General features: G+C 40.4%; 3 protein-coding genes and 2 pseudogenes across 3 annotated transcripts; 3 read left to right on the forward strand and 2 right to left on the reverse strand.

Moving 5' to 3' along the window:
* The first annotated feature begins 7,194 nt into the window (after positions 1-7,194).
* LOC119728050 (latrophilin Cirl-like) lies at positions 7,195-19,029 on the forward strand. Its single transcript, XM_038200128.1, has 18 exons — positions 7,195-7,419; positions 8,109-8,162; positions 8,910-9,018; positions 9,115-9,267; positions 9,628-9,700; positions 10,765-10,876; positions 11,395-11,483; positions 11,975-12,077; positions 12,160-12,266; positions 12,559-12,664; positions 12,858-13,087; positions 13,237-13,346; positions 13,759-13,982; positions 14,225-14,299; positions 15,280-15,418; positions 17,212-17,279; positions 18,108-18,185; positions 18,608-19,029. The coding sequence occupies exons 2-18, from the start codon at positions 8,154-8,156 to the stop codon at positions 18,719-18,721; spliced, it is 1,899 nt and encodes a 632-aa protein (XP_038056056.1). The 5' UTR covers positions 7,195-7,419; positions 8,109-8,153; the 3' UTR covers positions 18,722-19,029.
* A 5,781-nt stretch (positions 19,030-24,810) lies between these two features.
* LOC119727214 (G-protein coupled receptor 6-like) lies at positions 24,811-33,608 on the reverse strand. The gene is made up of 3 exons (XM_038199077.1): positions 33,538-33,608; positions 27,586-27,670; positions 24,811-25,851 (listed from the first exon to the last, which is right to left on the reverse strand). The coding sequence occupies exon 3, from the start codon at positions 25,819-25,821 to the stop codon at positions 24,886-24,888; it is 936 nt and encodes a 311-aa protein (XP_038055005.1). The 5' UTR covers positions 25,822-25,851; positions 27,586-27,670; positions 33,538-33,608; the 3' UTR covers positions 24,811-24,885.
* Positions 33,609-40,006: 6,398 nt separating this feature from the next.
* On the forward strand, positions 40,007-46,973 carry LOC119728051 (annotated as a pseudogene).
* A 2,757-nt stretch (positions 46,974-49,730) lies between these two features.
* LOC119727250 lies at positions 49,731-51,145 on the reverse strand. The gene has a single exon (XM_038199111.1). The coding sequence runs from the start codon at positions 51,036-51,038 to the stop codon at positions 50,199-50,201; it is 840 nt and encodes a 279-aa protein (XP_038055039.1). The 5' UTR covers positions 51,039-51,145; the 3' UTR covers positions 49,731-50,198.
* A 6,035-nt stretch (positions 51,146-57,180) lies between these two features.
* Positions 57,181-70,838, forward strand: LOC119728052 (annotated as a pseudogene).
* Positions 70,839-72,089: the final 1,251 nt, after the last annotated feature.

A 72,089-nucleotide genomic window follows, 5' to 3' on the forward strand; every position in this document is an offset into this window, starting at 1 on the left:
CGAAGCCAATACGCCCAAAACCGAAACGCACGATCAGCAAATGAGCGTTTCATTTTGCTTTACGCAAACAGCCCAACGTGTGCGCGTCCCTCCGTTGCAGATGCTTTTCGCCGTGACGTTTTTTGAACCGTCATGACGTACTTGTTTGCGCATCTTCTACTTGCGCGATGCATTTAGAGTACACTTTTAAAATTCAATCCATCTATTTAGATTGTGTTCTACAGACACGCACATAAATTCAAATTGTCTGCGCCCAGAGCGGCTTCAAAGCGTCTCCGCGCGCAAGAATGAAGAGTTAGCGCTCAAGCTCTATGGTTCAAACATTTCGTGAAGGGATAGTTTGGAAGAGACAAATACATTTTTTCACCAATTTTGTATTGAAATTGAAGTTTATTACAACTGTGTTCAGATTTAAATAATTCAGAATATTAAAACCAAGCAGAATCTGTGGGTGAAGTGTTATAAAACAAATATTGAATGCTTTGTCTCGTGGTGAAGTAAAACTAGCCTCCCTCGGTGATCCATGGAGCATCGGTGATCCATGGAGCTATAACAATATTGCACTCGTCTTCGACTGGTGCAATATTGTTATAGCTCGTGCAATATATTCTTGTATCTCCTCAAAGCCATCAAATAGTATATAATTATTATACAGCTCTAGGGTTGCAAGCAAGAAATACCGTGCGTATTATGTTGTATGCGTTCATCCGTTTCAATCGCTCCCTAGACTTGGCCAAGTCTGGGTTGCGCTCGGTCTATATCTAACTATAAATGTGCGCATAGCGCTAACGGACTGTACTCGCCGTAACGCGCCCTCATGCCTCCACTTCAGACCAACATGTTAAAAACGTACATGTACATGTTATTTTTATGTGATGCAGCAACCCATGGAATTGCTAACTTTTGCACCACATGTATTCACACGCTATGTACATGCGCAGTGCGCACTGTGCTTAACGCATAACGTAGGCCGAAAATCCATGTGTCGGGCGTCATGATCATGCGTTGAGCGTAGTGCGCACTGCATGATGCGTGAAAATCAGTTGTTCGAAAAGCAACGTGCACACTCCGTGTTGCGTGTTGCGTTCTCCGTATTGCTCCAGTGAGTTGATTGAAACAGATGACGCATCCAATACACATGAGATTTGCTGCCAATAATTTCAAGGAAATGGTGAAATTCAGGGGTAGAAAGATAAATAATAATAGTTTGGCCTAAAAAGGAAGCAGTTTGTATGTGAATCTTATTGAAAATGACTAGGACCTGCCTTGATTTTAGTTTGTAAATTTCCCGTTAATAAGAAACATTGAACATTCATACCATGTGTACTTTATTGAGAATTTAAATCTTGCAAATGTTCATTTCGCAAAAATATGGTGTTTTTTTTACAAAGCTAATGCAAATTTGATTGAGACTTAATTCTTCTACTCGTCAAACTGCTACATGCTCTTTAAATGAGCTTGTGTTTTCGTTAAGTGTGGAGCCTATGTACACATTTTTTTATTTTTTATTTTATTTTATTTCTTTCTGGTAATGAAACCAAGGATCCCTCAAAAGTGCCCTAGGCACTGTAACCCAAAAGCCTGAAGAAACCCGTAGAGAGAAGACAATGAGAAGAAATTACAGTTTTAGAGGTAGGAGGAAAAGCCCAGAGGAATTTCTGAGGAAAACCCACAGAATCAGGTAGGAACTGAAAACCCAATCCACATATTGGCCCGGGCGGGATTCGAACTCGGGTCACAGCGATGGAAGCCGAGGAAAGTACCGCTACGCCAACCTGACTCCCCTTATGATGCTCCCCAATACCTATGTTCCCAATACTGATGTTCCCCGAAATCCTTAGGATTAGGGTTAGGGTTAGGGTTATAGGGTAAGGATTTCGGGGAACATCGGTATTGGGGAACAATAGGTATGCACCCGATGAAATGTTTATCCCGAAAAAAATTCGTCAAATCTTGACGTGCACAAGCGCAGTTGGAATACCGAAATGGCTTTTTGAAAGGGAAAAATGAATCACCATGTCTCTAATACGGCTCCGTAATATTGCAACACGGTGACGGTGCGTTTCTTATTCAGTTGACAGCAAATTTTGAGACAGCACGGTCAGCAAGCAATATTCTTGCAGAAGTCGTATCTTCACAGGTCATTGCTTTCTAACCTCGATCTTTTGTTGATAATATCGATTTTCACAGTTTCCTAATAATTGTTCACACTAAATATAAACTTAACCTTTGCTTCTATACCCAACTTCAATATTGGGTTTTGCAATTCACCGACATAATTTTATGAACACTGTTCTGTCAGTGTTGTTTGCAAACAAACGCGTGGTGGCGCTGCACAGTTTTAACAACACGCTTCCTAGACTGGTCCCCGTCCCCATAGGACCGGTAGCTAGTCCACATTTAAGGCCATTGATTGGATCACCTCTACGCGTGCGCAGTATGATTACTTATTTTTGAAAATGATGATTGCAGATTTGCGCATGGATGACAGTTGACAACAATGTGAAAAGAAGTAGGTGACCCAAACTGGTGATGGGCTGGTAACAGGTTTAATTATTGACCTTGGTTATGGGTAGTGTGGCACTGGTAGGAAGGTGAGTTTGTGTTACATACCCTATGTGGACTTGTGAACAAAAGAGGTCCACATAATGTAGGTTGTGTTAACCTTATGTGGACTAAGCCGTGTCCACATAAGGTTTTGCCCTTTCTGGAAAACAGGTTTAGAGGCATTTTTGGGTTAGGTTTATCCGTAGCAGAATGAAGAGAAACACTATAGGGAATCATAGAAAAAAAATTGGGTTAAAAGAGTTTTCACAGTTTAAGTAAAGTTATTTTTTGTACCGAGTTTTCTTAACTACACGAAAACAAAGCAATGTCCACACAAGGTATGTAACGTAAGTCTGGGTGTGTGTGTGTGTGGGTGGGTGAGCTTGTCTTACATACGCAGTGTGGACTTCCGAACAAAAGACGTCCACATAATGTAGGTAGCACCGACGTTGTGTGGACTTGCCCACGTCAGTAGTGTATAGTGGGCATTTGACCTCGTTTTCTGGAGGAGGATCATGATCCTCATCGAGGATCATATCGGTAACCCCGACGAGGATCATAAAACGAGGCGTGTCTGTGGCGTAGTGACGTCATGGATAGATGGACAAATCGATCGTGAGGATTAGCGCCGAATGCGTATATAGAGTTCGAAGATAATCCTACATGTATAACAAATAAGGAACGCCCTATGATTGCTAACTATTGAGACGCGGTGTGTGAATGTAGACGAAAGAGCATTACCCAATTCCGGTTGAAGGTGAAATTTAAAAGATACAGTTTTCGACATGCTTTCTTGAATCGAATGTTATTTTTATATATATAAATGTGTACGTATTCATTAAATATATATTTTGTCGCAAAACAAAACAAACGCAGGGTATTAGAAAAACAAGAAATAACATTGAAGTAACCCACAAGACGTACAAGACGCTTCAACACAAACCGTAACTAAATATCACAACATGGAAAAGTACACCCTGAACAAACACGGCCACGTTAACACCAAAGCTGAAATCATAAAGTCCGAATCTAAAATCCTAACTTAACAATCATCCAACTGCAAAAACAAAAGGACTGAAAAAAATATATATATATCTTAAAAGCCACTGCATAAAAATTATATCCTTAAACAATAAAAATACACAACTCTTAATAAAAGACGACTCGGGATGCCTAAAACCAACCGGAACTCACCAGAACATTCCCTGAGTGGTCAACGGGCGATATACAGTTTTCAGGAATTTTATTCATAACCACAGCAAACATACAATATTAAATTAAAAGCAAGCTAAACTTAAAATGATTGAGCAACACAAGTTCCAGTTAACTTATTGTAATAAAAGACAGGTAGCCTAAATGTATACACTTCTGACAGCACTTCAAATTAGACGTTTCGTAATTATTGAGCGTTTTAAAAAAGTTTATCTTGAAAAATGGGACGCTTATACAATACTCATAGCTCGTTAACAGGTCAATGAAATTTTGGGAAACTCAAACGCTTGTTATTTTGCGGAGGCTGTGACAACCAGCACGAACTAAACGCGTATTTGCTCATCAACTCTTGCGAATGAATCGTACTCTGTTGATTGTTCATTACATTACTTAAAAATACAAAATAGGCTACCTTGGTTCTTAAAGGTCTTCCTAGTAAGTTAGGACCTTAGCAAATATGGGGACGAAGAAATACCGTCAAATTTAAGTTGCCGATTGCCGTCGTATTCGCGCATCATTCACCCACAAAACGGGTCCGAGCTATAGTATCACAATGGCCTTTGTATTTGGATGGGGAATCCCTATGACGTCACAGTGATGAGTCATCGATGGACGGCAAACAGAATGACCAGTCCAGACTTGTCCGGTCGTCAAGTCCGAATTCGCGGTGTTTTTAAATACATGTACATGTATCTCCATGAAAACACGATGAGCGGTGTGAACCATTTCAACGTTAGGTAAACGTTTGGTGTGCATCGGCAAGGTGAATGAATGCACTTTATATGTGCAGTTGGTTTTTTCCCAAAATTTCATTGACCTGTTAACGAGCTATGAGTATTGTATAAGCGTCCCATTTTTCAAGATAAACTTTTTTAAAACGCTCAATAATTACGAAACGTCTAATTTGAAGTGCTGTCAGAAGTGTATACATTTAGGCTACCTGTCTTTTATTACAATAAGTTAACTGGAACTTGTGTTGCTCAATCATTTTAAGTTTAGCTTGCTTTTAATTTAATATTGTATGTTTGCTGTGGTTATGAATAAAATTCCTGAAAACTGTATATCGCCCGTTGACCACTCAGGGAATGTTCTGGTGAGTTCCGGTTGGTTTTAGGCATCCCGAGTCGTCTTTTATTAAGAGTTGTGTATTTTTATTGTTTAAGGATATAATTTTTATGCAGTGGCTTTTAAGATATATATATATTTTTTCAGTCCTTTTGTTTTTGCAGTTGGATGATTGTTAAGTTAGGATTTTAGATTCGGACTTTATGATTTCAGCTTTGGTGTTAACGTGGCCGTGTTTGTTCAGTGTGTACTTTTCCATGTTGTGATATTTAGTTACGGTTTGTGTTGAAGCGTCTTGTACGTCTTGTGGGTTACTTCAATGTTATTTCTTGTTTTTCTAATACCCTGCGTTTGTTTTGTTTTGCGACAAAATATATATTTAATGAATACGTACACATTTATATATATAAAAATAACATTCGATTCAAGAAAGCATGTCGAAAACTGTATCTTTTAAATTTCACCTTCAACCGGAATTGGGTAATGCTCTTTCGTCTACATTCACACACCGCGTCTCAATAGTTAGCAATCATAGGGCGTTCCTTATTTGTTATACATGTAGGATTATCTTCGAACTCTATATACGCATTCGGCGCTAATCCTCACGATCGATTTGTCCATCTATCCATGACGTCACTACGCCACAGACACGCCTCGTTTTATGATCCTCGTCGGGGTTACCGATATGATCCTCGATGAGGATCATGATCCTCCTCCAGAAAACGAGGTCTAATGCCCACTATAGTGTATAGTGTTTCCCCATTTCTGGAAAACAGGTTTAGAGTCATTTTTGGGTTAGGTTTATCTGTAGCAGAATGAAGAGAAACACTAAAGGGAATCATAGAAAAAAAATTGGGTTGAAAGAGTTTTCACAGTTTGAGAAAAATGAGTTTTTTCACTGGTTTTTCTTAACTACACGAAAGCAATGGAAAGTCCACACTAGTCATGTGAAACAAGTGTGGGTGTGTGTGTGGGTGTGCGTGTGCTGTGTGGTCCTACAGGAAGAATAAACACAAAGGGGAACTTAATTACTATGTGCACAGGCCTGGGAAACCATATAATCATATAATGAACATTGACAATATACATGTAAACTTATGTGTGCCCATGATTAGCCTGGCAATAACATGTACACAACCTGTTTAACATGACCACAAATATGGAGGCAAAGGGCTCAAAATACTTATTAACAACCCCAAACATTGGTACAATAGCACATAGATTCATGGAAAGACCCTAAATACTATGAAACCCTCAATATCCCCAGTAAAGTGCCCACAAACATGTGTATATTATAAGCACGCGTATGGCATGACGTGTAATACCCATAGTACAGCGTAAATTGCAAAATGGACAATAAACATGGAGTAAATCCCACTAAATATCATATCTTAATCAACCGAAATTTCTGTAATTCACGCACAGGGTTTTTTTTTATAGTGAACCTGGTAATTTGAATTAAGGCAAATGATGATTAGGAGTCATAAACAAGGATTTTACGGAGCAAGAATTAACGGTAAGCAACGTGATTCGATAAGGGATTGGACAATTATAACAGTAAATCACAAGAGGGCGCTGTTGTGCGCTCTGGTTGCAACATGTTTCCCAGGCTGCATCCGAATCAGTGTCTAGAGCACGTCCATGCCCAGTGAAAGTACGCGGGGACGCGCTGACAATAATTCGTAGCCGTAGCTCCGTGCATAGAGCTACATAGAGTTTGTATGCTACGTAGAAGCCCGTTTCGGACACGGCCTGAGGCGCCCGACGGACGTTGCATGTCCTTATGGGATACTTACCCAAGTAACCGGTTCGGCGAGTCGGTCACTAGGGCCAGGCTCGAGTAAGCGCGAGAAGTCACGTGAGAGGTAAATCGAACGCTGTCGCGCTTGCACGAGTACGCGCGTGCGGAAGCAATCGAACGCACTGTAGATTCTAGTTTCTACCATGGTACATCCACCAGAAGGGGTGTCACTAGTCTTGTCAGGCCCTAGTGGCTTGTACAAAATTGGCGGGAAACCTACTGGGCTTGTGAACATTTTACATAGGCCTGTTCACATATGGACTGCCATGGATCGCCCCTGCTGACAAAATGGACCAGTCTTGATCTTCACGGGCAATTCCGTGGTTTTAATGGCTATTTAGGGTGTGAAGGTTACCATGAATAAATGACTGTGGTTAGTTGGGATTTGACGGCAGGGTGGCTCAAATATTACATGGTGGTAGGGGAAAAAAATCCCAGCAACGGTCAGGTATGTGTAGAATTAAGGGGCGGCTCCGTGTAAGTTAATGACTAATCAAGAAAAGAAGGAAAGGTTTATACTATACTGTCTCATCAGTTCGTATAAATTTTCCTTATAACATCTCCTTGCGTAGACGTACTCTGCGCTGTGTCTAATAGTGTTTTTCTCCATAACAACGAGAACTTCCCGCGCCAACGTCACAAGACCAGGCGAGGTGTTGTCCAGCGTGCTGTCGGCGCTAGAGTCGCGGGCAGGCACGGCGAAGGAATCGGCCGAACTGCTCGAGCTACTGGGGACATTGCTGGACTTCGACTTCAGTGGTTCAGACCCTGCCCTCCTGGAGGAATATGCCAAGGTGAAACTCCTTTATTGGATGAATTCTTCTTGTAAACTATTGTATATCAAGTACCCTCTCGTAAGCCAACTTATAAATTGGCACGCAAAACTGGTTGTAATTCACACAGATATTTTTGACCGATTAGGCCGCTCAAGTTTACACAGCCATTCGGAGTCGGAAAAAAACCGAGATGTAAAAACGTTTCGTTTTTAGATCCCAATTAAAATAAAATGTAGATATCACAGACATTTAAATTAAGCAGCTAACGGAAGACAATTGTATTCTAAAATATTCAACATAAAAGCCCATCCAAAATGGATAGCGCCCTCACGGCATAGAACACCCTCTATGCGTAGTAAATTTCAATATAATCTATCTTGCACTATTTCTTTTAAGGGGGAGATTTCGCCTCAGCCCTCCCTCATAGCGGCGTAGGGGAGGGGGGGCATCAAAAACCACCACCGTCACGTGATTTTGCGGAGGCCGGGTGACCCGACCTGTCTACCTTTTAGTACGGTGGCTACAAAAAAATAGTTTCCCCCACTAGTCTACCCCCATTGTAACATACCCCCCCCCCCCTCCTATAGATGGGAATGCTAGCTACGCCGCTGCACCCCAGAATGTTAAAGATGCTTATTTTGATCTTCTGGTATTGGTATAAGTGTCTATATATTGCCATTCAATTTTTCATTTATTTTTTTGAACAGTTACTTGTTGATGTGCTTCGGAAGACATCTTCAAATCCTATTGCTATGGAAACGGTGAGTTCTATATTTATTGAAAGTATTCTTAATTGGAAGCGGAGGGGACGATTTCCTAGTTGAGGACCGTGACCCTGTTCCCAATTATTTTATTATGGTCTCGTAAAAGGATTCAATTGCCAACGCACGTAAAAGAAAGTGTACCCCCAAGGCACACTTTTGTAAGATCCACCCTATAATTATTGTTCTTTTGTTCGAAACCATTTCTGTCGGAATATTTTACATCGACCAGCCCTATCTTCACTTTGCTCGAGGTCTCTCTCTTTAAATCGATGGGTAATTATCTTGATAAGTGCCTTTAAGTGTTATACACATATAGAGTTATACACCCATAGAGTGCCTTCTCCACCGCCTTCAGAAAATGAGGCAAACAAAATGCATAGCCCTCTGAAAATTGACCCAGTTTCTGGTGGTGCTTCCAAAAATGAAGCGCGAAGAAAAATTACACTACTCCACGGGAGTCATTAAGACAGCACTATGCGTTATTAGTAAAATGTTTAATACCGGGAAAAGTGAGCTGAGATCCCGTTTGGTTTCTGTTTTCAGTTTTAAAACTTGTAACATAAAAGAGCTGCTTTGGACTCCCTGAATAGATAATGACGTCAATCCAGACAGCAACTCCAACTTGAGGTTCCTGAACAAGACATCTTGAGGTTCCTAAACAAGACATCTTGAGGTTCATGAACATGTGAGATTAAATAAACACGTAAGGTCGACCAATATTTTCTCTTTTTCATCGGTACACAGTCACGTGACTTTGTTTTAGATTGCATGGCAACCATCACGCAGATTGCCAAGGCGGTCGGCAGGGCGTGGCCAGAGGGATCATCAATGCGCATGCACCAGGATGACACAGGTAAATTAGAGCCCTGATCGACACTTACGCTTACGGTCCCCATAACTACTCATTTAAGTCATCGCAAATCAATAATTTCTTTTATTGTGTGAACAGATGTTGTTCTGAGAAATAAGGAAGAGCAAATACAACAAGAGGAACACTCTTTCGGCATCGCCAGTTCGTTCATTTTGTTCGATCAAGAGGTCATGACCCCGCCGGTTGTTCTTGTCGAGAGCCAATCAGCAGATTTTCTGGGCTACAGCGCAGGTGCAGCTCGTACTCATGGATTACACTTACAAAAGTAGAACTAAAATTACCTTTCGAATATTAAAGCGAACAACTTTAAATCGTATTTAAAATACCCCCCAGATATCTACATTATGTTCAAAACTTTGAGATGACAATTTTGGTTCTATAGTCACTACGCAAAATATGAAATAAATTATATCATCTATGTTTTTTTTTTTTTAAATAAAAGTGACCTTCATAATTCATCATGAGAATTTATCTCGAAATACAAAATCACTAGAAAATTGAAAAATCTGTGGTGAATGAGATTATTTGAAAATAGTTTTGGATATTATACAGCCTCACTTATTCTACTGATTAATTTGCATTTTATTGCAGAATTTGAGTCTACGGTGGATTACGAGTACAACGAGTTTCCTAGTGAACTGGCTATAAACATTAACGTCACAAGGTACGCTTGACTTCCACTGTTCATTCCTTTACACTAGCCAAACAGTGAGAACTTAAGGGAGATATGTAGGCCTTCGCTCTCACATACTAGACTTTGGATGATGATTGGGATTTCCGACCTCGGCTTCCTCTCTCGGCTTAAGATCATTTCAGAAGAGCGGATTGAATTCTATATATCAGACCTTACCCTATCAGGACCGGGCTTTTAGTATCTTGTCAGGACCAGGGGCACATTTGCCCCCCCCCCCCCCTTCCATCCTTATATCCATATGCGACGCCGATTTCCTATAATTTGGCAGGAACTTGGTTGGTTGGTATAGTCTATAATTATGACGTCATTTAGTTGCGCTGAGGTGACCACAAGAAGGCTCTTTTCTATAAAAAAAAATTTCATTTTGGTCAAAAACACAATGCTTGGCATTCTCTCTACATTTTTGTTCGATTATAAGGGTTTCAAAATTGTTACAAGCATCCTTTGGATCAATGTTCATACAATTAAACAACCTTTGGCATCCGAGGTCACCGCTAGAGGGCGATAAGTGTTTCTTACATTTTCGTGATTTTGTCCAGCAATATACCAGAATAAGACTCTGCAATGGGGCCGATTTCACGGCGCTGCTAAGCACAAACATTTGCTTAGCACAAAAAAGTCTGCCTTATAACAGCAGGTTACCAGCCAAAACTCGTAATGTATATTGCTCGTGATTAGTATTCAGCTGTTGTTTGCTTTAGCATGAAAATCACGTGAAGTTTTGGCTGGTAAACTGATTTTATAAGCCAGGTTTTTTTGTGCTAAGCATTGTTTTTTGCTTAGCGGCACCGAGAAATTTGGCCCTGATGACGTCAAACTTTGTTAACATGTGTGCTTTCTTACGGGAGCCTGGTGGGGACGACGGTTTCGTAGCCCCATAGAAAAGCGCACAAGCAAAACAAAGTGTGACGTCATCAGTAGAGAGGCTTATCGAATTTGACTTGTGAGAAGCAGGATATGGACGCGCATTCAGCCAAATAGTCCGTTAGCGTAGCGAACTAAAACTTCCAATGTGTGTATTATTGTAATTACAGTGCCTTTAAAGCTTTAAATGTCCGTGGCAAGGATTTCACCCTTCAATACTCAGTGCCCTTGTCTGAGACAGACCTGACATCGAGCAGAGAACTCATCTTATCCCACACAGAGGTATGGACATTCCTATTTATGCTGCCAGGTGCAATTGCATTAAAGGTCCTTGTTGAATATTTCCTAAACCGCGACCCATCCTCCAACAAGACGCCCGTCCATGAATCCCAACGCCACCGAAAACCAAAACCTATTTAGTTGCACTTTTCATATGTCACATTTTAAAGGCAAAATTGTGCGAGTGACAACCCATGGGTAAATGTATTTCGTGATGAACCTTTATTTATACAAATTCGCAATGAAGCACACACAGCGAGACAAAGACCAACACATTCTAAAAAGAGATTTTGGTATCCCATCATTCTCTTGAAACGTCTGGAGCAAGACATTTTGGGGAAACGTTTTCAGGTCTTCTCAAAATCGTCGACCCAATCAATTTTACTAACTACATCGCTGGTTCAGCAAATAAGCACGCACTATAGATGTTTTGAGGGTTCTGTTACGATAATACTCTAACTCATTATAGGCCTACTTCTGTTTTTCTACTCTTCTTTTCATTTTTTGTGTCTATGATTTAGGAGGTTATTATAAGGGAGGGCGGTAATGTCACCATCGTGTCCGTATCATCGACAACCAAATGTAAAGCCCGAAGCAACCTGGACAGACGGTATGTGACCTAACCCATGTAACTTTGCTGGAATCTACCGCCTGTTATATAGTAGATGATGTTTTATTTCATCGATTTCATTTGCCTAATGAGTGACCACTGGTCATCATTTCCGCGTGCGTGAGGTGCGTGCGCATGGAATATCCGTGCATTGATTGTGTGTTCGCTAGTACCTCTCGCCCTGCAAACAGGGCGCTGGGAAGGGCAGATGACCGAATCTTGTGAAGGAAGTACGCACGGCATCATGGGTAACTTATCATGACCTTTGTATGTAGCTAGCGCGCTAGTATGATAAACAGCTGTAGCGAGTTTGTGCGCTGCATCTTCGTCACAGGTCACGCACATCTATCCAATGAGAGCTCAAAGAGATCAGCCCTTCCCAGTACTGTTTGCAGGGCAGGTGTACGAGCGAATGATGATGCATGGAAGTATAGCTATACTGACAGTGATGATGATAATAATTATGATTTAGGTTTATTGGGTTTTTTCAGTCTTGCAACTGACAAACTGAATGGATGCAAGATCTTGCACATCGATGGCAGAACTAGGTCATGTGATTGTAATCACGTGGATGACGTCACTGTCTTCATCAAGGCAAGTCTGATTTCTCTCTTAAAATGTGGCAATTGGAGTAACATCCTAGTTATTCATTCTTTCTTTTTCTATTTCTTTTAAGGTGTGGAAAATCGGTATTTCTGGGATTTTCAGATGGTCCATTTCAATCAGCTGTGTCGTGTCCTTCATTGCCATTACCATCGCCGTGGCCATCCTTGGATATGCACGGTAACAATATTTTTTAAACTCAATAGCCCCCTCTCTATTGACAGACATGAAAATAGGGAACGGGAAACCCGTTATCATCACTTGTAGCACGTGGTTACTATCTCATAGCAAGTTCCGTAACTCATATCCGAGTACAAAACGTACAAAATAGAGAGCGGTTGACCGTCTCTATCTGTTGAAATGCCTCGGACAAACGATTGAAGAGCAGTGTTTATACTTCATGGTTTCTAGCTTTATTGATTTTTGTTTCTTTTCGATTTTTTTTTACTTTGGATTTTATTGGTCTGTTTAGATGCTTATGGAAGGGAGATGAGGATTTGTTCCGCACCATGGTTCTCGTTACCATAGCAGCGACTGATATGTGTCTTTTACTGTCAGTGCAGGAAATTGAGAGTGAAGTAAGTTTTAAACTTAATTTTTTTGGGGGGGGGAGAGAGTGGTTAAACATGAGTTTTGGGCTACCTCCATGGTTTGTTTGTGGGAATGATAATTTTGCTAAGAAGTTTTGTTTCTTTTCTTCCGGTCCTTAAATATCTGATTACCATAACCCAGCCTTCTCGGTACATTTTTCCCCTGTCTTTTATTCATCAGATTTTCTGCAAAGCAAATGCCATCGTCTTGCACTTTTCCTACCTGTCGATTTCCGCATGGATGTTTGTTCGAGGTTCCTTACTCCTCCGCCAATCACACAAGCCGTTACATGGCGCCACGGAGTCACTTCCAAGGCGACGTATCGGCTTTTTGATTGGACTAGGCGTCCCCTCAGTCGTTGTTTTCATTTCAGGCGCTACCTCAGTGTCTCAGTACACGTCCGAGTTTGGGTAATTTATGTGCGGCTACACTTTCTTTCGTGGTATCAATCATTATCGTTAATTGGTGCCTCCTAATATTTTGAAAAATACATCTATTAGTGAAATATAGGTCTTCTTATCAGAAATTGTTGAAGTGCTGTATTCTTTTAAATATACAGATGTCTGGCCGACTTTAAGGCTCTTTTATGGGTGTTTCTGTTGCCGGCAATTATAGTCTCGAGCGTGAGTATTGGAACATTTTTTTTTGTGGCATTTTCTTGGTTACTCTGTATTTAGCTGTAGGCCGAACTGTTGTAAATGTTGGTTTGAGTGTGTTTGTGCTCAGCAGCAAAGGAATTACATTTTTAGAAGGCAGTATTAAGTAAAAAAAAAAAAAAAAAAAAACCTTGTCCGAACTGTCAATTTTAATTTAATAGTAATTTAAAGAAAAAGTTACATGCTACTCATTACAATCTGAATTATGTTCAACTCTTCTCCTTGTTTATCCCTCAATGTTCGTATTAGCTGGCTTTCTGCCTCGTCATCATTGCTGCTACGTTTGCACTAATGAGTGGAATGCCTGCGCAGAACGCCAGCGAAATAGAGTAAGTACATGTACAACCAATTTTTCTGTTTTGTTTTGTTTGTTTCATTCTAGACAAATAATAAATTTCGCAATCAGCGTGTGAATACTTTTTAAGCTATATATAAAATTTCGAGCTTTCTTTCCTTCCCCTACCCCAAAAGAAATGATCTTCAAAGATTTGCACTGACGGCTGTTCTGGCAGTGGCAGCGGTGGTCTTGATGCCATCATCATTGGCTACGCCCACTGGTAAAGTAACAGCAAACGAATGGCTCTTCGTTGTTGTCAACTCACTTCTCGGACCATGCGTGTTGTCTCTATCCTGCTTTACGGACTCCAAGGTGAACACAAAATTATCATTTTTATACGAGGCATTTATAATTTGTTTTATTCATTTTTGCTTTTTGATGACCATTGTACAAAATCAATTAAAGTTTACCATATAATATTACATTCTAGGATTGATTTCTGTCCTCGTTACATTCACTATAGACTGACTTTTGAATACAATATTCAAAGATTAATATAAGTGAATATCATTATTTGTAGTATTACTTCGATGTATTAATTTGTTTGCAATTAGGTTCGCAAAGCTCTTGCCCTTCGGGTTGGTCAGAACAAGAAACGCACTGACAACCTATCAGTGTCTGCACAAAAGGTAAATGTATTAAAGCAAAGTCATTAGTGTTTACTCTAATTGCTTTTTTCTTCCTTTGAATCCACCGACAGTTTAATGTCACAAATACAATATTATAACCTACCAAAAAACGAATGAGTATCTCTAACAACAACTTAGACAAAATATTGACTGGTGTTCCTTGTTATTGAAAATTGACCTGGAATTTAGTTAAGCATTCAAAGATTCATACTAGTTGGATTTGACTCCAATTTTAGTTATTTGCGAGACCATTGTTCTATACTGACTGGGAACATCTAGTCAGCTTTGACTGATTTTCAGTTGCAACCAGCTGACCCTGAATAGCTAGTCAAATTTAACTTGTTTTTAGTCAAATCTGACTGATGATTTGTTTAGTCCACCTGCCCATATATTGCGTGTGCTCTACTCGCCTATACGCCTTTGGATGGGGATGATTAGAAGATCCATGATTGTATAGACTTTGGGCCTTTTCTATGGCACTGTATGATTCCATTTTCGTCAACATGTCTGGGACACGGGGGATCAGCAGCTTCAAGATAACCAATATCTTACAGCTATTTGGAGAAGAATACAGTCCAAAATTTGGTACATTATATTAAAATCTATACACACTGGCATAAATAAGCCATTAGCTTTCCCTGCCAAAACAGTTATTGAGGGATGTGGCCCTCCCCCCTCCTCATCCCCAGGATCGAAGCACAAAGTACGCCAACCCAATAGGATTTTTGCATTCAATCTGGAGCTTGGAAATCTACATAGAAACAATAACAAAGAGTCACTATTTTATTTTTTTCAAGTGAGCTTCACTTTTGCTCCAAAATCATTATTCCATGCAAGAGCGAGCTCACCGGCAATTCAGCGATTAATGTCAGCGCTATATTTTCCTAACGCTAACCCCAACCCCAACCCCAACCCTAATCCTACCCCTAACGTAAAGTTAAAAAGTAAAAAATGAAGAAGATATAAATTGTTTGCAACAGGATTCATCAGAGGGAATCCCCAAGGACCGTGGAGCATCGTACATCGACGTTGACTTCACCCCCGTGATCCCGTGGCATGGGGCGTCCAATCACCGCCCAGACTCCCCCATCGTGTCCGCTGACAATGACGGCTTCGAAGGTATTTCTAATTGCGAGAGATATGCAACAAGTCTACGTGGGCATTTTTTAAGATAAATGTAATGAACACATTGGTGTCAAATTCATGTAGCTGTTCAGCAGAAAACAAGTGCTTAGCAATTTCATAGGCTGAGCATAAAAAAGCCGAGAATCAATCCTAACCATTCTACGACACGCCTGTGCTATGTTTCTGTGCTAAGCAATTTGAATCCTAACTCAAAAGTGAAAAATACAATCAAACAATTAACAAGCAGAGCCCGGTTCTATCTACAGGGTGAGTCAAAAACAAAGTGACCCGCAACAAATATCCTTTTTTTCTTAAAAAGCAATCAAATTTGATACACCAATGAAGTATGTCTTATAAAAGAGCATATTTGGCCACTCTTCTTTAAAAAAAAATGAATTACTGAAACAGAAACTGAAACTGTAAAAAAAAATTGCCCGTAATTTTACGGTAAAAGCGCTGTCAAACGGGTTACCAACAAAACACCGTTAAATTACGGTCAGTAACGGGTTTCCTAAAATGATGGTGACAGTAATTTCAACACGAATTTCCCGTAAATCTAACGGTAATTTGCCGTATAATGGAATACCAAGTAGGGAGGCGTCGGGGCTGGGGTGCAGGGGGATAGGTTCCAGTTACGGTAGCTGGGAGTGGGTTATGCATACGTTCTACAGCTTATAGGCCTAATTGTCTTTTTTCAGTGGTTTTCAAATCATTTTAGGTGATGTTATTTTTAAGTTGCAACATTACTTGCATCTGTAAGTTGTTATGTAATTTTCATTTACAACTTTTTACTGATATCGCAATAATTCTGCAATATCATGGTATTAAGGCTTTGAGAGAACAATGACTAGCTTTGCACTAAACACGTAGCGAACCTTGGGTGTTTGCTATGTAGGTGTGTATACGAATCACAGCTTTAAAAAAGGCGGTGTGAGGGTTTGAAAGTGGAGGGGTTTTGAAAGGTGACGAATGCAAAAACATTATCAGTCCCAGTATGCGCATGTCAGGCCACCAGGTTTACGGGAAATTCACTTAGCACATTTTTTTTCTTGGGACGGTTTGAACAATAACGGTCATAAACCGTAAAAATTACGAGAAATGGACAGTGTTTTTACGGGTTTTGTTTACAGTGCATGCCATCAGAAATTATCCATGTTTTACTAACAGAACACATTTGTATAGCAGTCCATGGAATGCCATTGGAAGCTATTGAGCTGAGTGAGCATTACAGATTACACATGGGCATTCAAATACAAAATGAGATAATTATAATTGAAATCAAGATAAACATTAATTTTTGAGATTTTGTTTTTTGTATATGAGGAACAAGTCAACTTTTATTTCCTGAAATTTTGATGGCGATTTGTGTATGTTTTCCTTTGAAAGTTCTCGTTCATTTATCGAGATGGGAGAATGTTTCATTGTACTCAATCGGTATTTATCAGTTCGTAGAACGGTAAATGATCAGTGGTGGACAGCGGAGTTTTGTGATTGTTTTATTGAAATATCACTTGGGAATAGAGTATGCAAATTGCGTGAAATTTTCACAGTAACAAGTCCATAAGATGTACTTATCCCTATTTTTTTATGAAGTAGAGGAAGCCTAATATTGATATTTTTTTTTACATTCGGTCACTTTCTTTTGACATTTCTCAGTGTTTCTCAGCTCATGCACGAAATTGGCCCCTGAACATTAAGTTAAGATCATTGTGTATTAATCCTGATTTCTATGATTTATAGAATTATGTTGGGGTTGTTTTTGTTTTTATTTATGTCAATGATTTCAGGTTGTCCAGAGATCAACCTGCGAGCATTAGCCTGTTCGACACCTACTCCTCCCCCTTCGATGCGACCCGTGAGTCACAAGAATTTATATATTCATTAATGAGTTCAAAAATATTTCTTAAGCTTTGATTGTCTAAACTGAGCAAACAAACTTTTTAAAGTTTTGAGAAACCGGTTTTCATAATTAAAAAAAAATGTATTAATAGGTACAAGTTGAAAGATGTGACAAATAAAAAAAAGCTAAAAAAGGGCTGTAACGCCTTTTAAAAACAAGACATTTTATATACAAGAACAAAATACAGTTCACAACAATTTCAACATTATTGGTAAACGTATGGAGAATACAGTAAACTATATTACCTTCGTAAGACGGGAATCTGTGTACACAACAAAATGGAACGACTTGCAACTTAAGTTACAAAACCTGTTAATGAAGGGAGAATTTAACTGAGACAATGAATACCTTTTCCTGCTTATGTTGGTGCTTTATGCGTGTGTGGGTCTGGGAATTGGTGGACACTTTGCTCGGCCATATATTGTGTTCATACAACTCAAGTATAACAGCTTTGCATTCAAATACCGGTTTTGACTTTTGCATATTAGACCACGCCTCATTTTTTTTGTTTTCTGTACTCTCGAGATACCGGTACGGCCCGGATGCACGGACGGTGCCGTATAGCCGTCTTCACACGTTAGCCGGCCGCCGTGGGCTGTACTACTTGGTACTTGTTAAAAACACAAACTGCTCAAAAAACAAAACACAACAAGCCCCGCAGCCTGTGCTCATGGGTTAAAATAATGTGGTAAATAAAAAGAGGAATAAATAAGTGCAATAAATAAATTGTTAAAAGGGAGTTTTAAGACAAATCGACCATTCATTTACAATATTTTCTGGCAGGATTCCAGCATGTCTGAGCTGGATCTGGAACTTCTTCCCGGCATGGTGTTAATGGACGAGCCCAAACTCGTTAAAGAGGTGAGTTGAAGAACGTTACTTTTCACCTTTTGAATCTGTGAAGTTCCCCGACACAGAATGTCTTTATGCAGTCCAATCTTTATTATAAGTTCAGGATTAATCCAGATTCGTTAACGAGCTCGGTTCTCTTAAGATACCTTTTTTTCACTTTTTAACCTTTGACTTTTTACCCCGAAGACAGAATGATGTAGCCATGAATGTCATTATTCATGTGTTCATAATATAACACTTTGACAAGTCCAAACTCATTAAAGAGGGGAGTTCTAATCAATCACTTCCTACCTGTGAGCTTGACAACCTCCTGAGTCAGGATACTGCGTGCAAGTGTAATTACGTGTAAGATACTACTTAGTGTACTCAGTGATATGATGACGCTCTGAGAAATGATTCTATCTGTCATATTTTGAATTATGTCTGTGCAGGTAAAGACTTCCCACCGGGTGTTCGTGAGGGGGTCCTGGCACGTGGAGGAGGAGAAAGTAGTAAGGAAGGTGTATCGGCGACCCCGATCCAGCAGGGAAACATCAACAGTATAAAAAGTGGGGAATATTACACGAGGAGGTGTTATTTTGTGACTGAATGTTGATGTCAAACGGAATGAGAATTTGTCGAAGTAACTTCTGAATTCTTATCGCAGTAAATAATGAAACACAATTAATTAAATTGAATTTAAATGACAAATTTGTACAGTGTAAGAAAAACAGAAAATTATCAATATGTTAACAAAAGGGTACAAATATATACACACTGGTGTATTTGTTTTTAATATTATGAGCAACACGCGTATGGAAATTAAGGCCATGATAATAATGCAATGAGTATATGCTCTCACAATTTCCCTGGTACCAGCAGTAAATAGCCTCGGTATCTTGTGAAACATAATAACTCTGACCCATAATATTGCAACTAGGGTTACACTTTTGCGGGCGCCTTGAAATTAACCCTTTAGTCCACATTTCTGAACGAAATGACGTCACAATTTCTAAAGTCGACTCAAATTGGCTGGCGCGCAGGGTCGCATCAAATTTGCACTGCCTAGATATATCATAGCGGAGGGGGCTCCTTTGTAAAAGGTGTGATACTCAAACTAGTATTCGCTTGGCATGCTCGGACAATTAAGGTCAAGGCTCTTAGGTGGCGGCACCTTTAAGTGTAAACGCACCAGGAACAATGGTAAAATGGAATTAGTTTTATCATTGCAACCAGATCAATAATAATTATTGGAATCGGAAGACACCATGGCAATGAATTCTCAAAGATATTGTCTATTCAACTGAACACCGTAGGAATATTTGTGTTATAAATATCTTACTATATTTTACTAAATTCGTAGATAAGCTACTGGAACGCACCCAATGATGTCGTATAAGGTGTGAAGACTGTTAGGACTGTTAGGGTTAGCCACGCATTCCACGTACATAAATCACACAACCACAAACAACAATTTTACCTGCTACTTTTATTGAACATTATCATAAAAAAGTACCTTAAAATGGTAAAATGTTTTGCAGGAGACTGCCACCAAGCAAGAAAAAAACACACAATATATTTCGCTTTCCAGAGGAATTTAATCAAATACATATGTAGTCATAAATACACAATTTACCCATTCCTATTGGTCGAGAGCCAGTCACGTCGCCGGTCTTAAACGGTTGATAAATAAAAACGACTGGCTGGTCTTAAACATTTTATCGTTTGATCGTTCACACTCTGACATATCGTCACCGTTTTCACGAAGAGGCGAATTTAATATTTAACTGTCTGAACAAACATTCGAGATAATCGCGTTTAAAGTTGGTTCTTTTTTCCTTTAACAACTTGAAACTTAAAAATTCATGTAAATATGTACGATTTAGGTATCAGAGGAAAGAAGAGATTCGTGAAAACGAAAAAACAAACAATTAGCATATTCGCCCCTTCGTGAAAACGCTAAAGTGAGTACGCGCAGATTTCGCCCTACTGCGGTCTGAGTCAATTATTTTTTGAACGGTCCGCGCAGATTTTGCCCCACTGCGCGTGCGCCTTAAAATTCGCCCCTTCGTGAAAACATTTCATTGCCCGCGCCTGAAATTCGCCCCTTCGTGATAACGCTTCATTGTATAACAAGGTATTTATTTACTGAAAGTTTATTAATACCATGGAGTGCGGTAATTCGCCCCTTCCTGAAAAAGCAAAACGGCACTTGTGGCAAATTCGCCCATTCGTTAATTAGGTTAATTGGGAATCTCATTAATTTTTTGACAGTATAGTTTCACCAGGTTGTAGATATTAGTATATACTTGATCATTTTCACCAAAAAAACCCAACAAATTTCGAAAAACAGATGATTTTCATGAGATTCGCCCCTTCGTGAAAACGGTGACGATATTCGCAATACTACAAATGTGTCCATATTTCGAGAGTGGCTAAATTCACACTGCAACGGCACCGCTGCGTTCAGGGCCACATCGCGTAGTACGCTCAATGCGCGCGCCAATCTCCATATAAGGAGTTGTTTACGACTACTCCCGAGAGGCACATAACATACCTAGAGGGGTGTTTCGAAAAACATGAATTAAAATTATTGAACAAAATCGTTGGGAATTTTTAATTTTTGACTGGTTTTGACTTTTTGACCGAATAGGTATTTTTCAATGGGAATAATTATGTGCTCGGCCAGTTTTGAACAAGTCCGTTTAAGACCAGTTTAGGGCCTGGTCGCCGCCTTCGTCTTCGGCTTAGGCCATTATCAGCGTCAAATTCCGAAACGGCGGACTCGTTTAAAACCGGCCAATCACATATTTCATCCCTTAATAATTTTAGGCTCGCAGCATGCAGCCATAGCGAAACAGCGGTGTTCACGTTGGCCGCTGCAGTGTGTGTAAACCAGTATGGGTTGCACTTCTGAGTGACGTCACTGCTTCGGCAGCGTAGAATCAATACCTTGCATGGGTGCATTTTAATAGTTTATTTTTACCAGTTGTAAAAAGTACATTAGTATTGACTTAGAAGAATAGCCAAGTTGAATGTGCATTTTGTTCAAACCCTCCGCAGATCTATGATGTTATGAATGTATATGTAGGTTTAGGAAGCATGACAGTAAAATAGGTTAAAGGGTCTCTTCCTCGACTATCATCTCTGTGGCCCGGGTTCGAATCCAAGCCAGAGCCGACATTCTCGACATGATGTTCAAGGACAAATTGATAATACGGAAATTACAAAACCTTACTCCACTAAATTTCTTGAATTGTATATTGACAAAGATCTTTCAAAAAGCATGTTCAATCATGTCAAGATATATAGGCATTACATGTAACCTGAAAGCATTCTTCCCACAGAATATTTTATTGAAGTTGTACAATACCTTAGCATTACCATACTTATCATATAGTGTACTTGCATGCATGGGCAATTGTGGCATTGGTTAGATAAATAGAATAATCAAACTCAAAGAAAAGCCTTTGCGTATAATTATTTCTACCTCCCTTCAAGAACATAGTAATCCTCGTTTCTAACAAAGTAAAACATTGAAAGCCAGTGATTTTTATCATTCCCAGCTACAGTCATGCATCAGTTAAATAATACTAACTTACCCAAATCTATCAGTTCAATGTTCATAAAAAAGGATGAGATTCACCACCATTTTACGAGACAGTTTTGGGAATTTCATTGATGCTTTGCACGCACCAAACTTGTAACCAAAACAGTCAAGCATGAGAGTCCTTAGCTGTGGAACTCATCGGACACTTCCTTAACCCTAAAGGGGCTGGGGCGGAATCCTCCCCCCCCCTCAACTTTTTCCGCGATAGCTTTGAAAATAAAATTTTCGCGACCCGAGCTGTTCTGACTTTTTAGCCTCAAGCATTGCGCATCTTTTGATAAGAAAAACATAAAAATCGGACAACGGGTTGCCGCGCTATGCGCCGTGAAAACTGAATGTTCCCAAATACGTAGTGTACACAGAGCAAAATTACCATTCGAGCATATGAATAATTAATTAGCTATAATTCCAAAACCCTTTTACCTATAGTCATGAAACTTCTTGGGTATGTTCATAATAATAATAATAATTATTATAATAATAATAATTAAAAACTTATATAGCGCCTTCCATTTTAAAAACCACAAAGCGCTGTACAAAAGAAAAAACCAAAGTACATTTATGTAAACATAAATATCAAGATAAAACCAAGATATTAATAATCAAAATGAGACCTCATAATGTACGTCATTCAAAAAAACAGAAATAAAAGCCGAAAGAAAACTTCACTATTTAAAACGACCAAACGCATTGTGAAACAGGCCAAACACTATGTTAAACAATTCAAACAACAACTGGATCAACCGAATAATTGATAAAATTAACACATAATTTTATCAAAACTAGAACCAATGCTAAAATTGTAAAAAAAAAATATGAAGTACAAAACTGACTTAAAGTGGTCAATAACCCAAATGATCGTTACAAAATACAAAGCACACAAAAGATTCGACAAGCAACGAAAAAACTACAACAGAATCACAATTACCTCAAAACCAGAAACATACATGAACTGACATAAAAATATAACAAGTCAATTTACATTAAAGTCACAACGCACAAACATCCACAATCAATCAAAAGTATACAAACAACTAAAACAAATATCGACATCGTGAATCACAAAATCGAAACAAGACAAAGAGATGAAAGTAGTAAAAAATTGGCAAATTACTAAACTAACAAAATCACGAAGTTGCTGACATCACGTAAAGAAGGTTTAACCAGTTACAAATAGATGGGTTTTTAAAGCCTTCTTAAAAAGATGAAGAGACGTGATGGAGCGAATGTTGGCTGGTAACTTGTTCCAGACTGACACTGATGATTTAGCAAAAGACGTATCACCGTAGAAAATTGTTCGACTTGGACTCGGATGGCTGAGGAGGTGTTGAGTTGAAGAACGCAGGGCGCTGCTGGGTTAATGTCGTTGAGCGCCTTGAATGTCAGAAGTGCAACCTTGTGGTGGATGCGTTGCCTTACCGGTAGCCAATGCAAGTCACGGAGGATGTTCATGATAAGTTGTTCTACGGAATCCGCCCCCCCCCCCCCCGGCTGAGAGATGGTCAAAATAACCCAGCCCTTTTAGGGTTACAAAGTACGTGGAGGTTTCTCTATTTCAACGTAAATATAAGACGTGTTAACTTGAAACTTATCTAGTCTCACGAGGTTACAGGTTACAGGTTTCGTTTATGTGTTCGTGATTTATGCTACGAATCATTTTAATCATTTCAAACTATAATACTTGAATTAATGTTAGTGGGGCCCCTACTCGACAAGCTTTGCTTTTTGGGGACCCCAATCCACCTTTATCTTAATTAATGTTCAAACATTAAGTGATATTTGTCCTGATGCACAACGTTATGTGGAAAATAAAGTAATTGATTGATTGATTGACAAGTGGCGCCATGCGTAGGGACGACACAGCCGCTCAGAACACAAAACAAAACGCCAACCAACCATGCAGTTCTCAAACTGTGGTTGCATTTTATGCGAGTAAAATTGATGGTGCATTCGAAATGGCTGTTTAACCTTCAGGATTAATCCGCAGTTGTAGAACTAGTTAACAGAGTTGAATTAACATACAATTCCAGATCCGGATGAATAATGCAGGGTTTTGTTTAATCAATAAATCATTAATATGGATGCCTAGTTGTTTTACGTGACAATTTGCATACAGTATTTCATTACCAGGCATTCTAGATCATAAAATTTAAATGGTAGACTCTCCACATCATTTTAAAAGTCATCGAAATGAAACGAATTTTTAAACCTCTACAAAAACTTCTAAACTTTTCATTTTGAAAAAAAAAACCCAGCTTACACAGCTAAATTTTTCTGAAATGAATTTCATATTAATGTCTTAATTTTTACCAGTCCCTTCTCCCCGCAATTACTCAAGTGGCGTTGCACAGAAGGATATTACTGATCGGCCTGTTGACCTCTTGTTTAAGGTGTTTTCTGCACGGATCCTACACACAGGGCCAGGATAAACGACTCAGCCAAACTCCTGGTTTGATGCGTGATAACGGCCCTTATTGGTTGCAAATATCATGAATACTTGTCAACAATGACCCAGAAAGCTTAAACCGCTTCACTGCACTTACGCGGTGGCTATCAAATTTGCAGGGCTCTGTGCCCGATCTGTTGTCGGAGTCTCTCAAGCCAGCTAATTATGTTTTTGAATATTCTTGATCCTACGTTTTTGGCCTTTATTATGGAATTCTGATAAGTGATGACTACATAACATGTTAACGCCGAGCACAATATCTTTAGCTTCAAAATGAACTATGAAATATCGCATTTGTTTTATCGGTTTGGGACCACATTCATTGAAACTTTTTAATGAAAGTCTAATTAAAAACGAGATTTGGGTAAACGGTGTTCTCCTCGAAAAAGGTGTCACATTTGACGTTTATTTCCCGGGTAAATACTTCATCTATGACGACAAAACTGCACAATACCATCTGTTATATCCTGAAGCATTTATTTTAAACAACTTTGGAACAGGTATATCTTACATAAGGAGTAGTTTTGCTTACAGTTTTATGAATATTTCCGTTTTAAATGTCATGCAAAAAAAAAACCCGACAAAATGGCACACCTGGAAAATTCGCGATTAACATGCCAACGGGTATTAAGGCCGTTATCACGCGTCCAACCAATTAAGGCAAGTCCGTTCAGTCATTCATCCTTTTGTGTGGGATCCGCGCTTTCTGCAACAGTCTGTTCCATTTCCAAAGTGTCCTCCGCTTCAGTATGCTCTGTTTTCACACAGCAGCGACAGAACAAAGCGTAGAACCCTTCACGAAACTCTCCCAGCCTCCACCAGTACACCATAGGGTTGATCATTGGGTTGATGGAATACAGGAACGTGGAAGTGCGATAGAACGCGTGAAAAGACGCGTTTTGGGAGTAAAGCTGCGGATGGAAATGGCGCACCAACCGGCCGATGCTGAACGGAATCCAGCAAACGAAGGACGTTGCGAGAACGAAGGCAAACGCGACGAGCAAACGGCGGGTCTGCTTTACCCGAGTTTCCGCTTGTTCAGACTTCGGACTGATACCTTGGCTTTGGGACAGAGGTGGCGCATAGCGCTTAATCTTACGGAACGCGAGGCAATACAAAACCGCGGTGATCCCCCATATTATAATCATACCGAGCGGTCGAGCCAAACTTTTGATAACAGAGCGAGTTTCGTCTGATGTCACGAAGACTGGAAGAACGTAAACGAGAAGGGTCCCGCACCACAGACTCAGGCAAACCCCGATCAGGCGTGCTGGCGTCAACAGCGCGTCGTAGCGACCCGCGGGCACCAGCGACAAAGCCAGGTAGCGGTTGACTGCTACGGCCAAAATGGTCAAGATGGACACCACGTAGCCAGTACGACTCAACTCCAGCAGGATGGTCAGGCGGTTTGGCGAGTAGTGGAAAGCCACTGAGAATACCGAAAAGACGAGGTCGGCAAGGGCTAGGTTGAAGACAAACCCGTAGAACCTAGCGCGGAGAGGTTTGGTTCCGGCCAGAACCACCAGCACTAGCAGGTTCTCCGTTATGCTGATGCCCTTACATACCGGTCCCAGGTACGACAGTGCGGTAAAGTAGGGAGACTCCATCATGCTAACGTGGCAGCTGACAACGGCCCTTACCTAGCGGAAAAAAGCGGTAAGCCAAATTTGGAGGCAACTTTACATTTTGGACAATGATTCGCTCGTACCCTTCAACCGTCCCATCCACGGCCGGGCGCTGTGCTCTCATTGGGAAATTTGGTCTAACCAGTAGAGCCCGGGCCGGGTGGCGAATTTTCTTTTCCCAAACTACATCCACTATACCTCGTTGTTGAACGCCCTCTACAATACTTTTATGATGCGTACGCAGGTATATGTATATATTTTTTCCATGTGTCGAGTAATGCGATTGCTCAGTTGGTAGATCGTGATTTTGTACCGTGAGGAATCCTCGCGGTGTGGGTTCGAGTCAGCGTTTTGTACCCGATTTATTTGTTCTTTTCCATTTTGAGGCTTTGGATGATTTTGTTTTTAAAGGGAAATAAAGTCCGAATTTCATTTCTATTTTTCTAATTTTATATTTTCTTCTCATGTTTTTTTGAGAAGTTAAGTCCAAAACGCCATAGCGTACATCCCATGCGGATGTCGTTTGGGGAAAAAATCGTGGGCGGGTACGTGAGCACCTATAGCAAAGTTGGAAGGCTCTTGTACATATAGGGCGTTGGGAGTGAGCGATAGAATGAGATGTGGCAAGAGCGAATTAACATGAAATAGGCCTAAACATGTTAGCCTGCTGGCCTAACTGGGCTAGAGGTAGTATAGGGGCATCCTTCAAAAAGGGCACTTGATGGTTGTTTCTAACAATAGAAAGCTGATTTTTGCCCTTCCTCTGTAATTTGAGAGGTGTCCCATTCCTTGCACTCTCCTCTCAGTTACGTCGCTATCTAAAGATTGTTTAGGTATGGCACAAAATAGTACATCTTTCAAAAAATTCGCAGGTTTTGCTGATTACGAAGTTATACCTGTAATGTATAAGTATGCCGTCAAATACCGTAACTGGCATGACCGCACTGTGCAAGATTTCAAGAGGGAGTGCGTAGGCCCCGAATTAACGGGACCATCTTTTGCACATTTATGTTTTCGCGAACACCAGAAGTCATTTTTTTGACAAGCGCAGTGGTGTAACTAACGCCGCCTGTGCCTTGGTTCCCTTCTTTCCCAACCCCCACACTCAGAATTTGACGGAAGGCAGCAATGAGCTGTTTATTGTCAAAACCCAAGACGAGGCTCCTCTAAGTGTCCCAGCAGGATGGACCGAAGTATAGCAGCTTGAGATATTAAAAACAAAAACAACTAGAGGGGCAGAGGTTGATGCCATCTCTCTTTGAACAATGTGCTTCTCAAAATGACTCACAAAAGCACCAGCGTGCGCTGCCTCCGCATATACTGTTCAATTCACCTGAAATGGAAATCTGCGACCGACTTCACCTCATTCACCCCCCTACACTGTTCGACACATGTATTCCTACTCCTGCATCTCCTCATTACTATTACTTTTGTCAGGAACTGCGATGTGCGAGCCCTGGGGAGGGGGTTGACTACGGTAACTCATCACCATGCACGGGTGAAGAATTGCTTTCTTCGAGTACGAACCAGTAATTGACACTCTCTTGGGTTTTCCACTGTACGTGGTTTAATTGTGGTCATAGATCAAGTCTCCATACAACCAAGATACAAACACACACAAAAAACTAATAAAAGTACAAAAATAAAGGCAAGAGTTGGAGATGTAATTACATCCGTGTACATGTACATGTTAAAGTTCTAATACAATTACATTACCAAAAATAAAATAGAGTTTGTTCATTCACTTACCCAACGCCAGGTAAGAAACAACTTCTCGGCTTCTGCCTCGAGTCTTATAACATGTACAGTGCAGTGGTCACTTTCTATATAAACCCTGTATTGAAATAATAACATTTACACATGTATAGGATAGGAGAGGATATAATATTCAAACTCGGCATTAATGCTTTGCACAATTATCTCCCTTTTGAATGACAGTGTCAACTGTAAGTGTAAATACATGTATTGCCCTTGCACCGTACGACAGACGGCGAAGGCCCGGTCGTTATGGAAACAAGGTCACAGGTCAACTTCGAGACACACACATTACGTTTCTCTCACGTGCGTAGCATAAAACTAGCAGCACACATTAGGCCAAAAAAAAGTCCCCGGTTTCTGGTATGGAGCTTGCCCAAAAAGTGGTGCGGCGACGCGGCTTTTTTTTTTTTACCTGTTTTTTTTTTGCTTCAAATGTCGGCTGATGACTGCAAATGGTGCCCGACTAAACTTAGTGCAAATATTATGGGAGACCAGAGAGGCCACATAAAGCTTATTCTCGATCATAACCCCACTTAAAAACACGTTAAAATTGTGCAGCAGCAGGATTCCAGTCAAACCAGTGAGTTTGGCGGTTTTGAGACATCATCTTTCATTGAAAAAAAAAACTTTTTTTTATTTTGCCGACGCGCATGGCTACGGCGACGCGCGCGCATACCAGAAACCGGAGACTTTTTTGTTTGGCCTTAGGCTCCACAGACACACTACATATACCATGGAGATTAATGTGTTTATTTCTCCATGCATACACACAGTGACTTCTAGGTATCCCACATTCATTAATGATTGTCCTTACTAATTGTTAACCAACCTAAAAGATGGGAAAAAACGAAATATATACCCAGGAGGTCTTGCTTCCAACTCGTCATGATTTAATGCATTGTGCTGTGCATGCATAGCAATGAACAGTGGTCGTAATTAAGGAAGGGCGCCCTCTGGGACGCAGCGGGTGTAACATTAATAATCGATTCCCCGCACTTATTTCAAGAATTGCACACACGTCGCCTGCCACCATGAATACTTTTTGCATAAATTACAGAGTAAGCAAGGTGGTTGCATAAATGAGGGTGATACCATTATCATCATAACGTGACCTCATTATGCGGTCATCTGGCCAAATCTGTCATTTGCATTTTGTTGTATGCATTTAAATTTAAAGGGTAAAATTATTCCGCCTTTGTCCTCAGGCATATTGTGAACAGCCGGATAGATAGCAAATATGGGATCTTTTTGGTATCATAATTGCGGGAGTCTGGCCGTGCGTAGTGTAAAAATTAAAATAATTATTTTTATTTGGAAATAACGTAAAACCTTTGCGAAAAATATGAAAGCCTAAAAAAAAAAAATGAGTTTTTGAAAGTTTGTTTATTGAACTGAACGGAAACAATACTAACAAAGTCAAAAAAAAAATGAACACAAGTCCGCGACTTTTATACTCTTCGTTTATAGCCTAAAGAAACGTTTCTATCGGGGCATTACGTATTAAAGACAAGGAGAGATTAAAAGAAACATACAATAGGATTGTTATGACTGAAATACATTTAAACAGCTTTCTTGCCATGTAACTATAACTTTCCACCTCCTTTGTAGCAGTAAAAGGGAGAAATTTTTACATTTTAGTTTGTATGCTCATGAAAATTTCCATAGTCATGAGCCTGCAAAGCGTGATGTCATTCAGGCAGAAAAGTGTTTTCACAGCTTTGTGTAAAAATATGTATCAAACTTTTCTTCATTTTCTTTGAGTAAGTTCCACTTTTTACTATCATGTTTAGCAGCTTGTTTGGACAATAGCAGTGGCCAATATTTCTCCAAAACTTTTTTTGTGGGTAATTTTGAAGGGCTAATTTTTGTACTGTCCAAATGCACTTTTGACAATGAGTACCTTGTGTGACAAAAGCAAAATAGCACCCTCTTGCATATATTGATGAAAGGCTTTGCTAATAATTGAACAACTACCACTTTATTGTCATTTCCAATGAAAACAAGTATTAAGATCTTGTATGTATAGTTGCAACACATAGTAATGTGCATGAAAACAGGATGAGCTGAATTTCCACTGCATGTTTCCGTTAAAGGTGATAGTCAGGTTTGAGAACCCGGAATATAGTATTAGAATCCTCGATTCATGGCTTCAGGCCGACACCACAAATCCTAATCGAAGGCGACAGCATGACATGTGACCTACTGAGGCAGAATGAGGAATGTCCCCCAAAACCTTGTTTTGAGTAATCGACGCCTGAACTCGGATATAGGCCTACTCTAAAAATCATGTGAAAATCGTTTTTGATTGTTTTGTATTTTTGAGTAGCCAAGGTATCCAAGAATCACACTATGCATTTTTGTTGGGAAAAAATACCCACAAAAAAGGAAAATATAAAGAACATTTTTCACTGTCGTCGGTGGCGCAATGCGTGTCTTTTTTTTCAAAGCCGTTTTTCTCGAAATGAGGTTAGAGAAACTTGGCAGGACACTGTTAATGTTCCCTGCGTCATAATCTTTGGAAAAAATTAAGCTACAGAAATAAAATTGGTATCATTGGAAGGCCAATGATTTGCGCTTTTACATGATGTACATAACGTAAAAAGTCAAAGTGGGGGTTATTCCTCATTATGCTTTGGCAGGTCACATATGCGATGAGAATTTGATGTTCTGTATTACCGAAACGTGCATTCCTATCCCACTGACTTTTTTTCGCAATAGCATTGGGGTTTTTTGGGGGAGGGGAGGGTCCAAAAATTTCAATTGTTGGCGTGATGAAATTCGCTTCGCCTACGCTTTCGCGTGAAGTAACTGTTGCGATATTGCACAAAACTATTGCAACAATTATTGTCATGTTTTGCAAATGTCAAGTTTTGCCATAATTTTTTGCCATAATGAAAGGCAATGATGGTCGACGTTTCAGCTGCCCTTTTCAATTGCGCACGCGCGATCCTAAAGGGTTATTTGCATACGTAATGAGAGCCGTCGATTTTGCACGGCTTAGCAATTGTAGTCAGGTGGCATATGGTTGGAATCGTGACCGACTGGTCCAAAGCACCAAACTTGGCAGATAGATTCTTATAGAACTAGAGAAGATATTTAGAAGGGGTGACACCTGAAATTCTTTTGGAAAGGGTGCCTAATTTGCATAAATCGTTAATCCCTGCAGTGTAATATATGTTTTCCCATATTTGGGTATATTTTTATTTTTTTATTTTTTTGAAAAGTGTATTTTGGTGATTCTACTTGCATATTCTTACTTCAATAACATTTTGTAAAGCATGTAAGTGACTGAATAATTATGAGGACATAGTAACGATCCAAAATGGCTACTATTTTACCCTAAAGTTACGAGCATTTACCTTTTCCTCAGATATCATCAACTAGTCTCGCCAAACGTGGGTATTGATGAGCTTCAAATTCACAAAGGTACTTACTGACATAGTTAACCTGACAAAAATAAGTGGGAAATCATGTGAAAATTGATATCATCTTGATGTTTGGCCCAAAAGACCAACTTAAAGGGGAGAAAATGTGGTGTCCGTAAATTGGGCTACTACGGGAAGGGTAACGTGGGGACTTGAACAAGTTCAACAAAATCCCCCCAAATAAGAGATTATTGTTGTTTACAGTAATGTTGTATACGCCAAAACGTTTTCTCAACAATAATTTTGGGAATTTCCTTGAACTTGTTCCAGAGTTCCATGTTAGGCAACCCTTCACCTTACGTGTTAGCCCAATTTATGGACACCTCGTTTTTCCCCACTTTTTGTTTTCTGGGCTAAATATCACAATGTTCTCATTGTTCACATGATTTTGCATAAGGTTTCAATAGGGTAACTGTACCAGTAAGCTACTTGGTGAATTTGAAGTTCATCAATGCTGATGTTTGGCAAGACTAATTGATGATATCTGGGGACAAGGTAAATGCGCGCAATTTAGTAGTCATTTTGGATCGTTACTATTTCCTCATAATTATTCAGTCACTTATATGTTTTGGAAAATGTTATTTAAGTAAAGATATGTAAGTAGAATCCCCAAAATACACTTTTCAAAAAAAAAAAATTAAAATATACCCAAATATGGGAATAAATATATTACACGGCAGGCATTAACGATTTATGCAAATTAGGCACCCTTCCCAAAAGAATTTCGGGTGTCACCCCTTCTAAATATCTTCTCTAGGTCTATAAGAATCTATCTGCCAAGTTTGGTGCTTTGGACCAGTCGGTCACGATCTTGACGAAAATTAGATCTAAGCCACCTGACTATTGGTAGAATATCTTTTGTATTGCATCATTTATAGACCACTTGAATTTGGAAGATATTTTTTACATTAATATTTGATTCAATCACTGTAAATTTATCAAAGAAATTTAAAAAAAAAATTTTCTGAGAATGTATAAAAATACCATTTTGTTTTTGACAAAAACATAATTTCAGAAGTTTCCCCAGCATTCACATTTGTACATAACGGTAAAGGCAAGTGACCAGATTTGTAAACAGATTTTAGCTTTAAATTTTTTTTACTATTGAACGACTGCATTTGAATAATGACCCCCCAAAACATTTTTCGTCGGAATCAGTTAACAAATTCTGTGTAAATGTCAGCCAAAACAACCCACTTAAAATGACGCCAAAATGTCTGAATTTTTGCTCTGCGTTTTTTCAAACATTTGGTTCACCAAATCAAACTCCCTCCATACGTTTTTGCCCCATTTTTCTGGACAAAAACTGCTCTCGAAATATTGAGTATAGGGTATTAAACAACGAACTACGTTAATAGTTAGTTTGCTTGAGGTCTGGAGCCACAGATTCCGAGTCCAAAACACTCAAGAAATGCTGTCGGGACGGCTTATTAAATCACTGATTATAGTCGAAATCTAAAAAAAGCCGAAAATAGCCTAACTCTATTAAGTTTTAAAGATTGCAACGTGGATTGTTATGTCCAGTTTTGCATTTCCCTTAGAAAACCTCGATTTTCTAGAAAGCTTCGACGGAACAAAAGTGTCCATGAAAATAATGATGAAAAAAATGTTGATACCTTAGCAACCTGTCTACACGGGCAAGCTCACTACATGGAATTTCTTCCCCAAAACGAATTCTACTGGCTGTGGCTTTTTCAGGAGTTGCTTTTTACGGACTAAAAGTACTTTTCTTTATTTTTTTCTCTTTGAACTCAGTTAAACCTGACATTATATCAAAAGGCAGTGCCTTGTTGCCAGGGCCGATTGCGTATGGTTTTGGAAGGTGCAGTCTGGTTGCCGCTTTACCTTCTCTAAACATATCAATACCCCACGCCCTATGGGAGTGATACGTAATTGGGTCCGGCATTTGAAGGATATTATACATGAACAATAAAAAGACAATCTTTTCTTGTGTTTGCAAAAGTTTCCATTATTTCGCAATAAAAAATCACTTGTTAATCATGAAAGATCCATAGTATCATTTATAATCGCTGTAAACATCTTATTATGATCGCTTTAATAAATCTGGATATTTCTCGACAAAATGGTATGTGATTCACGAAAACCAACGGCGGATCTGAGGGGAGCCAACGGGAGCCAACGAGTCCCCCCCCCCCCCAAAAAAAAACCGAACCCAATTTTTTTTTTTTAAAGTGACGTCGCAAACATAGCTAGCCATTGCGTACACCACCATCTTTTGCTGGAAAAAAGGTTACAGTGGTCAGAAATTGCCTTTGATCGCACCACGGAGCATTTTAGAATCCAACAATTTTCCAGGGCCCTGAAGCGGGCCCCAAACTTCACGCTGAAATTCAACGGTGATCTGGATCCGCCCATGACGAAAACAGATGATTTTTGAAACCACGATAGTCTAAATACGAAATGCTGACATAGATTTAACTTTGATTAATCTTATATGGAAATCAAAGTTCCGTTCGTGTAAAATATGAACCTGGGAAAGTCAATATGTGCAGCTTACCTTGTAATGTCGGGTTTTGCAGATATTTCGATGTTCCTTTTCAGGTCGACCCGTCTGTCTGCTGCTGAGTGTTTCAGTGTAATATGCATATTATAGCTGAGGACAGATGTTTAGTACTTGTATATGAAATTGATGCAAATGATTAAACTCTGTAGTACCTGTGGCGATTATGACGTCAACTTTTATGCCGCTTTATTCATTGGTTCGTTGCAAATTAATTCGTGTTTTTATTAAGTCAACTCCCATAAAAGTTTATGTTAAAAAAACATGTAAGGCCCAAAAAAGAAATAAGTCGGTCTCTGGTCAGCGCGCGCGTCGATTTTAATCATGCGCTTAACCTTTTTCTTTCCAAAATGTTCCGCGGTAGCTCCAACAGCGCCCTCTATTGCCGCACCTCCTCAATTTTTTTTTTTACCAAAGAGCACCAAGGAATGGGAAATTGCACCAAGGCAAATGATCGAGAGCACCAAGGCAAATTATGGAGGACACCAGTGTACATGAGGACACCAAAAAAAGCAAAATAGTACCCCACCTTGTCTGTACAATCCAAGCTTGAAGAAAAAAAAAAACCAAAAAAAAACGCGTCCCCGCGTCAATTCCAGAACTTTGGTCTGACCAGAGACCGAATTTTTTTTTTGGCCTAAAATTCATGAAGCCAAATTAGGTCAGTGCTGGTGCTTACATTATACATGTATGTGCATTTATAATTCACTCCACTGAATTTGGATGAGTGGCTTATATCGACATGTAGCTTTTTGAATAACAAAAAGTTCCTGCATTGGTACTAGTCCACCCCCCCCCCTCCCCAAACCCTTGTCTTAGCCCCAGCTCCCAACCCCGCTTTTACCACTTTTTTTCAGGGATGAAAACTCTTCGGTTCAAGTAAACAAAATTAGTTTTTCGTCCGGGCTTTTTGAAAAAGAGGAAAAAGCCTGAGGCCCTTTATTTTTTTCTAAAATGGAAGACGGATTTCTCCATCTTCTCGACTCTTTTGCTGAAACCTTTGTGTTCAAAGGAGTCGTCATTCTTGTTATTAGATTTTGAACAGAAATCCTATCTCGCCTAGAAAATGAAGTCCGTTCAAGTTTTCTGGTGGCAACATAAAAATGCAAGCTCTCAGGTGGCACGTTTGTTCACGACCATTATGTCCGTTTGGTCGATAACGTCCGACAACAGATTTTGACGAGCAATGGCCGATTATGTCCGACCCATTATGTCCGACGGCCGATTATGTCCGACCCATTGTGTCATACGGCCGATTATGTCCGACCCATAGTGTCCGACATTCGATTATGTCCGACCCATTGTGTCCGACGGCGATTATGTCCGACCCATTGTGTCCGACGGCCGATTATGTCCGACCCATTGTGTCCGACGGCCGATTATGTCCGACCCATTATGTCCGGCGGCGATTATGTCCGACCGATTATGTCCGATCCATTGTTCGACGGCCGATAATGCCCGACCCATTGTGTCCGACGGCCGATTAAGTCCGACCCATTGTGTCCGACGATGGGATACGTCCGACCTATTGTATTTAGATGGTCGATTACGCCGGATTCATTCGGTTGTGTACTGACATTATTAATTATCTTTGGATTGTAACTGGAGTGCGCGCGTAAAATAGCCATGAAAAATTCTGAAAATGTCACCTCGGTGCTAATTCGGGCGATTCACAATGCAGTGTGCCACCAATAGTTTGCCACGGAGAATTCATTTTTCTCAACATTGTGGGAGATGGTCGACAAATTCGCAGCTCGGGACATTTGAAATTGTTAGTTGTTCTGGTCAGTAGAATTGCGTATGATTCGAGTATATGTTTGCCCTTTTCTTTTCTTTGTATCAATATGGTGTTCTTTTGTACACTTGGATTTGGATGGTTCAAATTGCATAATTTTGGTCCAAGTGGAGTGATGGGATAACTGAATTGTTTCCCATGTTGCTTTGGAAGAACGTTGCAAGTCTGGCAGATTGGTGCACAATGTGATTAAATTGTTCATAAAAGCATGGAATTAGGCATTTGAAAAACTATAGGTAGAATAGTAATTTCTAAATTTTCAAAATGGCTGCCATTGTTTGCTATTATACCTATAGTTTTTTCAAAGGACAAATCTGCAATGGCCATATAGCCAAATATCTTTCTCAAGACATATGCTGACTGTGTGCGATATTCCCTGCTTTAAATCATCAATTGAACAATTCCATCACTGTTAATATGTTCCCATTTTAATTTAAAGTGTTTTCACGTTGATGAGTTTTATTTTAATACTTTAAACTCTTGTTATTTACATGATTATTATGTTGGTTCTTGTTATGTAGTTAACAACTTATAATTTAGTTGAAATTGTTTAATAAGCCTTTTAATACTTATTGTAGGTGGTTATCGCCCTTGTTATCACTATTAATATCATTATCATCAACGTCGACATTATCATCGCTGTATCATATACCGGTTTGATATTTACTCAAAACTATATAAATCAAGCGATTAACAAAATGTATACGGTTTAACAGAAAAGCCGATGCAAATGTACCGTTAACGTTGGCAGAGAAAAATCAAAGAAACACCACTGAAATTGACAATTAAAACCACAACAACGGCCTAACTTATTTCTTTAGATACTTCTTCCTTAAGTGCAAATCATAACTGTGGTTGTATGTGTGAACCATCTCCTTTCACTTAATGATATTATTTTCATTATTGAAAAGTAATGATTACACCAGATTTGCCCTACAGTGCCCAGACGTTCTTGTTTAGACGGTTACAAGAAATAGTAGATGATTTGTATATTTACTCTTAATCTTATTGGCAAGGATTAAAAAGCCGATTTAATTAAAATTGTGTCGATTGCGTTGAATTATTTCTTTTATCAATATTCAAAATACAATTTACTACTGTTATCAATATTCAGAATACCCAAAGTAGTCAGTGGCTTTAATATTTTAGTGGGGCTGTCCACGTTTTTGGGGGGTCATAAGGTTGCTCCGAAGTAGCTACCAGAAGGGCAAAAATAGCCCAAAGATCATCGCTACACATTTTCGCCACTACAGTTTTCCCTTCACCTCTGTATAATCCGTAACGAAACCACACTCCCGATATAAGCTCACATCCATTAAAAAAAATGTAGACGCACAACCTTACAATACGTGACCTTTTTTGTATTATATCCTTCTTATCTTCCAAGATTATCTCTTATTTTAGGTCTCTCACTTTGAAAATTGTGCCCGTCCGTTTAAACGAAAAATCGGCAGACCTTTACCATTGTTATGTACAATTTAAGCGATATTACATTCATCGATACTTGTTTTCCTGTGAGAAACAAAATTCCCAGAACCATATTTCCAAACTACAAAAGAAAAATGCCCTAAATTGCTTTAACAAAACCCTATTTAAGGGAACGAAATTAAACAAATAATGAATGAAAAGAAAAGCAATGACAGTTCACGTAGTATCCACTAGACTACATCAGTGACTCCTTCCACTGAGTTGTTTTATACATTATATTACTGCATGTACATGTATTGCGCCATACGCGGCAATCAACCATGTAGGACCGACTTTGTGGTTTAGAAAAAGCTCGCCTCTGGTCAATGCAGTTCTCGGCACGCCCTGGGGAGAGGGCGCCCTTATTCGAGCGGTACTTCACTGGAATTTTTTTCACTTTTACCCATCGCCCTTTATAACATTAACATTGCGTCCGTCCTGATTCCGGTAAGTGTTGCAATTGCACTCAGTGTGGCAATTGTACTCTATGAAGAGATTCCATCATAGAGTGCAAAACATAATGACATTAAGAAGTCACTGGTGAGAGTAATTAGAGCCCAAAATAGCGGATCAAATTAATCAGATTTCATAGGACGCCAAAATATTATGACAACAAACTTTAAGAGTTTACCGGACAAAATTGGGTCAGAGAAAATCGGATTCCTGGTATCCAATTCTGTTCAAGTCCAATCTCACCTTTATGAGAAAGTGCTTCCATTAAATTGCGGCCGCACCGTCACAATACGGGGTAAAGATAAGATTTGTCTTCCACATAATCAGCAATGTAGACCTACATGCAAATTAAACAAAATCCTCGATCGGCCGTCGGACACAATGGGTCGGACATAATCGCCGTCGGACATAATGGGTCGGACACAATCGGCCGTCGGACATAATCGGCCGTCGGACATAATGGGTCGGACATAATCGCTGTCGGACATAATGGGTCGGACATAATCGGCTGTCGGACACAATGGGTCGGACATAATCGGCTGTCGGACATAATGGGTCGGACATAATCGGCCGTTGCTCGTCAAAATCTGTTGTCGGACGTAATCGACCAAATGGACATAATGGTCGTTAACACACGTTTAAGCACTATGTTTGTCCAACTTGAAAGTGTTATCCCAAAAGCATCCATTTTGGGGGCCTCTGACAACCAATGGCGCAATGCATCCCCTTAAGGATCTCAGGAATGGCCCCTCCGAATCAATGCAGATTGTCAATCACTTGGAATGAATAATTATAAATAACTGTAAACGATTGTAGGCTCATTGCCAAACAGATTCCATAATAACGGTAATAATGCAAAAACAATGCTTAGACTGTATACTTATGTGCAATGGTTTATTACGTCTACATGTATTACGTCTACCACCTGGTTTTTGAGGCATAACTTATTTAAATCCATAAGGCATACCAAACATTTTCCATAAATGTAAATGACTGAATTACATGTCATTAAGCAGTCTTTGATGACAAAAAAATCATAGTTAAAGTTTGTTATTGATTTGTTAATTAAGTATAGGAAGCTATTGAGCAAATAACGCTTTATCAAATTCAGTTATAAAATTTCCCTTTCATGTCGCCTGAGTTCTAACTCCTGCGCTCTTTCATCCCTTGCAGTCCTCTCACGCTCACGCACAAACTCAATCAAATCTTCACCAGTCAGACCAACTTCCCTACCCAACTCTAACCAATTCTGATTCATTTCGCGCAGCTCAGGAGGCGAAGCAAAGCACGCGGCAAAGAAATGAAAGCAAAAGCAAAACAGTAGCACAAACCAACACGACATTCAGCATGCAGTGACGGACGCACGAGCCAAGCGTAAGCACAATGACCACGTTAACAATGCAGCAACTGAAGCATGAAAAGCGACCTATTCACGACTACGCTCAGTGTACACGCGGAAATCAGTGAAGCAAGCTAAGCAAGCAGCGGACGGTGCGATCACAGATAAAAATGATGCAGCCCAAAAAAACAACAGTGGTGGTTAGCAAACTAGCTCACAGTACCTGAGTAGCCCTATGCAGTCTCGAAATCAAATAAAATAACTTCAAAATAACTGCCTGTCAAACAGATATGTCTTCGTTCAACAGTACTTTTGCTTGTATGTTCTGTATATTACAAAACCAGAGTAGGGTACAATGACAAACGCTTTCCCGGACAAGCCCCCAAATGTAACGCGCGCAAATAAAGGTTGCTGCGAAACTTAAATTTTCGGGCCGTTTGTCACCCTAACAAGCGAAAATACCATGAAGAAAACTCTGTAAAACTTAGCAATAGAATTCGAAAAGAATTTAATCAAATTAAACAATTAAACCAAATAAACAAGGAATTAAATCAATCAAAATGTTAAATGAAAAGTAAACAAATAAACGCTTAACTGGGTATTAATCAAGTAAACGGAATAACAAGGAACAATATTAAATCCAAAACAAAACACCAAGAAATATCAAACAAATTATGTTACAATTAACCTGTCTTCAACTCTTCAACTTAGGCCTAAATCCTCAAATCAAATCTTCATATCAACTTTCCAAATCAAATCTACAAATAATACTTCAAATCAAATCTTCAAATCAACTTTCCAAATCAAATCTCCAAATAATACTTCAAATCAAATCTTCAAATCAATACTTAACAAAGTATAGTGGGCCCACCAATATATTTTCACGAATCACGCGTTGTCAGCTCCTCCGGTCGGTTCCCGGTTGTCCCTTGGACTTGAAGGCCTTGAACCCTCCAGAGACTGGGCAGCTTTCTGTCTCAGTTGCTTCAAGCAGGCGCCGTCTGTGCTTCGGCTCGCCGTGTTGCTTGGCCGGGGTAGGGTTCTTCTTGATCGGGAGCTTCAATACGGGCCCATCAGGCTATGCCAGATAACGCCTTGCTCTGGCGTACTGACCCTGACCTGAGCCATCTGAAATTTATAATTTCAAAACCTAAAACGTCTATTTTCTATAATAATACTCACTTCTACTAATTTAAAGAGCATATTCCATATTTGGCCAACCAAATCATAAAAATAACCGTCATCTGCGCAGACATAATCTGTGACGTCATCTTTCTCAAAATCCCAGTTAAACTTCAAATAAAGTTATCGATTCTCAAACCATGACCCAATGAAATAATCTATAATTAAATCGACCGATAAGTGATCCAAAATTCTAATGAAAACTTAGAAAGTCATATGACGTCATAAAAATGACTACAGGTACGCACATCGGTGCTAACTGAAACTATGTCTCATTAGATCATAAATCAAACGTCAATTTTCTCAACAAAATATAAACAAAATTCGCTAAAATCAAGAATCTGGTATCTATGTTACTCAATAAAACTACTCACGGTAGATCGAGCAGATCTGCCACCTCAAAAGTGGAAATTTCTGGTTCCACACTCAACGGTTTTGGAGTGACCGTGACTTGCTATTGTGATCGCAAAGTCCTCTGGCATTCGCGCGATATCTGCAGCATTCCAAAGCAATCCAGCAATTTCAATTTAAAGTTATTATGTTTCAAATTGCACACTCACTTTGACAATCCCTAAATCATATCGCTCGGGATATGATTCTCATTCAGCCGGTTAGTGTCAGGTGCGGATACAGGGAGGGGAGGGGTGGGGGTGGGAGTGTGTGGGGGTATTGTTGTTAAAAAAACCCAGCTCTGTCAATTTTTTTTTTTTTCATAGAAATTCATTAAAATAATGCGAGCCACCCCCCCCCCCCGACACTAAAAAAAAATTATATTAATAATTTCCGCCTTTGCACAAAATACATACAAAGACAGCTTGGTTAGGGGTATTTGTACACTATTTTGTAATAAAATGTTAATAATCGTAAGATTTGAACAGCGCCGCCATTGAAAGTATGGTACGACCCCCCCCCCCCCCCCACGAAACCGCCCCCCTGCAAAACTCCTGGATCCACCTCTAAGTGTATGTGACGTCAAGGTACGATTGGATGAGTAATCATATCGTCCTAGCTTCACTTTGAGCAAGGGTTTTCTCATTTCATGGGTAGGTTGTTTCCGGGGATATTAACGACGTTTCTAAGTGCCTTTTAAAATGTATTTTAGATAGGCTTGTTTCTGGGTAAAATATCCGTTCAATTATGCGTTTCTACGTGAATTCAACCCAGAATTACCTATATCTGTAATGTAAATTAAAACAGCAATTTGATGTTGATTGTTTTCTCCAGTTTCGGTTCGTTTAGTGGATGGCAGCACTCCTCGTGAAGGATTGGTTGAAGTTTATGATCGATGTCAGTGGGGATCAATCGCAAGCAATCAGTGGAGCATCAGAGAGGCCAACGTTATCTGTCACCAGCTTGGTTACCCGTCGGCATCCCAGGCATGGCGACACTCTTATAATCAGTGGTCAGGCCTCATTCTCTTAGCAGACGTTGAATGCAGGGGAAACGAATCAGGAATTGACCAGTGTGATTACAGGAGCATTTTTGATGATACCGATGATTACTATTATTTTTATTATGACATCGTGGGAGTAACGTGCAGTCTTACAAATCCTCCACCGGGTGAGTTTGAATAATCAAACTTTATTGTTCCTTTTGTTGGTTTTGCAATTTTCTACTTTTTGCTGTATGGGTCATGAAATTGCTACTTAAAATATCGGCTGTCATAGCAGAAACAAATTAGTTAGATTCATTTCATAGTGAAATATTTTCTTACAAAGTTCGTTAATGGTTTTTATTTGTAATGTTGCCGACATAGTTCTAGTCCGACTAGCAGACGGGAGCACGCCACACGAGGGTAGAGTGGAAGTGTACTACAAATGTCAGTGGGGAACAATTTGTAATAATAACTGGGACATAGAAGACGCCAATGTCATCTGTCGGCAGCTTGGCTACCCTTCTGCATCCCAGGCCTGGCGTAGTGCTCACTTTGGTCAAGGATCAGGACCAATTCTACTTAACAGAGTTGAGTGTGATGGAGACGAAACCACCATTGACCAGTGTGATCACAGTGGATGGTTTAGTCAATACTGTTACACTCATAATAATGATGTTGGAGTGACGTGCAACGCACCAGCTTCTTTACCTGGTAGGACCTTTCAGTTTTCTTCAAATTGTTCATGTAATTATTATTGTCACAAATATGAATGCCACATTGTGTAATATTCACATCTCGTAGGCCTACTGTGACTATTCACTAGATAGTGTGAGTTTGTGTACCATCAATTCGGTTGTTATTTTAAATTGATTGGGATGTGATTTTAAACACACTTGATTTCCTCTCAGTACTGGTGCGTCTTGCCGATGGTAGCAACCCTTATGAGCGTAGAGTGGAAGTGTACTACCAAGACCGATGGGGAACAGTCTGTGATGATGGCTGGAGCGTCGAAGATGCCAACGTCATCTGTCGACAGCTTGGCCACCCTCCTGCATCACAGGCGTGGCGTGGTGCTCACTTTGGCCAAGGATCAGGACCTATTCTCCTCAGCAATATTGCTTGTAATGGCAACGAGTCAAGCATTGACCAATGCGACCACAGTGGATGGTTACCTAACGGCTGTAGTCACGGTGACGATGCTGGGGTTACGTGTGGAGATCACCATATCAATGCAACCTCCCAACAAAGTAAGATGATTGTGAAATAAGGCAAGAAGTTCTCACCACTTCTTTTCTTTTAAACAGAACTTTCGCTGACCTGAAAAAAGTTGGGGGTGGTGAATTCGAAATGGATTCAAAACAACAAACCGCTGATTCAAACATGCACATTGCCTATTTTATCTTCTTATTGCTATCTACAGAGTCATGTCTTGAATTCGTTGGCAGAGAAGTTTATAGTTCAGAACAGAGTTGATAATCTGATTATTTTATTGTAGGAAAAAAAAGCAATCTAAAGCGGATGTTTACAGATAATTCATAGGTTGCTTGTGTTTCCTTTGATGTGTCTGTTTTCGTTGTTGTCTGGCAAGAAAATCGATTTCGACAACTTGTTTTCAATTCTCTGCAGTTTCCGTCCGTCTGGTGAATGGTAACACTCCCAATGAAGGAAGAGTAGAAGTGTACTACAAATGCTTCTGGGGTACAATCTGCAGTAATGGCTGGACTATCAGAGATGCCAACGTCATCTGCCGACAGCTCGGCTACCCTTCTGCATCACAGGCCTGGCTGAATGCTCACATTGGCCGAGGATCAGGACCTATTCTCCTCTACAAAGTTGCGTGTAAAGGAACCGAAGACTGCATTGAGCAATGCCAGCACAGTGGATGGTTTAACCACAACTGTCAACACGGCGAAGATGCTGCAGTGACTTGCAATACTGATGTGGATGCTACCTTTCCTCCATTAGGTATGCTGTCTGAGATAGCAATAATAAACATTTAAATGTGTAGTCAAGTGGATGTCAGTATGGATCCCGTGCACAAATACCCCATCAACGGTTAAAAATGGAAATTGTGGTGTGGAGACCAATGGGGCGGATATTTTGGACTCATTGAATTTTGTTTAGCGAATTATTCTATATACATGTAAATTCATTTGAACAGATACTGAGCCTCCTGTCATTACGTGTCCAGCGAGTCTGACAGTGGAGACTGATTCACGCCAGAATGTTGCTACAGTCTCACTACCCGCGGCTGCTTCTGTTTCTGACAACTCGGACGTGGTTGCCGTATTCATCAATTTAGATGGTTCTGTGCAACATTACAATTATCAAGCTAACGATGACGTCATTTTGAGCCTACAAGGGTCGCCGCATTTGTTGCATTACACCGCCTTTGATGACTCTGACAATAGGGCGTCATGTGACATGTACATTAATGTTGTTGGTATGTTGCTTAATCCGTTAACATTTGTTGATGAAAGAGTCAGGTGTTTTAAGAGCTTGATCTCTATTTTTAATAGAGTATCTGTGTGCAGTTTATCCTATATTATGGTGCTTGAGCCTGTATAGCTTAAACATGCTATATTTGCAATTTCCACTCATTCAAATGTTTCATTCATGTGCCATCTTATAGATAATGAACCCCCTGAGGTCCTCGGTTGTCCAGATGACGTCACCATTCCCGTCATCCCATCGTCCAATCAGGCGTCTCATAGCTGGACACCCCCAATGACCTCAGACAACTCCAATACTGAGGTAGATGTGACGTTTACCTGCCAGGTAACCCCGCCTGGAGGATGTTACAAAGCTGGTCACGGTACATTTCCGGTTGGGGTATCTACAGCGAGGTACACAGCTAGAGATCGGTCTTGGAATGAGAACATCTGCGATTTTAGCATCACAGTTACAAGTATGTCAAATCATGTCCAAGCCATGGGCGTCGCGAGGGGGGGGGGCAAGGGGGGCACTTGCCCCCCCCCCCCCCCCTGAAAAAGCAAAAAAAAAAAAAAAAGGAAGAAAAAAAAAAGGAAGAAAAAGAAAAGAAAAAGAGGCGCGAAGACAGAGTGGTGTAAATTTAATGAGTTGGGGGGGCAATATGTCCCTGCCCCCCTCTAAAACTGATAAATCGAGAATGTGTTGAGAAACACAAGCATTTTTTGGCAAAATTTTTTGTTTGCCCCCCTCTAGAAAAAATCCTGGCGACGCCCATGGTCCAAGCCACAATCATTTGCTTTTATGTGTGAACTATACGGAGTGTTTGAAAATACCCCGTCTACAAGGATAACTCATTGAAAACTTATTCTCACTTTCAATTTACTTTGAAGTCGTGGATATTGCCTGCCCAGTAAATATGACGGCCTTGGCCAGTCCTGGTTTGAACAGAACCAGCGTGAACTGGATAGAACCAGATCTGACTGGAAGGGACGGACCCACCAACTTTACATCTTCTGCCAATCCCGGAGATTCATTTCTGATAGGAACTTACAAAGTTACTTATCAACAGTGGTTTGCTGAGTATGACGTGTTTCTTGAATGTTCCTTCTTTGTGACGGTTGTAGGTAAGTACCTTTGCTTGGGAAATCTACACCAAAGTTTACAAGCCTAAGTAGGAAAGCAAATCTAAGGGAATTGATTTCAGCACTGGTTTGCTAGTAATTGACACCATACTTGGTAAATAATATTAACAATTAATACTGCTCGTTTCATTGGTGTTTTAACATAATCACAAGCCGAGGTTATTCTTCCATGTTTTCAGGTAAATGTGAAACTGAAAGATACGAAGGTCTCACGTGGCCTGTGACGTCAGCAGGATCAAGGGCAGAGTCATTGGAGAGATGCCCTCTTCAGACCATGATAGGTAAGAATTGAAACCGCCATTCGCTATAAAAAATACCTTTTCATTTCGATTCCAATTGTCTATTCAGTCATAGCCATTGGTATTGCAATCCTCATTACTTCCTTGATGATGTTTTCTACAAATTATTTCTCTCATCAGCCGGTCAACCTCGAGCTGTGAGGTACTGTTCAGTTGATGGACCTCCTGTGTACTTCCAATGGGTGGAGCACGAGCCTCGCAGCTGTGGTGAAAATAGGAACGAGGTTACCCTTGCAGACGTTGAAGAGGTAAGCTATACACTGTATATTTAAAAATCAAAGGTATCCCAATATATTTGGGTTTTAAACTTATGTAATTGAGAAGCATATCTTGAAAATCCATTGGCACTAAATCATTAAATTTTCTTTGGGGTTTCCAGGTTGAGGTTAGTACAGGAAACGTGGTTGATGTGGCCGAGTTTCTGGCCAATCAGACGTCAGAGTCATTTGAGGGTGCTTAAGCTGTGGAGGTGGTGTCCAACATTTTGGTAAAAATTGTCGGGGCGGGATCTGGTGACACGAAGGTAGGTGCATGCAGATATCAATTGCAAACTAATTTGATTACGTGTTGGACGAGATGAAGTTAAAACGGGTGCCATTAACGACAACCCAACATGCTAGGTATTCGGCTTTACAGTTTTCTGTCTTTAGGTAACTGAATTGTGTTGGGGACTGTTAGCCATGACACCAAGGGCGCTCTCATATTCTCATATTCCTCATATAAATTAGAGGTCAATATATATATCATTCAAATAAATGTGAAGCAAGGCAAAGGCATGGAATAAACCTAGAGAGCACACCACCATAACCAGATAAAACTAGTTCTGAGATACCAAAAAGAGATAGAGTACCAAAAAGTAGCAAAGAACTCAGATTCAATGCGTTCTTTTCGACTCTCTTAACGTCCTCGTGTAGGTTACTGAGTTGGTGTTGGAGACTGTAAGCAATGTCATCATTAGTGTTGCAGAAACTCCTGACTCCCAGACTGCCGATATCAAAGCCGGTAGCTCCTCAGCCATCGTGCGGTCAGTAGAGAGTCAGGTCTCTTTGACTCTGAGACAAAAAGGTGAGGTCAGTATACGTCAGGACACCATCCACGTCGAGGCGGTCAGTCTGGATCCCATGCAGGCTCGAAATGGTCTCAGCTTTGTTTCCGTAAGACAGCCTGGACAAGGGTCACCACATGAGGGCTCGCTCGTTGGTACTGAGGTCCAGACCATTATGGGCTCCAATGAGATCCCTGAGGGGATCGACGTGGTGGCATCGGTGCAGTTACCAGGGAGCATTCTTCGCTTGATACAGCCAGCTGACAGTACGTAGCTTCTGCTTAATTAGACAACATATTTCATTGCTTTTCTGAAGCGATATATAATTATCTCTTGAAGTGGAATGGGAAAGAAAAGTTAGGCGGCAGGTGGAGAGATTATGAAACAAATCATGGCTTGGCGGGAGGCTTTACCTATAGGGATATACTTGTTTCCAAGATAAAGTTTCAATTGTAATGGGAACTTGGGCTGTACTCGTCGACAGTGCATTAGTTGATCACTCTTCCCAAGTGCTCTCAAACACTTTGACTGATATCATCTTATATTAATGTGAATGTAGATGACAGATCTGCCCAGCTACAAGCCAGTTTCCTGATCTACGCTGACGACACTTTGTTTCAGTCTGCTTCAATCAGAGAGTATCGAGGGGAGGATAATTCGACTCGTAAGGTCGCTGGATCGGTCGTCTCACTGACTGTGGAGAATGTTGAAATTGTCAACCTCACAGAACCATTCCCCACAAAAAGCCTCCAAAACCCAAAACGGAAATGGAGTTGTTGGCCATCCCTAAACAAATATATCATTACATCAGCTGAATGTCAAATGTAATGTTTTGCTGAAAACATGGTATCAATATTTTGCATGTACATGTACAGCAAAGTTCTTTCTTCTGTCACATGAAGTGATTCAGACAAGAGAGATTCATGCTGACATTTCTTATTTTTGCACCTGAACTGAGGAAGTCCTCTACACTGTGGACACAACCACTTCCTTTTAGGCATGTTCTTTAGTCCGAGGCATTTCAAATGAAACTCTCTCCATTTGCATGTTGGATTTCCACATTTGGCCATGTCACCCTCTGATGGCTTTTCGCAGTAGCATGAACTTGTTGGGCCACATGTTGAGTGAAATTCCTGATTCTCAACATCTCGAACTTTTGTAAAATACTTGCCAACTAATTTAGGCAATACTGCTACCCTGAAAAAGTGCTCAGCTCTTTGTACTGCTTCCTGCCATAGCAGTGCATCTGGTTGTAGTCGTTCAATGTGCAGGCTGTTGTTCTTGCCTGCCCACACAACAAAGTCACAATACCTCATTGATGTTAGATGGATGTGAGCCTTAACCTGGTAGTAGTAGTTGTGTGATTTGAGAAGTTTGAGTTCCCCACTGTCTGATTTCTGCAGATATAACTGTGGATCTGTTGCAGCTTCATCAATGGTTTGGTCTCGCTTGCAGTATGGGCACTTGACCTCCACACAACCTTTTCCATGGCAGCTTCTGTTGACAATCCCATCTGGTGAAGAACCCAAAAATGGATACATGGTGTTCAGAACCAGACCACTCTTTTCCACCTTGATGTTTTCATGTGTCTGCATCATCTGTGCGGTGTATATTTCAATGGCCTCCTTTTCATGACAGCATCCCCGTCTTGTGGCTTGTGAAGAGAACTTCAGTATGTCTGGATAGCAAATGCATTTAATGAGACCCATAGCTGGCATTGCTGGGTTGGTCTTGCAAACTGCACCAAGCCTGGAGGAGGTGACTCTACCAGCACGAAAGCGAAACCACATCTTGGATTTTGACTGGTCTCTTGTTTCCGCCTCCTCATTTTTAGCAGCTTCTGCAGACACTGTGTTATTAACTTCATCACATTTCCTGAGCAAATCAGTGTAGTTCATGTGAAAGGTTGTGGGATTCGCCAGGTCGGTCAGTATCACAGGAAACTCCTTCTTCTGCTCAACTGGAACAAATGCATCTGCATAAGGCTCAAACCCTGAAAGCACCGCACACTTGATGCCTGACACTGAAAGACTGTGCAAGAAGGAACTAAGTTCATCCTCAGTCGGTCCAGCAACTTCACTCTTCGTCATCCGATCGGGTTGTGTGTTAGAACAGGTTACTGAAATCACGTCAGTGCGTTGTGGTCTATTTCACGGTCTGCCCTCCTCTTTTTAGCCATGGAGGAAGAAAAGTCAATGCTGTGAAGTGGTTGTGCATCAAGTTCCCTTTTTCCTGGCTGCATCCAGTAAGCTTTGACCATTGTGGGGGTTGATTTTTCTCTGATGCGATTCCCAGCGTCAATGGCAAATAGAACAGCAGATACATGACTGCAAGTTTCATCGAGGCCTGCTTTGCAATTGCAGTGTGCGCTAAGAATACTTCCAGGGCTGTCTACAACACACCACGCCTGGTAAGGTTTAGCACCTGGTGTTTGTGAGTGCATCACCTGAAGATTGACAGAATTGAGGGAAGCAAAAAGAAGGCATATTCAATCAAGGACCACACAGATATTCCTTGATGTGCACACAATAGTTTTCTCAGAACAAAAAATGTTACTTTCAAACATACTTACATTCCAGATAATTAGAGAACCATATTGTCACTGGGTCTGACATAACAAAACCTCTCTTGCAATCATCACCATTTAATCCCACTTTAAAAAGAAACTTAAAGTACATGGCTTTTGAAATGAGAATTAAGGGTCAAAGAATGATTTACAGGGACCATGCATTAAACAATGTTATGAGTAAAACGTAGTGCAGACTTTGTAAAACAATTACATGTAAAGGTCTCTGTAAATCCTTGGAGTGCATACATTTTGTAATACATATGTTCAGTCAATACAAAATATCCAAAATTTAACTGTGATACCTTTATTTCCTCATGAAATAAAAAAAAAAGAAAAAAAACACGATTGTGCACAACTCATTTGGACGGCGGCCATTTTGCTGTCTGCTTCAGACGTGTCCAAATTTAATTTTTAAAAGTGAAGGTATCGGTCATCCTGGTCATCATATCTCACATCAGGGACTTTTTGTTCCAAACGGAAATATAAACCTTCATCCAGGGTATCAATTATTATACACTTAGAATTAGACAGTTCTATTTAGTTTAGTTCACCATCACCCCCCGGAGGCGAGGGTAATTATCAGCATCCAGACTCTAAGCGGTCTTAAACAGAGTGATAAATACCAACCGAGCACATTCATAAATTCCCATTCATAAATACCTTTTTGGTATAAAAAAATCAAATAATTTGTTCAAAAAATCCTGATTTTGTTCAACAAGCTCACTTCATGATTTTTGAAACATTCCTCTAGCAAAATAATGGAGTGTTCAGCTGGCGAGTATGATGTAAACAACCCTTTTATGGAGATTGATGCGCGCGTAGCATGTTCTGCGCGATGTCGCGCAGAACGCACCTGGGGCGTTGCGTGTTGAATTTAGAACTATAAAATTCTGACTCGCTGGTAGTGTTGCGCATGCCTACGTGAGGATTGTGAACGTTCAACCAATTAAACGGTAAGAGGCACCGGACTTTTAGGAGTCCACACTTTATTGTGACACTGGAAAAGTGTTTAAGACCATGTCTTTATCATCCGTTTAAGACCGGCCACGTGACGGGCTCTCGACCAATAGGAATAGCTAAACTGTCTGAGGTATTTATGAATTTGCATTCAACAGGTAGTAGCATGAAAAGTACACTCTTTTGCAAGGTTTTTGAATGTGAAGTAAGCCAATGACATTATGAGCCTTATATGCAGCAGTACACTTACGCCTTAGTTAAGTGGAACCACCGACTCACGACAGTTGGTGAGCGCACAACATACTTGCGCAATTTTATCAATTTTAGGCACCTTTTGTTTCTCAGATGTAACTAAGGATTCCCATGGAACTTTTTCAGACAAAATGCTGTAAGTCTCTCTCAGTTCTCCGATGACACGTTCAACATGTATGCGAAGGTAAGCAATTTTCCGTGATCTCTCAACATCCAGTGCTGAAAGTTGGGGCTTGCCTTCTGAGAAGGCTGGCGTCAGAAGCTGTGCACAGTAGAATCCGACCTCATCAGAAATGTTAAATCCTCGATCAGCTAAAACGTAGTCACCGGGTAACAGTTTGTACAAGAAGTCAGACTGAAGTGTGATGGCTTTGTCTGATCCCCTTCCTCCCCATGCTGAAAGCAGATATGATATGATGCCTGAAGGGGTGATACCTATCAAGAATTTGACTGTATTGTGGTGCTTGTAATTCGACCATGTCTGTGCTCTTGCCTCTACACTTGGACGGACATGGACGGACACAGAATACTTCGAAACAATCAATGATCACGGCAACATGTTTGCCAAAGGCTTTTCTGAAATCCATTGGCATTGTTTTCCACAAGGTCTCTCTGGAAGGCAACGTTATCAGTGGTGACAGCTGGGTAGATAGAATGTCCAACATCAGAGAAAATATGCGGCACACTGTAGCTTCGCTCACTTGAAAACGAAAAGCAAGATCTTTGTGCTTCAGGTTTAACTTCAGTTTCATCAGAACCAGTACAAGTTGCTGAAATGGTGTCAGAATTTTCCCCAGAGGAATTTTAGGTACTACAAAATTGAAGACTGCCATCAAAACTGTAAGTGTCGGAAGTCCAGTGTAAAACTTCACTTTATCATCATCTTTGAAGTACTGTTCATTGATTGTTGCTCTTTCCGCTGTCTTCATGGCCCGCTGAAGCTCTGAGCTGTTTCCTGCTGCCCGACCTTCCAGAACACTGATGTCTATGGCATAAAGATCAGTCTGGGTGCTCACGCTCTTAAATGAGGGTTTCTCTGTCTGCACACCTTTGTTGTTTTGGTTTAGAAGTGTTGCTTGGTCTTGGGGTTCCTTGGTCTGCGGTTGATGTTGTTCATGTGTCTTGGCCGCTAACTGCCTTCGTTTTGATCGCTCAACCGTTGCTGACTGATGAGAAGGGTGCTTTGACATAGCTTCTTGTGGCCCAAGTTAATGGTTGGCGCCCAGTCTATGCTCAATTCATCATACAAAGCTGCTGGTCGACCTGCAATTAACATAAGTATGCAAAGTGATAAGTACACGTTCACATGCTGCTATATCTTATTCGCAATCTTCTGAAAGTTATAATTCCAAACAAGCTATTTGATCTAATAACAAGTTTCCAACTCCCATTTTAGTTGGGAATTATGTGACTGATTAAAGGCCTAGCTGATGCCAAACACAACTGCAAGAAGTATTTATTTGACTGAATTTCAAAGAAAAATTCATGTGAATGCAGAGTAATGTTCGCTCTATGTTTTTTTGGCAGGCTGATAAATTTACAACAGAAAAGAAATGAAAACCAAATGGGTCCAAAATTGTTTGTATTAAAGTACCAAGTACTACAGCTTTTGTTTTGGAAACAGTGCTTTTGTTTTGGAAACAGTTTCTGTAATCTTTCACCATTTTCTGACACTGACATCCATTCTTTCATTAAAATGGAAACAAATTATTTGCTAGTATAAAAGGCTTACAACAAAGCAGACCTATAGGCTTTGATCTGGATAAACTCCCTCAATGACATGAATAGGAACTGAATATTTGGGGGAGAAATTTTTATTCTTTCAAGAAAAAAAAGGAGGAAAAAATGGGTGAAAATTTATTTTAAAAATTACAACGAAAGTACTTTTCGAAATGGATTTTCAGGAGGGGATTTATTCTTGCCTGGGGGTCAATTGAAGTTCGAATCACAACAAAATAAAATAAAATATAATAATAAATAAAATAAAATAAATACAAAGGTCCATATGAATGAGCCCCCTCCAAAAAACAGAAGCCAAATCCTGGCTGCGCTGCAGGGTGCCTGTATTTTAACCATGACCCCCAAAAATTCCCTAAAAAAATTGCAAATTTTGAAAAGGTAACACTTTGCTTGGGTGGTTTAAAAGTAGATGTCATGCACAACCAGTAAGTGTTTTGACAATGGTACTACATGTATAGCGAAAAAGAAAACGTGTTTTTCAAGTGTGCACATCAAAATACGGCGATGATTTTCCTCATTTTGCTGTCTGCTTTTGGTCGGAATAGGCCTGAAGTCGGGTTTGAAAGCAGCTACATGCTTTAATGGTTAAACCTTTCCCTTATGATGAACCATCATAGGATAAACTGACCTGAAACAAAGTGGTCCGAGCAAACTTTGTAGTGGGTTTTCGTCGGATCCAAGTCTGCACGTGAAATGTTTGCAAGCCACTGCACTCTCCGTCTTGTTGACAATTCCTTAGTTTTTTCCCCCTGGTGGTGGATAATTTTGGGGATGGAATAGTATGATTTGTCCTTTTCTCGTTCACTTCGATTGCTGCAAGCGTAAATGCAGCACACATGCACCATTTCCGACGGAAAATGCAGCACTGCAGCATGCATGCAACACACGACGTCAACTGCTCGTCCCATGTCATGGCTGACAGATCGTTGCTAAGTTACGACTTGACCTTTTGACCCCGCATGCAGGCGCTAAATTAAGTTGCGTTAGCTTCCGGTTCCTATGGTTCCAATGCTACTTAATGGCAAGTGGGCGTGGTTTAAACTGAACTGACGAACGAACCGGATACATTTGACAATGGCATACAGTTGGTACAGAATGACAAACCTCCTTTGGATAAATAAAGAAAGACCAAGTAGAAATTTAATTTAAGTTGTGACTTCCAGTCTCGACTGACTGATTAGCTAGGCATTAATCAGAGATATAAATGCGGCACACGATAATAGTTTCGCTCGATGAAATTTAATCAAAATCAGAAATGAAGGGAGTTTGTCCTCTATACAAGAATCTCTTTGAGTGAAAATGAAAAAGGTTAAAAAACGCACCAGGTCTTAGAAAGGGATGGCAGGGAAAATTACAACAAATTATGGTATAACAATGTGCATGCTTCGATACAGTTCAACAAAAACACATATCTTATTCAATTACATGTATATATATGTATACTTTTAACGTTGCTGAGTGTACCTGTTAAAGACTACTTACTAACATGAAATGCTAACATGAAATGCTTGTACATAAACTGTGAACAGTTGGGCATGCTTGTTCTGTCATGAATTTTGTCACTCCTAGGCCTCCTTGCAAATTCTCAAGCAACCGCAATCGAATACCACGTATAAGTTAAAAGCATGTACAAAATTCGCTGAATCTTTCATTATCATGTGATTACGACTTCTCTTGGGAGCCGGGGGATGCACGGGCGATCAAAACTCCTCCGATGAATTTTTTTTCTGCGGAAACAACTGGGGAACCCATATGCTTTTGTGTGGGTTGCCAGTTATATACTGACTTAAATAAGGATACATGTATGTTTAGGGCTAATTGCTATGTACACGCATATTGTTGATGTTAGCATATACGTTTATTATATATATAAGCCATAACCAAACTTCTTGTTTAACCATGCGAACAAAATAAAGATAAAATAGAATGAAATACATAGTAAAAAAGTAAAACATATGTTTCCGTAAATATACATGTACAATTACGTAGCCTTAATACTTAAGGTTTCAATGCACTGTACGCAGATGATTCGTCAATTTCATTGTTCATTTAATAATTAATTATTAATGGATAATTATTAATTGTAAAGATTTGTTATACGAAGCCTGTTTTTGTTGAAATTTTTTAAGGGCCAATGTAATGTGATTTTTTAATGCAGTTCTTGTAAATGCAACTTCGCGGCCCATTTAACCTTATTTTCAATTTTCATTTTGCCATGCATAAGTGCATTTGGTGTCTTTTGGGTTTTTATGCTAATCCGAATTTGCAGATTTATGAGCAAAAACAGTGATGTAATTTCGGGCAGAAAAATTGCCATAATTTTGGAGGTTTTGCTGTGTGTGGTAAATTTTCTTTTCATTGGTGATTAGTTGTTGTTTCAGTACATGATAGTGGGCTAATTAGCAAAGTTTTCTCCAAAAAAAAGGTTTTAATGAGCACATTTTGGGTTCACCGTTTTAAACAGAAACCCCCTAAACTGAACAGTGTCTTCCTGAAAGAACATCGCAGAAACAGCGCCCTCACTTGTCCGCGAAAGCATGGACATTCTTTTTTAAATGTTTAAACGCAAAATTCTTACTTGCTACTCGAAATAAAATGACGTGTGGAGTACCATTGTGCTGTCGTGTACAAATATGCTATGTAGCATAGTGTGACTGATGTGTGTGCAGTTGCTCGTCTCCGTGCGCCAACTAAAGAGGGCGCCCTTTTACCTAGCAACGACGTCCCATGACGGGTCATTTCGCTGGTTGACGCGCACCGTTCCTTGTGTGTGATGCACGTACACCAGGGGACTCAGATGTACTATGTACACGCAGTGCTAGTGGTGGCTGCGCGGCGTCGCGGCAAAATTGCAGTCAGGCAAGATGGCGTCGGTCGGTCACCCCAACTGTACTTTTTTTGCCGGTGAGAGTACTTGTGAACGGAGCGGTATGTAAACTGGTTAGCCAGCGTCCGCCTCGCAACCTTGAAATCCTCGGCCACTCTTACATGGGTTGTGTGATTGGCTAGTGCGTGGCCAATTCTGATGAATTAAGCACGAGGGGGGTCGGCAGCGTGCCTTTTGGCCGATTGAATTTAAATACGTGTGTGTTAAACTTAAAGCGAGAGCTTTGAAACAACTAGCCCTGTAAAATGTTGAAAATACCGAGTGGTGCAAATTCCTTTTTTAATCACTTAAATATTCGCTTAAAGACAAAATTCGTCCCGAGTATTCGTTAAAAGGAGAAGAAAACAAACGTAAATTAGCTTGTCCAATGTCAATTTGGAAACTGATTTTACCAACAATATATCATTGTTATCTAATGTCTACAAACAAAGTAGGCAAAGCTTCCGACGTAGACTGGCCAGCTGCTGTTTGGCATTGACGGCAAGACGCTCTGACTGACCCTCGCGTCGGCAAGCTTTTTTCAATATCGATCCGACGTTGGCCGGTACACGGTCCCGCCGACGTCGTTGCTTCGGACGTGTCGACAGTATCATTATCCCGCCGTCGTCGTTAAGATATACCGTAGACGTATGGACGTCACAGCACCGACGTATAGGCATATGACGGCAAGACTTATAATGACCAACGTCGGCAAGACGTTCTTAGACCGACGGCCTTTTAAAGGGCGTCGGTGCGACGTATGTGAGACTAACTTGGACCGACCCGACCATTTACCGACTTTGCCGACTGATCGTCGACCAAAACCGACGTCGGGCCAACGTCAGTGTGCTACCTGGGAGTCCATTGCATAGTGTTCAAAATGTGTGCAACAATCAGCTGCATCTTTCGATGCATCTCATTTTTTTAGTCGTTCCTTAAATACTGCGTGAAACATCATTAATTTTTTCTTGCATTTTAACCAAAGGTTTACATGGATAAAACAAAGTACATGTAGGTCAAGCAACTAGTTCGGGCCTTCAAAGGGGAATTCCTTTATACTTGATGTTATTGAAATAACTCTCAGTCAACAGCCTGTGTGTGTGTATGTTGTTGATGTTGGGGTGTTTTTTTTTCACCTCAAGCTTCCGCGACTATTCATTTTTTCCCCCCTCAAAAGTTCTTGATCGAGTTCCTTCCGCATACCGCTCAACCATCAACCACAAATTAAACTGTGAGACATAATAAACAAAAAAGAAGGAAAGAAGGAAAAATGTTGGTTTGCTCAGTACAAAAGGGCTTATATTTGCAGTATGGCGGAAAAGTAATCCCAGTGGCCCGTTCGTGCCGTGTTTTACAAAGTATGAAACTTCTACAAAATGTCCTTTGATTTCCGCATTCCCAATCGTCTCCTCAGTTTTCCTATAATATTGTCATGCATGTGGTGTATACCATGGCCGGATGTGGCCCATTCAATGGCGCTGTGAACAGGTAATCCTACACAATAGCACTGCCCGGCTTACAATCGACAGTGAGTCAGAGACACACAGGATAGTTGTTAAGTCTTGCACCAGGAACTAGCGCAATGTACACTATGAAAGCACTCAAGTTAAATTTGACTATTAGCCACTAAAGTCTGTGTAGTAACCATTTACAACTCTGTCAGGGCTGGCCCTGAAAGCAAGTCCAATATCACGTTATCAGCTTGAACTGGTTTAGCCTTTAGTCAAGTACCACGCACTTACCCGGACACGTGACGCACAACGGATGCTGACACGTAAAAAGACTAGCACGAGCGGCAAAGCCGCGAGGGCCTTTACCATCTCGTGGAGAACGCTTATGTTTTTCTTTACATTTGTCTACCGATTTGGTAGACATGCATAATGCATTACCCGTTGTGAATTGACCAATGAAAATGCAGAATTACTAACGTAAATCAGCCGTCGTCTGGCGCCAGACAGCACGCGCGCCATGGCGCGCTTGCTGTTGCTGGTAACCGCAAACCACCGTTAGATGATTGCTTTATACTGCTTGATGTATATTACGTGAATAAATGAATAAGTGATTAGTTCCACGAGATAGTAAAGGCCGTCGCGGCTCCGCCGCTCGTGCTAGTCTTTTTACGTGCCATCATCCGGGATGCGTAATTACGTGTCTGGATGATCCGGGTATAGGCGCGTGGGACTTGACTAAAGGCTAGAACTGGTTTGGAAATACAACAAAGAAAATCGTTAGAGTTGACAAAGTTCGCTGCCACATCTTTTGCGCTCACTTGGTTGGGAGCATAAAAAATGTAATGATGGGATGAATTTTTTTCCATCGATGTATTTACGTGTCCAATGATGGAGCTGTAAAACAAATTGTCATTTTTATTGGTACTGAAGCGTGAAATTCCAGGACCCGTTTGAATGTTGGCAAAACCAGTCCCATGGTTGCTTTTGTTCACTTGATAAAAGGACCCGCACACTTATTATTGTTTCGATTTGACGTGACGTACCATTTATTTTCCACTGCCAATTACATACAAACAGCCAGGGCGCCAGCTGTTCTATTTCCTGTTCGCGACGAAGTCTGCCAGACGTTTTCTCGTCGAATATATAGCCGTCTGTCCGAACTGCGCACGAACCATATCGTAGATTGGGAGTGAGAAAGTAACATTCTGATAAACGTGACTGAAAAAAGGTCCGTTAGATTGTTCGACGTCAGGTTTAGCTTGTTCGACATCTAGAATGGATGCCGGAAAAGGAGTGAACACATACCTGTTGATGGTATTCGCTTTTCTGTTGGTTTTGATCGCCAAGTTTCCAGTCAAAGCTCAAACTGAAGGTAAGCCTCTTTTCGTAAAATATAGTATAAAACACACTAGCGTTATTATTGTTGAATACGATGAATTGGCCAACGCCAACCTCTTTAATTGGGGTCTCAGTATGGATAACTGTTGCCGTGCCACATTTTGAGACTGTAGCTTTATCGACAATTGGGATTTTCGACTGAAATATTTTGGCGGGAACTGTATTGAAGAGTTGTGTGGTTCTGAGAAGAACCAGTTGATTGTTTAACTCGACGTTTCGAACAGTATGCGCTGTTCACCATCAGCAGGCTGCCGGACTCTTGCTGGTGGAGTAAGTGGATGCTGCGTTTAGTAGTCCGTCGAGGCGGGAGATTCTGAAACACGATGCTAAGTTCGGTGGACGTAAGGGACTTAAGGCGGGATAACATATTGAAGAGGATATAACTTAACCAAGAAGTTTTGGAGCATTTTAATCGATAAGAAAGTGTTATGGGATTTTGTTAACTTTGATAACACAAGAGAACAGATGCGACTTGTTTTGAGAAGGATGAATTTATTAGGCCTATAGACGTGCAGAAAAAGGGGCGAAAGTAGGCGTGGAACTTGAGCACTGCACATATACGGGGGGATTTCCCAATTGAAAGGTACCGGTATTTGTACATTATTGTAACTGTCGGCTTCCCAAACATTTCATCGTTTGAAGTATGAACATGTCATTGTTTGAAGTATTGTTTGAAGTGTTAATTTCATTGTTTGAAGTGTTCATTTCATTGTTTGAAGTATTGTTTGAAGTGTTCATTTCATTGGTTTCATTGTGAAAATGTAATATGTTTCCGCATAAAAAAAGTATCGCACCGTACCAGTGCACTTTGTACCTATTTGTGCATTATAAGGAAAACAGATAAGTTAATGCTCTAGCGTTATGTTCTTTAATTCAAGGTAATTTAAACATTAAGTTAACTACATTCATTAGTGAAACTTGTTAAGAATACTGCCCACAGTAACTTTGTATCGAAAAAAAACAAAAGGAAAACCAGAGAAAACATCGCAGGGAAGAAAACTAGAACAGAGGGTGGAAACCAACCAAATGTTGATTCATCAGAACTCAGCTCTTTTTGATAAAAATGTCCATCCGTTTCTAGGTTGGGCAAAGATTTTTTGATTTTTGTTTTCAATTTGGTTGGTCTTAAATATTGCTTGAACATCCTTTTATTGCCTGAACATCCTCACGCTTCACCGCTTGCATCCCCAGGCCTCGGTTACCCTCGGTTTGCATCCCTCTCACGCCTCACTGCTTCCAGGCACCGTGATAACCTTACTCATGGTGTTTTCTCTTCAATTAAACTTACCCCCCCCCCCCCGCCAAAAAAAAAGCTTTTGATGAAAATGGACACGGCTTCGAACCACAGATCTTACGATCCATGGGTCGGTCCGCTATCCACTTGGCCACTGTGGCAGCTCGACGAAAGCCGTTCTTTGAAATGCTTTAATGTACATGCATGACTGAGTGATATAATGGGTGACGACATTGTTATTTTCTTATGAATAAACATCGAACTAGCTGAATATTTACGATCATTGACGATGTGTGCTGCAAATTTAAAAAAATGGCCTGAACATGGGCAGCTTGTACGCCGGTTATAGTGCGCCCTCATGGCGTTAATCTCCTTTCAACCTCTCAAGCTTACATCGTTTCCCCAATAAGAGCCGAACCAGCGAATGGGGTGACGGTCAAACACATTAATTCCCTTGCTTTCATTTTGGGTGCGGTTTTGATGTTGTTCTCGTTTTTGACTTAATATTCATGAAGATATGTGAATAATTATATACTTTTTTGTCACAGATGATCCCTGCATTAGTAACCCCTGCTGGAATGGAGGAAGTTGTGTTAATTCTTCAACCGATTTTAGTTGTATTTGTGCCCCTGAATTCATCGGATTATTCTGTGAATCGCAGAGCCGTAAGTACAGGACTGTAAGCTTGGGGTGGGGTGGGGCTTTCAGAGCGGTGTTTCGAATGAATCCACCAGTGTTGTAGGTCTCGAGACCAGTCTCGGTCTCGAAACCGGTCTCGAGACCACTTTTTGCTGGTCTCGGTCTCGGTCTCGGTCTCGGAAGCTGTGGTCTCGGTCTTGGTCTCGGTCTCGGTCCCCTTTGGTCTCGATATTTTGGCCGGTCTCGGGTCGAGACCGGCAATATGTAGCTTTTATAGCTCGATCGATTACTTTGTGTTCACTTCGTTCAGTACCGTTGTTATCTAAAACATTTGCTAGCCCGTAGATCAAGCTTGTTATATATCGCGGTCGGTTTGGACTCGACTGCACGTTGAAAAGTCCCCAAAGTACATGTTAAACTGCAGCAGTACCAGTCACCCGAACGATTTGGAACAAGTTCGGCATTTATCTGTTGAGTCGGCCACATAAAGCAAAGTATAAACTTGTAACAATTTATGCAATAAGGGTCAACCATTTTCGGGGATTGTGTAGTTTAGCCCACCCCTGTGGGCGTAATCACTTGCATTTCGTATTCTGATAATAGATGAGGTGCTTCAAATTAGTTATATTTTTGACCCCACACAATGTTCTCTTTCATTTGGGACAGTATTTTGAAGGAAAAGTAAATTTTTCCACCTGATTTTCCAGCTTTGAACTCACACACTCTTACCAGTTACCACTCAGTGTTGCCATGAGAGTGTATGATGAGACCCCATTTTCTGGCTGCTCATTTTAAAGTACCCCATTATTCCTCAAAAATTAAAAATCCCGTTCAGAAAAAAATTAAAAATCCATATCTGGCACATTCTGGCTACCACCTCGCAACTTGTGGGTCTACATGTACAAGTCCACATTCTATGACAAAAAAATAAAAATTAATTCAACATTTTCTAGCTCCCATTTTTTAAAATCAAGTACACAAGTCTTGTTAGAAGTTAAGTCCTAAATTTATTTTAGGAAAAAAAAGGCAATGTAAAATTAAAATTGCGTCTTTAAATATCCCTTAGAAGTCATAGCTGAAACCAAGGGGGCGACTGTGGAGTTTAGGATCCGAGTTCCTATAACAGATGAAACATCTACCTTCAACTTTTTACTTTCGTCAAGATTTGGTGCAGACAACATACCAAAGCCCATATTTCTTAAGTGTAACTACTTTTTGCTCAAGTAAGGTGTCATGTATCAATTTGTCAACATTGCCACTGGTCAAAATTTTGGTCTGTATTCTTTGTGAGTAGAAAGGTTACATTTTCAACTATAATAACGTGTCTTGTTTTTTTTATATTTCGACTATTGTTATTTATTATCAGCGGTCTTGGTCTCGGTCTCGGTCTCGAACCATATTGGTCTCGGTCTCGAATCTTCAGGTCTCGGTCTTGGTCTCGGTCTCGGACTATCCGGTCTCGACTACAACACTGGAATCCACCCCCATGCTCTGTAAATGTGATGAGTTGCACGACGTTTAATATGCACTTCGTGATAATGTGGGCAAGACACATTGCAACTCATTGCTTCGCCCGTCCAGGAGTAAATTGGTATCTGTGAGCAGAGTTTGTGTGTGTGTTTGATTTAGTCAGTGGTGTATATATATCAGCATCGAGCTTAGATGGTCCTTGGAACATTTTTAATTGGCCTTAATACGATCAGGGATAATAATAATGTTCTTTGTTTTTCCTTGATTTCCTTTAGATCCTCATGACTTGGTCTTTGTGACCGATCAGAATCCTCCAGGGATTTATATCGCACCCACAGACACCTTCAACTTCACTCTCATCCCGGGTTTAGACGGTAGCCATGACAACATACGTCAACCACGCGCCATCGACTACGACCCAGTAGAGCGCATGGTGTATTGGACTGATGACACCTTGTCGTCTATAAATCGTGCCTTTTTGGACGGGAGTGGAGTGGAAGTTCTCTTTGGGGATCGACCATGTGAGCCAGTTTTGCGTCATTGTGTGTCTGTGCTGGTCCCAGTGGGCCAACCTATTGCTCTCTTTTGTGCCTAGTGGCTGGCTGGCTGGCTGGTTGGCCCGCGGACTGTAACTTGTGACCTGGGCAGTGCTATCGTATATGATTAACCCTGTCTTGCCAATTGTGTAGATCAATTAAATATAATTTGTCTACTCTGGAACCATACAGCTTTAATGTACTTGCCTGGTCTTGTTTCCTATCGATTTAGAAGGTTTTCTTGCCATTTCTTTTTAGATTCTTTTGGTTTGACTCTTGACGTAGAGAATCGTGTGATGTATTGGACGGATTCTGGCAGTGATCTGATCGAGAGAGCTACTTTGGACGGTCGAGAACGATCAGTGGTTCTCAACTTGCAAAATGCTTCCCTCGCATATGTAAATCCAATAGCGATCGTAGTCGACCCTGCTAACAGGTACATTCATGAGGTTTACCATACCATTGGAGCATTTCAGATTTTGCTATGGCCGCCATATAACCTTTGTGATAATGGGCGACTGATTCCCTGACTACTGCTTCATTTTACTGTGTTTGTCTTGCAGTCATTTGTACTGGACAGACTGGGGTATCGAACCAAAGATTGAACGATCTGGCACAAACGGCTCAGGTCGTCGCGTACTCATCGACACTTCGCTAAAGTGGCCGTATGGTTTAGCCCTTGATCTGGAGGGTAAACTTTGCCTGTGTCTTCCTTCATTTGTGTTTTTGTTAATTGCCATATCAGAAACAAATCCCTTGTTGGACTTGATAGACTATGTACATAACGATTTCCCAAGTTATAAAAAAGGCATAACGATTTCCCCAGTTATAAAAAAGTTGAACGAATGTGACATTGCATGGTTTCCTGGTTGATTTTATAGGATGATTATTGAAGGAAGGCAGTAGCAAAAGTGCAAACGGTTTGGATCTGTGTGAATTGCATATATACATGTACATGTAGAAGCAACCTCGTCCCCAGCGCTTACTTTATTTCCAACCTCGTTTCCAATAGTAAGCCCTGGATAAGAAACTTTTTTTCTGTATCCTGATTCGATACCACAATTGGTTAGTAATGGATTTATATCGTGTACTTGGTATTTCCAACGTGCATTACGTGTTTTCACAATATTAATGTAATTATAACGTCCCTGCCTTCTCAAAAATACTCTTTTCCTTTCCATTTGCCCATATTAATATGAAATGTGATGAAATATGAAATGTTGCATATTGGCGGGATAAGATTGTAACATTTTAACTTCGAAAGCAATCGTGTTTTCGTAACTCACGGCGCGACGAATTATTGTGTTTTTACCTAAGACACCGCATACAAAAACAAACGCTAATGTAACGTACAGGCAGGCACCAGACTATTCTTCATTTGCATACGTGTGCACAAATTTAGCCCATGCAAATGATCCAGTACCAGGGTAAGAGAGCAGGTAGTGGTACTGGTGGGTGCGTACTGCTCGACACCCTGGGGACGAGGTTGATAAAGAAGCAATGCCCCTCTTCCCCTCCTCCCCCCCCCCCAAAAAAAATAAAATAATAATAATAAAAAATGATAATAATTATTACGGGAAATGGTTCATTATTTTGGGAGACGTTCCCATAGACTTGTGCACAAAATCTTTCAAACTTCAATGTGCCCTAACCTAATATTCCCTTGTCCTTTTTCCACGAATTTCGGTATGTTTACTAATTAGACCACGAGCAACAGATATAACCTAACCTATAACCTAATTTAATGTCTCCCTAATGTCACAATTTTGACCGATGTCTCCCATCGTGCGAAGAAATTACGATAATGGTGTCTCCTTAATGTTACCATTACACTAATAATAATAATAATAATAAAAATAGCAGATGCAGATTAATGATATTACTTTGATATGACTCCTTGTTCTTCAGGGGGAAGGCTGTACTGGTGTGATGCTTGGACCGACCGCATTGAATACTCGGATCTGTTGGGCCAGAATCGGACTGTTCTTGTCGACCGCACAAGTTTCAACATGCATGCGTATGATCTCTTCGTCTACTATGACTTTATCTACTGGACCGACAAGATGTCATCCACCATTAAGCGTACGCGTGTTGAGGCTTCGGGAAGGCTTTTGGGGAATCATGGCACAGAAAGTTTTACCGAACCTTTTGGAATTCACATATTTAAATGTAATTAATCCATTAGCACTTGTTTTACATTGTCGTAAACTGTATGCTTATATAGCGCTTTCTATTGTGCAGGGTGAGTCGAAAAGAAAGTTGATCCGGATTAAATATTTTGTTTCCTAAAAAGCAATCAAATTTGATACACCAACGAAGTATGTCTTAAAAAAGCATGTTCTTCCACTCATCTGAAAAAAAAATTCTAAAATTAATCCTTCCCATTTGAAGTTATACATGTTTTACTGAAAGAACCCATTTAAAGCTGTCCATGGAATACCATAGGAAGCTATTGAGCTGAGTGACGATTATACAAAAAAAAACACACACACACAAACATTCAAATACAAATGAGATTTTAATGATTGAAATCGGACTGAACCATTATTTTTACTGTCAGATTTTGTGTTATGATGAACAAGTCAACTCTTTTTCCCCCTGAAATTATTGAATGTCTTAGATAATAAACCGATGTTCAGTGGTTGCCCTGGTGACGTCATCATCCCTGCCATGCCATCGTCCAATGAAGTGGCTTACAGCTGGCCTCCACCTCTCATCTCGGACAATTCTGGTCGTGTGGATGTCTCGTTCAGTTGCCAAGCAACCAAAGTTTTCAAATGTAACCGAACTGGCAGTGGGGTCTTCACAGTTGGTGTTACTACAGTGATCTACAACGCTACAGATACATCTGGCAACCATGTCACGTGTCTTTTTAAAGTCACCGTCACAGGTTCGTCCACAGTTAGCTTGTTCGCTTTTCCACGTATCTTTGAAGACATCATTAGTTTTTGTTTTCTTCTTCTTCTTCTTCTTCTTTTGGAGGGGGGTCCATGAGCAATGGGCACCATTTTAAACCCATACAGTTGCTCTGTATACGCAAGAAATTATTATGGTATATAACAATATCTCTTCATATATTTTTTTTATTGAATATTTAGTGGTGGATCTAGTGTGCCCAGCAAATTTCACAGTCGATGCGGAGCCAGGTCTCACCAAAACCAGCGTGGACTGGATGGAACCGGTTGTAACTGGATGGGATGGACCAACCAACTTCACCTCAAGCTTCAGTCCCGGCGATGAACTCCAGATAGGTAGCAATGATGTCGACTACCAGCAGCGGTTTGAGTACGGCCTGATTCTGAACTGCTCATTTTCGGTTCAGGTTATCGGTGAGTAAGATTTTGTTTGTTTTGTTTCTCTGTTTTTTACCCATATGTTAATTAAAAATGAAGCACTTATATATGATTAAAAAATACCATGCACAAGTCACACTATTTGCAATTTGCGTGTGACCTCAATAATGACCTATATTCTTGCGGTTGCTAGATGAGTCCACAGAAAGGAAATAGAAAAGGACTCGAAAAGACACAATTAAAAAACGATCTTAAGTTGCTTTGTTCCGTTTGTAACATATATATTATTTTACAATACTAAATGAATATTTCAAGTTTGTATAATTTGTTGTCTTTTAGTGCATTGTTGCCTTTTAGGAGTAGAAAGAGATATAGGCTAAGTGATCTTTTGTTGCTTTGTTCAGTATGTCATTGGCTTTGATAGAAATATTACATGCATATTTCAAGTTGGTGTTTTTGTCATTTAAGGTTTTTGTCCAGCCAGCACCACGAATGATGCTCTTCATGGCCGGTTGATGTGGCTTGCAACAAGAAGAGGCACAACTGCAGAATCGTTCGAGAGATGCCCGCTCATGACATCAAAAGGTGAGACGACAATTAATTGTGAAGCTAATAATAATAATATAATAGTTTGGAGGCTAATACTTGCAGCAGAAGCAGGTGAGCATAACGTTTCCAAGTAAACTGTCATTGTGAAAGAGAAATATATATTTAAACAGAATTGGTTTAATTTACTCTTCTAGAATTTGAAGGTTAAAGTGTGATAGGATGTTCCTTTTTTATTAGATTTAAAAAAAAAAATTCACTTTGGATAATTATGTTGGTTAAATTTGGATACAGCTGGGGATCCGTTAGCTGTTCGCAACTGCTCCGTTGTACCTCCGCCGGACTATTTCCAGTGGGGAGACCACGTACCTCGCGGTTGCGGAGAAGAAAGAAACAATCTAACTCTGGATCAAGTCAAAGATGTAAGCTTTGAAGTTCAGACCTTGAGAATGTAAAGTGGAATGGGTTATAACCGATAATGTAAAAAAAATTGACCGATAGTGTAGTAACATTTGCTACATGCATCATTCAACTTTTGTTACATTATCGGTTAGTGATGCAGTATCGGTCAATTGTTGTTACATTATCGGTTGGTGATACCTTATCCGTTGGTAACTACATTAACAGTTGTAACAGGCTTCCTTGACGCCCAAGGTTCTATTGTTATTCATGACGCAATGTTGGCAGCTATTACAGATTGAGATTCAATGTGTAATGTTGTTGTTCAATCAGTATGTCCGACGTAATTCTATTCATGTTGAATTCTTTTCTGAGTTGACTGAAAGGGTCCATTGAGAAACTGAGTAAATGTATCTTCTGCATCTGGCAGGTAAACGTCAGTCTAGGGAACGTAAAAGAAGTGGCTGAGTTTCTGGCCAATCAGACGTCAGAGTCAACTGAAAGTGCAGAAAATGTCGAAGCGGTCTCCACCATTTTGATGAACATTGTCGGGGCAGGATCAGGAGATCGTGAGGTAGCTTATAAACAAAATGTGTTAAACTAAAAAGTTGCAATTTGTGGAAACCGAGGAGCGAATAGATCTTAACAAAAGTGACATTTCACCGATTTCAGGTTGTGGCTTTATAAGATGGCAAACTTCTCAATACTGCAATTGATTTTGTCTCAGCTTTTTAGGGTTTCTAGTTGGGACATAGGCAACTGTGTAAAATTGACTTGCAAAGGACACTCATGCACATCTGACTGAGATGCATTTTCACAAAACAGGCAAAAGGTCAAGGAAAGTAGAGTTTTATTAGCATTACTCAAAAGTTCCATGGATGCTTTAGATACTATTAAGCGATTGTCCGATTGATGTAGCCGGGAACTGGTGTGGAATTGTTGATCAGTTAGTGCTTTATGCAAATTTCACGTACCAGCTTGTATTATTGATGAGCACCATGTGATGATGGTTTAGGCAATCAGAATAAAGAATCAGCAAAGAGTCTGTTATAAGGAAACTATTGACAAAGCATTTGCAGCAGAATTTCCAACAATCTTTTACTGTTACTTCACTGATGGCACACATGCTGTCTGCTCATACTTGAACAAACATCCAAAGTAAACTGTGTACTAGAAGATGCACAAAATGTTGCACTGAACGTAATCCTGTAAGTCGTCATAATAGGTAGTTCAAATAGTAACCTAACTGTTAAGCTTTTTGAAATGAGATGGTTGCTAGTGAACATGGTGAACAGTGCCTTCTAAGGCCAACCAAAATGTCTTATTGTGGAATTCGAGTATTTATAAATTTTCTTGAAGGTAACAGAGTTGGTGATACAGACGGTAAGCAATGTCATCATGAGTACCAGCCAGACTCCAGACTCCCAGACTCCTGAGGTCAATGCTGGCAGCTCCTCAGCCATCGTTCAGTCTGTTGAGGCTCAAGTTTCCTTGACTCTGAGACAAGAGGGTCCGGTCAGTATACAGCAGGACACCATCCACATTGAGGCGGTCAGTCTGGACCCAATGCTGGTTAGCAACGGACTCACCTTCGTGTCTGCTCCGGAGCAGGAGTCCGGACAGTCTTCACCACAAGAGGGCAGCCTTGTCGGCACTAAGGTCACGACCTTGGTGAATACCAGTGACGAGGTGCCTCAAGATGTGATAGCTTCAATCCGGTTACCAGTTAGCATTTTCAGCAGTGGTAAGAATGATTTTCAAAAGAGACACATTTGATCCAGACGTTTTGCTCATTAAAAAAAATGGGTTTACTTTGTGTCTTGATACGTTTTTGTTTCATCTGCATCCCCTGCTAGCTTGACTTGTGAATTGCGCCGATATAACTTTGCTAGCTGACGCCTTCGACAAACTTAAAAGATGCTAAGATAAGGTGAGTCTGTCTTAAGTCTTTTTCTGACCTCACTGATGAATACTTTTTTCTGACGTCGCTGATACCTTTTAGATATCAGTTCCCAGCCGCTGCGGGCGAGTTTCATTGTCTACGCTGATGACACCTTGTTCAAGTCAGCTCTTATCAATGGCTCCCAAGGAAAGAACGGTTCGAGCCTCCGGGCTGCGGGGACTGTCGTCTCACTGACTGTGGAAGACATTAAGTTGGTAAACCTCACCGAACCAGTGGTCATCCAATTCAAGGTATACTTGTCTTCATAAAGCAATTGTTGAGTTCCCTATCTGGGAATCCAGTCCATCATAGACAATAATAGATCCTAGATAATAACATTCTAATTTCGTAGTTGTGTAGGTTGCAGTATATAATGCTGAGTACTCACAGTTATAGTACAGGCTTATTTTCTTTTTTATTGTTGTTGAGTTTACAGTCCAACGTTGTATCTTATGGTCAAACAGGCACCATCCATTGAAACGGAGCGAAATAGAACCACCCAGTGCGTCTTCTGGGATTTTGATCTGAATGACGGAGTCGGCGATTGGTCAGAGGCGGGTTGCTTGCTGGCGACAGAGAGCGATAATACAGTGTCCTGTAACTGCAGTCATGCGACCAACTTTGCCATTCTTGTGGTACGTTTCTTAACTGAAATACTGTATTTTCCTAGGCTTGTCTTAGAGGTCCTTTGAGGTTCCATTTATAAAGTAAGTTGGGGAAACTAAATATTGTGTGCATTTAACACAAATCCATATATCGTCCCAGAGACCAAAAAATTCACCATGTTTGAAATCCTTGGAAGAGAATAAACACAATGATTGTTGGTTTCCTGCAGAGTGAAGTACTTTCAGAATTCAGTTTGGTTCTCCCAAAATAAATTTGGAGAGTAAGGGTTAAAGTGACAAATCATGGGATAATTTTTTTCAGAAGAAAATGAAAGAGATAGTCTGAATTTTGTTTAGTTCAGATAATACGTTTACTCTTTCAACTTTTAAGTGCTAAGGGAAACACTAAATGGTATGTTGATTCAAGATTTCTCTTCATTTACTGTTCTTCCTTTATCAAGGATGTCCGAGGACAGAAGGACGAACCAGATGATCCATTCCAGAAGGCACTGGAAATTATTAGCCAAGTTGGTTGTGTCCTCTCCATCATTGCACTGGGCATCACCTTGACTGCGTATCTTGCTATCAAGTAAGAACCTCTGTCAATCGATCTAAGAGCTGAAGGATAAGAAAGCTGAATTGTTAGAGCACCAGGTTCTTTTTATGGTTGCATGTTCAAATCCCACCTTCGTCTATTTCGTAGTTAAAATGTGTATCAATTAATTAATGTTCTTAAATCAGGTCAGACTATTGGCCATGTGTACGTGGCATGGGTGGCTAGAGCTTAAAGCGCTTGCCTCTCACCACTAAGGCCTGGGTTCGATTCCCGTCCCTGATCATACGTAAATAGAGTTGTTCGTTGATTCTCTCTTGTGCCACGAGTTTTTCTCTGGATCCTCCAGTTTTCTTGCCTCTCGCAGAGAAAAACAACAGTTTCGATCTCTGGTTGTGCTCCGTGGTCAGCCATGGGTTGTATGGTGGCTGCCTTAGGCACCTTTTATGCATGCTGTCGGTTCGACCAACACGTTGAAGCCGCGTCCTTTGCAATTCAGCTTCTTATCGTCTTAAATCCGTTCATCCTTGCATTAATCCGGGCATAACATTTTGTAGTTCGTAGCAAAAATGCCACATGTGCACAGAGCCTTTTACATGATTCCCATGCCTAGATTTTGTTCCACACTAGTTATCCAACAATGTAAGCGTTTTCTGTAACCATAGGAAACTGCGAAATGGCAAATCTCGTCAGATCTTCATCTATTTCTGCTTCTCCTTGCTGATGTTGTACATCGTGTTCCTTGCCGGCGTCGATAACGCAAGGGTAAGTGTGAATTTGGCACTAGAGGCATGGTCATTCAATCAGTTTGCTGATTGTTATATTTGTATTCTTTTTTTGGGGGGGGGGGGTAAAGTGATGTTCCATATTTGTTATGGTGTATAATTGTAAAGTAATTTTCTGGTTGCTGAAAAACAAAATCACCTATTGAAGGTTTTAATTACAGGGTACTGGAGATGGCTGTGTGTTTGTGGCTGCTTTACTCCACTACTTGACTCTGTCCACTATGACGTGGATGGCCGTTGAAGCCAGGAACATGTACGTCAGTACGGTGAAGGTGTTCCCAGAAGACGCGCCTCGATACATGCTCAAGGCTTGCCTCATCGCTTGGGGTGAGTTTATTACAATTTCTTCGGCATAATTTAATACAAGCCTATTTGAAAAGGCTAATACATGACTCACCACGAATGACGTACCTTGGCAGATGTTAACATTATCTCAATATACTGTTTTCCAGGATCTCCACTGATTGTTCTAACGATCACCTTGGCTGCAGCAACTGATCACTACAGAAACGAGCATTAGTAAGTAAAACAAATCACAAAATAGCCATCTTCTCTCCATTCTTAAAGAAGATGTTTTATCTCTTACTGTTTTCCGTGTATCTCCTTTCAGCTGCTTCCTTGAGCCTGGTCTTGTGCTGTACCTTGGCCTCCTTGCTCCCATTGGTCTCATCCTCCTCCATAACATCATCACTTTCATCTTGGTCATGCGCAGTCTCCTGAAGGTCAGATAGGCATCTCGCTCCCAGCAGATCTCCAAACGCCTCCAGAATGCCGTGGCAATCTCCGCCCTCATGGGCGTGACCTGGAGTTTTGGTTTCCTGGCCATCGAGGAAGCAACTTTTACCTTCCAGCTCATCTTCTCTTTGGCCAACTCCTTGCAGGTAAATCAGGGGGAGGAAGGCAAGCCTATAGTAAATCTAGTCCCAGACTCTAGTAAATCTAGTCCCAGGCTTGATTTAACTGATTCAGAATGGTTATTACTACAATACCCAATGGGTCGGATTTGGCCCATTTATGGGCCTAAAGGGATAGTCCTATACGACAGCACTGCCCAGTACACAAGCTACAGTCAGTCAATAAGTTAGTCAGTGAGTCAGTTAGTGATTGAGAATACTTGTTGTACATAGATGACACTATGATAGTCTAGTCATCTCGATCTTGCAAAAATTGCCTGATTGTGAAGTCTACGGTTAAGCTTGTTGAATTTTACAGAGCACAAACTGGAGAATCCTATCTCAGGCATTGTTAAATATCTGCTTGTTTTCTTTTCAGGGCGTGCTTGTGTTTCTCATGTTCTGCGCTCGACGTGAGGAGGTCCGCGACGCCCTTGCACCGTACACGAAGCGCATCTGCTGCGGCAGGGAGTTGCACATGCCAAAGCGGTCATACGACGTGGCCTTGGTTTCAAGCACTGCATCTCCATCCATCACTTCCCCTTCTAGCAGTGTCGTTACCAAATTTGACGTGTCTGCTTCTGACTTCCAGGAGGGCGTGGTAGTCCTCAAGTATAAGACATATGACCAAGACATCTGAATGTTTTCCTTGGGAAAGTGAGGGGACTAATTACACTTACATTAAATTTCATTGTTGACAAAATGCAGGATTGAAGAACGCCATATCAACTATCCGGTTCGTTAGTAAAAACGTCACGCACGCGCGTGCGCCATTACTCGCGCCCATTTGATAAACACTCAAGTTGCGTTAGCTTCCGGTTCCAATGGTTCCAATGCTACTTAATGGCAAGTGGGCGTGGTTTAAACTGAACTGACGAACGAACCGGATACATTTGACAATGGCATACAGTTGGTACAGAATGACAAACCTCCTTCGGATAAATAAAGAACGACCAAGTAGAAATTCAATTTAAGTTGTAACTTCGAGTCTCGACTGACTGATGAGCAAGGCATTTATCAGAGATATGAATGCGGCACACAATAGTAGTTTCGCTCCATGAAATTTAATCAAGATCAGAACTGAAGGGAGTTTGTCCTCTATGCAAGAATTTCTTTGAGTGAAAATGACAAAGGTTAAAAAACGCACCAGGTCTTAGAAAGGGATGGCAGGGAAAGTTACAACAAATTTTGGTATAATAACAATGTGCATGCTTCGATACAGTTCAACAAAAACACATATCTTATTCAATTACATGTATATATATGTATACTTTTAACGTTGCTGAGTGTACCTGTTAAAGACTACCTGCTAACATGAAATGCTAACATGAAATGCTTGTACATAAACTGTGAACAGTTGGGCATGCTTGCTCTGTCAGGAATGTTGTCACTCCGAGGCATCCTTGCAAATTCGCAAGTAACCGCAATCGAATACTACGTATAAGTTAAAAAGCATGTACAAAATTCGCTGAATTAATCTTTCATTATCATGTGATTACGACTTCTCTTGGGAGCCGGGGGATGCATGATCAAAACTCCTCCGATGAAATTTTTTTCTGCGGTACAATTGGGGAACCCATATACTTTTGTGCGGGTTGCTAATTATATACTGACTTAAATAAGGATATATGTATGTTTAGGGCTAATTGCTATGTACACGCAGATTATTGTTGATTTTAGCATATACATGTATATATTATATATATATTAGGCATACCCAAACTTCTTGTTTAACCATGCGAACAAAATAAAGATAAAATAGAATGAAATACATAGTAAAAAAGTTAAAACATATGTTTTCATAAATATACATGTACTATTAATGGTTATGCAGATAATACTTAACTGTAAAAAAAAAAAATGATATACGAAGCCTCCTTTTATTGAAATT

The sequence above is a fragment of the Patiria miniata genome, unplaced genomic scaffold, assembly GCF_015706575.1.
Source record: "Patiria miniata isolate m_02_andy unplaced genomic scaffold, ASM1570657v1 HiC_scaffold_20, whole genome shotgun sequence".
NCBI classification, from domain to species: Eukaryota; Metazoa; Echinodermata; class Asteroidea; order Valvatida; family Asterinidae; genus Patiria; species Patiria miniata.

Bases quoted from the DNA above. Each gene is read 5' to 3' on its own strand.
- LOC119727250 (XM_038199111.1), bottom strand. From the start codon at position 51,038: ATGTCAAAGCACCCTTCTCATCAGTCAGCAACGGTTGAGCGATCAAAA.
- LOC119728050 (XM_038200128.1), top strand. The intron at 9,019-9,114 runs GTAAATTAGAGC...TTGTGTGAACAG, and splicing joins CATGCACCAGGATGACACAG to ATGTTGTTCTGAGAAATAAG. The intron at 10,877-11,394 runs GTATGGACATTC...TCTATGATTTAG, and splicing joins TCATCTTATCCCACACAGAG to GAGGTTATTATAAGGGAGGG.
- LOC119727214 (XM_038199077.1), bottom strand. From the start codon at position 25,821: ATGATGGAGTCTCCCTACTTTACCGCACTGTCGTACCTGGGACCGGTA.